General features: G+C 44.8%; 2 long non-coding RNA genes across 7 annotated transcripts in view; both read left to right on the top strand.

The window, feature by feature from the left end:
- The first annotated feature begins 14,334 nt into the window (after positions 1-14,334).
- LOC309609054 lies at positions 14,335-51,348 on the top strand. Of its 6 annotated transcripts, XR_014233228.1 has the most exons (6): positions 14,335-15,136; positions 36,364-36,434; positions 38,378-38,496; positions 38,587-38,668; positions 40,419-40,562; positions 40,839-51,348. It is a non-coding gene; the product is annotated as an uncharacterized lncRNA (long non-coding RNA). The 6 variants fall into 6 exon arrangements; XR_014233227.1 differs by lacking the exon at positions 36,364-36,434; XR_014233229.1 differs by having other exon boundaries at positions 36,364-38,496.
- Positions 51,349-67,203: 15,855 nt separating this feature from the next.
- Positions 67,204-72,089, top strand: part of LOC309609056 — a 13,268-nt gene continuing 8,382 nt past the window's right edge. The window contains exons 1-2 of the long non-coding RNA XR_014233234.1: positions 67,204-67,314; positions 69,333-72,089. The exon at positions 69,333-72,089 is cut by the window's right edge and continues 8,382 nt beyond it. This is a non-coding gene — a long non-coding RNA (uncharacterized lncRNA). The remainder of the gene's footprint in view (positions 67,315-69,332) is intronic.

The following is a 72,089-nucleotide window of genomic DNA, read 5'->3' as shown; positions in this document are numbered from 1 at the left end:
GACACTAATTCCATCATGGGGGCTGTACCCTCATTATCTCACCTAAAACTACTTACTCCCCAAAGGCCCCAGCTCCAAATACCATCACACTGATGATTAGGGCTTCAACATATGAATTTGGGTGGGTCGGGGGTGGGGGAGACACAAACATTCAGTCCATAGCACAAGTGTAAGAATTAAACTTCCGTTGGGTTTTGTCACTGAGGTGCTTGATACAGCTGCTAGAGCTGCCTTAACATCTGGATAAGTAGCATGAATTTTTTTTCTTAAGTGCATGGGAGACCATTAGAAGATTTTTAGCAGAAGCATAAGACCATACAACTTAAGTTGTGGCTGATTTAAGATTTTGGATGTAGTTAGCTGACTGAGTGAGGGGCTAGTGCTAATGAAGTGAGTGAATCTTTCACTTACCCATGCATCTGTGAGTTTCATTCTATTTTTGCAGCCAGAATGCTATCTGACCACTTCTAGAGGGACATCACGGCAGAGAGTGGCGACCTTGCTCAAACCATCTTTCTTACTGGGCAAATGATCCCAAGTGTCCAGTGTCCTGACAGTCAGTCCCTGCTGTCTCCATTGGACAGAACTTTTGACTCCATCTCACAATCCTTCCAAGCCTACTCCTTTCCCCTCCACTTCTCCACCTCAGTAAATGGCACCCCATCTCCCCAGTTTCTAAGGTCCCCAAACCTAGGAATCATTCGAATGTCTTGCCATGGTCGACAAAGCCCTACATGGTCTGACCACTTTCTACTCTTCTGTTTTCCAACCTTGTCTCTGGCTGTCTTGTTCTCGCTCACTCAGCTCCAGACACACTGGTCTTCTTTCTGCTTCTCAGACAAAAGTCAGTCTGTCCTGGCCTCAGGGTCTTTGCACAACCTTTTCCTTCTGCCTGGAACACTCTTTCTCCAAGTCCTTTGCATGGCTGTTCTTCTCATCCTCAGGTCTTAGCTCAAATCTTGTTCCTCAGAGAAGACATCATGCCCATGCCCCTCAACCTGCCCTCCCCTTGCCCTCAAGTCACAGGTATATCATCTCCCTGTTTCATCATCTTCCTAACACTCATCACTGTCTAAGGCAGAGCCCCAGAAAGAGGCCATGGTAACAAAGCAGGGGGAGATGTTAAGAGGACCATGTCGGTAGCTCTTGTCAGACCCCAGTGACTCAAGGCAACTCAGCGCTGTAGCCTTTGAGAGAGGGGCTGGAACAAAGAGTGAGTTGAGCTGTGAGCTGCCCCAGCCTATAATGCAGTCAGAGAAGAGAGAGGATGTGATCCCCCAGACACCAGGAGGGCCAGGAGATGCCATCATGGGAGTAGGAGAAAGAGAGTGGCCGTTGCTACCTGGTGGCTGGGACGCGACATTGGTGAGCACATTTGAGCCCTGCCGAAGGCTCCCACAACTCATTGGGGGGAATCTGATGGTGGTTGGATCTCCCCTGACTGTGTGGGTCTGGAGCCAGAGAAATTCTGTTTGTTACTGGTACTGGGTAGAGGGGAAAACTGTGGCTAAAATGACAAATCCTCTTCTTTAAGGGAGGTGGGGTATGGTTAACTGGACTGAGGCCGAGAGAGTGGTAAGGAATGCTGATTTCACTCGGTCCTCCGCAGTGGGGAAAGGCCAACCCCACAGGACATTTTTGTGGGCCGGCTGTAAAGGATGATCTTGGTCGTGAGGGACTTTTGGGTTTATCGGTCTTCTGGCTGCCTCAGTCCGAGGAGCGTTTGGGGTGGGAAGGTGGCGGGTGTGTGTTGTGATGTGGAAAGGAATCTTTGGCCAAGTAGAGGCTGGACGCTTTGAGCCAGGAAGCCCTTTAGGAGAAACATTTTCCTCTGTTCTCACATTTCCATGAGGAACTTTTGCCCCACTTTCCAGGAGGTGAAAGTATTTGGAAGTAATGCATTTCCTACCTTTGCTCACTGAATCTTCCCCCAAGGGATGAAGAGGATCTAATCTGACTGGCCAAACCAGGAGAAGGAAATGAACATGCATACTCACCTCTTCCCCTCTTTCTTCCTTCATTATGGTCTGTCTATAGAACGAAAGTTTTCTCCCAGGGTTCCCACATGCAGCTGCTCATGTTGTGCACTGCAAAACTCCATGTGGTTCTTTGCATAAAGAGGGCAAATGGCACTCCCTAGAGTTGAGCAGGGTGCTAGCCCTGCATTCTCCTCCAACTCCAGCCCCCAGTGGAGTAGACACCTCTGGATCAGGGCTCAGAGACAGTTTTTAGAGGCAGGTCTGGAAGTGCATCTCTTGCTGTCCCAGTATAGGGCTCTGTTAGTGGCCAGAATAATGGCTTCCTACTCCCAAAGATGTCCACATTCTAATCCCCAGAACCTTTGAATATGTTACCTTACATGGCGAAAGGAACTTTGCAGATGTGATTAAGTTAGGGATCCTGAGATGAGAAGCTTATCCTGGATAACCTGGGTGGGTCCAATATAATCACAGGGTCCTTATAAGACAGAAGGTGATGTGATAAGGAAAGAGAGAGACTTGAAGATGCTATACTGGTGGCTTTGAAGATGGAAGAAGGGGCCGTGAGTCAAAGAATGCAGGAAAGATTCTCCCTTAGAGCCTCCAGAAAGGAGCACAGCCCTGTGACAACAGCGTTTTAACCCAGTGAAATTAATACATGTCGGGTTTCTGACATTCAGGACTATAAGATAATAAATTTGTGTTGCTTTAAGCCACTAAGTTTTGGTAATTTGTTACAGCTGCAGTAGATACTAATACAGACTCAACTGGTATTAAGCAGCAGCTCCCCTTCTTGCTGCCGTGGTGTCTGGCTCTTCTTCATGAGTTGTGCTCCAAGGTCTAGAGCTGTGTTGTTCACAGCAGTAGCCGCTAGCCATATGTAGCTACTAAAATGAAAATTAAACACAAATTTAAAATTCACTTGCTCCATCGTACTAGCCACATTTCAACTGCTCAAGAGCCACAGGTGGCTTGTGGCTACCTTTGGACAGTGCAGGTACAGGACATATTCATCATCATAGAAAGTTTGATTGGATGGCACTGGGCTGGACATCGGGGGAAGTCACAGGAACCCCATCAGCCAGGGGGTATCAGCCGTGTTCTCCAGCCAGACAATACCAAGTTGGCAGTTTATCCTCCATTTGACCTCTGTGTTTATAGTTCTTGAGGTATTTTGCCCTGGGGGCAATGGGGCAGAGGTGAGATGAATCCCTTCAAATCCCAACACAATCAAGCAAGGACAAGGGTGTAATAGAACTGGGGACCGAAAGGGGAACTAGAAGGGAGGGGCCCAGCTGCCAAGGACCCGAGGACGCCAGGCCCAGCACACAGTAGAAATCCTTGACCCCCAAAGAGATCTGGGGGAGAGAAAATGGTCAAGTTCTTCAGAAACATAACTCAGACAACAGCTGGGTTTCTGGAACCCTTGAGATCCAGATAAGATTGGCTTGAAAACTCGTTCCATTCCCCCGGGCAGTCCAACACTCTCCTCCAGACTTCTGGATATTCTTGACATCCTCCAAGCCATTTTTGTCTTGAGACTAACCTCTCTGAACTACATTAACCCAGACCTGACTTTCAGCTCCTACTTTGATTTCAATGCAAAGCAAAGCCCCCTACTCCACCCGACCCTGCCGCCCACCAAGTGTTTGAGAGACAGTGTGGCTTGGCAGTGAAAGGCATGGATCCTGAAGTCAGACTGCCCTGGCCTGTCACTTACAAGCTTTGGGACCTTGGACAACTTACCTAATTCCTCTGTGCCTCAGATTCCTCATCTGGAAATTTGAGATAATAATTAACTTGTTGTGGGGATTAAATGAGTTAATTTGTGAAAATTCCTAGGACAGTTCCTGGCATGTAATACGTCCTTAAAAGGGTAGGTTAATATTTGTAGGTATATTGAAAATTTTGGGTTCATAGAGGGAAATCTGTACCTTGCTGTAAACAATTCAAATAGCCAACTAGCCATTCCTGGCTAATTATATCTGTTCAGCTTCTGCCGCTAAAGATTCTAATTAGCCTGCCCCTGTTTGTGGTATCTGTCTCCTGGTCTTCTTTCTCTCCTTTCTTTGGCCGGCGGTCCCCAGAGTGGGTGTCCCAGCTGGCTGTAGCAGGGTAAGGGAGTTTAAAATGCAAGTCCCTGACTGCAATTTTACAAGGATTTTTTTTCAGTCCAGATTTATTACTCTTTGTGTGTCTATGCCAGGGGCATTTCAGACTAAAATAGCCATTGTTATCTATTTCAGAGGAAGTGAGAGATAGGCGCCTCCAGACACTGTCTGTGAGCAATCGGCTGCGGCTATGAGTCAGTAATTCCTGGTCCCCTTTCTGCAGGGTCTAGGCTGGGGGCTGTCCGGGAGCTAGTCTAAGATTTATTCTAGAGTGTTGCTTAAGCCCAGTGCAAGCACCACCCATCTGAGAGAGAAGACGAAAGGACCTCGAGTGGCAAATACGGGAGGAAATGGCATTGATCTTAGCGTCCAAAAGATCTAGGTTTTCCCCCAGCTCTGCTCCTTACCAGCTCTGTGACCTTGGGCAAATGACTTCACCTCTCTGGGCCTCAGTTTCCTTACATGCAAAACACAGTAGCTACGAGGCTGCCACTATAGTTCAGCATGATAATGTATTTAAAAGGCAATAGGGTATTTAATGAGCCTGGTATGCAGTAGGTGCTCAATACACAGTAGTTATAACTTATCTGGTGATCAGAACATTATTATGAGGAAGGTGTTATTGCCCCGTTTTGACTGAGCCAACTGCCAGAGCTCACAGAGCTGACAGACGGCGGAGCCAGGATGACAGCCCGACTGATTCCACATGTTATGATTTTCTTTGTCTCTTACATATTACATGAAATTCACGAATGCATTCTTTTTGTAAAAACTCAATAATCAGAAGCTGAAGGGTGAAAAGTAAAATTTGTCCCTTATCTGTTGACCCTACTCTCCTCCTCAGAGATCACAACCGCTCATAGTTCATTACGGATGAGTGTTGTCCATTTTCTATGAACTTCCCTAATAATTTTCACCACGCTCTTTTTTTTTTTTTTTTAAATTTATTTATTTATTTATTTACGGCTGTGTTGGGTCTTCGTTTCTGTGCGAGGGCTTTCTCTAGTTGCGGCAAGCGGGGGCCACTCTTCATCGCGGTGCGTGGGCCTCTCACTATCGCGGCCTCTCTTGTTGCGGAGCACAGGCTCCAGACGCGCAGGCTCAGTAATTGTGGCTCACGGGCCCAGTTGCCCTGCGGCATGTGGGATCTTCCCAGACCAGGGCTCGAACCCGTGTCCCCCGCATTGGCAGGCAGATTCTCAACCGCTGCGCCACCAGGGAAGCCCTCACCACGCTCTTTAAATGTGAGTGAGATCTATCATCTGTTATCTATCCCTCTATCCAGTTCTGTGGCTCATTTTTGACACTTAGCTCTATGTCTTGGAAAATTTTCTACACACACACACACACACACACACACACACACACACACACACACACACACATATATATAACTTTGCATTAGTTTTGGTAACCACTATTAAGATTCCATCAAATGGCTGTAGGGTAAATTATGTAATCAAGTTTACTAGTGATTACTCTATTGAAAACGTTTGGATTGTTTTTAGTGCTACACCTTTGAATTTCACTTGGTGTTAATGTAACAGGACTTTAAATTTTGATGTAGTTGTGTCTGTCAATCTTTCCTTTACAGCTTCTGAGTTTTGTGTCTTATTTTCAAAGGCCTTCTCACCATCTCAAGGTTGTAAAAGTATTCTTGCAAGTTCTCTTCTGGAATACTAAAACCCCATCATGTTCCTGGAAGCGGGGCCCAAAACGTTGTCACTTAGGTGGTGGGGTTGGTGCTCCAGCGCTGAAGATGAGAATTAATTGCCAATCACTGGTCGTGCTATATCTGAATTCATTTGTTACGGGGGATACTCTGTAGTTTTGGTTTTTATGTTGAAGTCTAAAGCATCTGGGATATATTATTTTGAATGGCATTGAGTGGGATCTAATTTTATTTTTTCCCTTGTAAATGAGAAATTGTGTCAATATCATGTATTGGATGGTCTTTTTCCTTCTTAAATTGTCACCTTTATCTAAAAAGTATGGTAAGTGTCTAGATATGGGTCTGTCTCTGGAATCTCCTGTTCCAGTAATATATTTGTGGGCTTAATCATATTCATCCATCTATTTTGTTCCATTGCTCTGTACTTGAACCAGTACTACATTGGCAAAGAGTTAAATGTCCAAACAATACAATAAGTATTTTTGAATGAGTTAATGTAATGAATTACAATGATACATGTCTCGCTTCATGATTCTTGTATTTCTTTTATTACAGTGCTAAATCTGATCTGTTAATATTTATTTGGAAGTTATCATCTGTTTTAGTGAATATGGACTATGGTTTTTTATTTGCATTCTCTCCTTGTTTAGTTTTGGCACAAGTCAACAGTCACTGGTTATGCCACTGGATCATACCTCCTCTCTGTTGCATTTCCACATATGTTAGTGACACATTTTGTTCCAGCTGTCATGACGGATCTATAGCCCTGGAGCATCAGTGAGAGGCTGTAAGTAAAGAAAACTCAGATCTTGGTCCTGGATGAAATCACTAGAATCAGGGGGTGTAGCAGAGGGGGTCGCAGGTTGGAAGACTCAGCTCAACAGAGGAAAGCAGGCATCAGTTCTAGGGGTCAGTGTTGTGAAGTTGCCTCAAGGGGTGCCAGGGTACATTCACACCATAGGTGAATGTGTGTGTCTTTTTGTTGTGTATCCTGCATTGGTATTTGTGTATGTGTTTGTGATAAGCCTGGGTGCATGAATGTATGTGTATATGTACATGCCTGTGAACACGTGAATGAGTGTAAGCCCATGTGTGTATGTAGATGTGTAAGAACGTGTGCATGTGTCAGGGTGCTTGTCTGTGTACTGAAGAAATTTCTGCTTCATTCCAAGCTGGTCAGGCAGGACAATGCAGGGATCGCTTAAGCCTTCATGGGTTTTGCGGGAGGATGGGTCAGTGGGCTTAGATAAGGCACAGTTGGAAAAGGCTGAGCAGGGAAACTAAAGCATGGGACTGGCAGTGTGGCTTTGAAAAAGCACCTTAATCTCTTTTAACCTCAGTGTTCCCAGGTAAAACATGGAAGAGGCTCACCCCTGCCCTGTCCCCTCCTCCTGTCCTTAAGCTCGAAGGGAGACTCAAATGAGCTGACATCTGTGAAAGCCCCTTACAGGTTGGAAGGGAAGGAAATGCTATTAAGCTCCGCTTTCTTGTTTCCCAGGTGGGCTGTCACCCACCAGGCTGGAGCAGTGATGCGGCGGCCCAGCAGTGGCTCTGTTCCGTTTGCGCTGGGCTGTCAAAAAACACGTGGGAATGTGCTTTCCCCAGGAGCCGGTGCCCTCTGGTCCCACGTCAGATGGTTTGGACACTCTTCAAATCAAGCTGGCTTCACTTCTCTGTATCCTGTGGATAGAGGTGCCAGCTCCTCCTACGCTGACCCCATCGGCACAGAGGAGCCAAGACAGACAAACTGCGTCTCTCTCCAGAGCAGATGCTGGACACGCGGTCCCAGCTTCGGAAGCCACCTGTTGGGGAGAGACAGGAAAGCTCTGACCACTCCCTCTGGCTGAACCTGTTCGGCTGGCAGACTCCTCTAACTTTCTCTCAGATAACTGCATTTGTAGGTTTAAAGCTTCCTGGAATAGACTTAAGCAGAGCAGCCTGACTTGGTTTTTCCTGCTTTAAATGCTCTGGTGTGGGCCAGCCCTGTGCTTCGCAGAGGTCTGTAGGCGTGATGCCACCCATGCCACTTGGTGGCTAAGGACTGGACAGGAAGGGAGAATGGCCACTTTTCAGTATGAAGTAATGTGGCAGAATGCTGCCCAGTGGTGACCCATCTGACCAAATGAGGCCAAAAACGTTCAGTCTTTTTGACAAAAGTGACAAAAAAAACCCCACAACCACCCAAGTCAAATTCGCTTCAGGAAAAAGTAAAAGTTGTTGGCTCACATAAGTGGGAAGTCCAATGTAGGTTTCAGGCGTAGTTGGATCCAGGCCTCCCTCAACTTCAGAGTGCCCTCTTTTTCTTCATCTCTTTGCTCTTTTTCCCTCTCTGTTTTGGCCTTATTTTCTCCTCCTATACATAGGTTAACTCCCTGTGATGGAGGAAGATGACCACTGGAAGCCATAACTACACATCCTCCCAAGAACCGCCATAAACAGGAAGTTATCTTCCCAGATTGCTTTAGCAGAAAAGTCTCAGTGAAGACTGATTGGCTTGGCTCAGGTCATGTGTCCACTTCTTGTCCAATCACTGTGACTGGAGAGATAAAGTGTTCTGATTGGCCATCCTGGATTCCTGGACCACCCCTCTAACTAGAAGAGGGGGTGGGGGGATTGGCAGTCCCCAGATAGTGCTTGGAGTGGCTTAAACAAAAGACATTTATTTCCTCATAGTTCTGGAGGCTGGAAGTCCCAGATCAAAGTCCAGTAGGATTGGTGTCTAGTGAGAGCACTCTTAATGGCTTAAACACAGCTGCCTTCTTGTGTCTTTACATGGTAGAGAGCTGTCTGGTGAATGTCTTTTCTTATAAGGACATAATCCCATTGGATCAGACACCCACATTATGACCTTATTTAACCTTAATTACTTCCATTAAAGCCCTATCTCCACTGGGGGCTGAGGCTTCCCGCCTTTGGGGGGAAACAAACTTTCAGCCTAGAGGAAGGGGCAGTAGATTTATTCTTAATCCCAGTGAATCTGTCTCCTATGATTATGTGTCAGAAACTGAGCTAAGTGCTTTATGTGAATTACCTTAATTAACCCTTCCACCTCTATGAAACAGATATTATCTTTACCTCAGTTTTACATAAGAGGCAATCGAGGTTGAAGGCAGTTAAGTAAGTTATCTCAGGTCACAGAACTAGTAAGCGGCAGAGCCAGAACTCGGGTCCAAATCTGCCTAGTTTAAAAACCCACACCTTTAACCATGATGCTCTCAGCCACTGAAAACCTACCCCGGGGAGGGTCTAAACCACAATTCTCTTTGAATGTCCAGGCTCCTTGGAAGAATTGGGCTTCGGTGTCTGCCTGTTTCCTGAAGCACCTAGTTTTGGAATAGTTTCTTATGGATAGAAGAGAGAACTACAGCCTGGGGAATCAAAAAGCCCTTGGTGGTTTGGTTTTGGAAACAATCTTAGGTGCCCTCATTCACACTTGGGTATCCTCTGCCCTGCCCACCATGACTAGTTAAGCCACGCCCTTATTGGCAGCCCAGCTCTGAAGTTAGGGAGAATCAGGTTCTTGGTTTGATGGAATGACATCAGGAAGCAAAATGTGGAAAACGCAGGAGTTCATGGTCTTAGCTCTCCATCTCCATCAATGAAGCTAATGAAGCTTTGGGGTCCGTCACTTGCCTAGGGGTGGCCCTGGCTTCGTGTTCACCTGGCCATGTGTTTCTGTAAGCTGTCTTAGCTGTAGTGGGCTCAGTCTGCTGTCTCTTTCCTCCTCACTCCCTCTCCCCTCACACTTCTTGGGTTAGGTCGTGTTGGGGTGACCACCCTTCCCTTCAAGGTGGTATTGGATGGCTGAGCATATTTTATATGCATAGTTTTGTCTGATTTTTCTCAAAAAGTTCCCCCCACCCCGAAGTACAAGCTTCAGGCGCCCCAAACTGATCTGCCTCTTCTTCCCTCTCCTGATTGTTTCTACGACTTGTGATCCTCTTTCCAACTAGCCGAGTACCTGTGAGCAGCCAGTAGGATGGAGATCACAATGCCTCTGCTTTCATGTCACCCTTGGGGTTCCTGTCAGCTCAAAGAGCAGAGTCAACAGCCAGCAGACCCCGAGTGACCGCCTGACCTAGGTGCCTCTCAGGAATGAGCCTATTATTCATTAACAAGCCTGGTTATTTTATGGGCCGATTGACTAGGGAGGACATGGAAGGGAAATTCCAACATTGTGCAAGGCTCCTCATCTCTTCTCCCCTCTGTAGTTTGAGTCTCTGCCACTGTTTAAATTTAAGCCGATTTGCTATCCCAGCATCTGCAGTTTGATTATTTGACTATGGCCTGGCTCTTGGTCAAACCACTGGGGAGGCCACTAGCCATGATTATAATGGTTTCTTTTTTAAGTTGGGCCTCTGTTTATGGGCCTACTGGTATTAGAGTGTAGAGTTATTGTAATGAGGTATTAGCCTCATAGAAACAATCATGCAAAGCAAGTGGGCTGAGAAATGCCAGACAAATGCAGTTGATTATTTGGTCAGTACATCTTTGCTTGATTTTTCATTCTGTTGTGAAAGAGAGTGTGTGGGGAGAAAGGAGACTGGCCATTACTGAGCACCTACTGTATGTCAGGCACGACTTAAGTCACTTTTCCATGTTATATGTTTTGTTTTGAAATGATTCAGCAAGGTAGCATTATGAGCTTATGTCTATTTACAGAGGAGGCACAGAGACGTTAAGAAAATTGCCCTTAGTCACACAGCAAGCAGATGAAGGAGGCATATGCACAGCAGAGTCTGTGACTTCAAGCGCTCCGTTTCTCCCACTTTCAGCTGACTGATGTGGATATACTTGCAGGGGCACTCCCAGTCCCTCCGAGCCTCTTTTGGTTTGTTTTTGGTCTCAGAGCCTCAGTATCAGACATGCTCTGAGGTGGGTGCTGCTTGGCTAGAGGAAACCATGAGGAGCCAGAATTCGGGTGAGGTCCTTTGTAGGAAGAATCACCGGGATCATTTTGGAGGCAACTTGAGGTTGGCGATTTTGCTCCTGACTTCTTAGCATAACGCAGCCTCATGAAATGGACAGACCCGTCATCCCGGGAACATCTTCTAATTCCATCTGTGTCACTACTTCTGTGTGTCTTTAGGCAAGTCCGCACCTTTCTACCTCTCTGGTCCCTGTCTACTTTCCAGCATTGCCACCTACCATTCTCCGTCTTGCTCAGGCTGCTTTAGCTTTGCAGAATGCAAGTAGTTTATTTAGTAAGTGATCCCAGGAAATGTGGACGAGGGAGATGGGGCAGGAGACAAGGAAGAGAAGAAAGGCAATAAAGAGTGAGTTATTAGGAATGACCCCTCTGGGCACCCAGAGCTTAATCCTGCTTGGGGTCGTGGGAGCCCGTATAGCACAGCACTTCTCAGCCCCCCGCAAGGGCAGAGTGAACTTCTGCGACTTTGGAGAAAGCCCTCGAAGAGTTGTACGTTCTGGCCTTTGGAAGACTGGCTAGTGTGCACAGAAGTGTCCACTGGCAAGAGGATATGGGGGTGTCTCCACAAGATTCTGATGCAATCAGAAAAAGAAACCACTATTTCTTGAAGCCACTGTAGTAGGGTTTTCTGTTATTTGCAGCAGAAGGGATTCGCAAGGTGAGCATTTGTCTAAAGACACGTCACTTTCTTTCAGTCCACCGAACATGTCACTCTTTTTCTTGCATTAGATGGGAGTCCCCTCATACTCGTGTCTCTGCCTGGTCCACTTTCCCCTCCCCCACCTCACCCAAGGCCTCACTCCGTCCTTTCAATGCCCTGCAGTTTCCAAAAGGGGCTGTGTCTGACCAACCAATCAAAAACCCTTCTGCTGTTTGAACCCAGGTCTGACCAAATCCAGACAAAACATAAGTCCAATTTTTTTCTTTTTATTAATAGATTCAACAAACATAAAATCACCCTGTGAGAGCTTCTAAACACTTACTCAATTTTTATACTAACTGGTAACATACAGTTCATTCTCCAGCCCTGGGCCAGGGACCACACTTTGAGTAGCTCTGTTTCATTCACTTCTGGCCACTGTGTGCCCATCGAATGGGGCTCTGGTTAGCTATTGCTGCATAAAAAAGTCATTCCCAAAACTTCCTGGCTTAAAACAATTATTTTATTATTATCTCTCATGATGTCTTTGGGTTAGGAATTTTGGGAGGGGCACAGCTGGTCAATTCTGGTCTGGGGGTCTCTCATGCAGTGGCAGTCAGAGGCGGCTGGAGTTGTAATGGTGTAGGGTTGGAGCAGCTGGGGGCTGGTCAGGCACCTCTCTTTCTCTGTGTAGTTTCAGGACCATTTCATGTGGCCTCTCTGCGTGGGCTAATTTGGACTTCCTCCCAGCATGGTGGTCTCAGGGCAGTTGACTGCTGGCGTGGAGGCATAAATGGAGACCAAGGGTATCAAGAGTGAGTGTCACAGTGAACAAAGTGTTATCTGAATCGCCTTTTAGGAATTAGCCAAAGTCGTGTAGCATCACTTCTGCATACTCTATTGATTGAATTAGTCACAAAACACACCCATATTCAAGAGAAGGGATATTAAACCCTACCTTTTGATGGAGTAGTGGCAAGATTCTAGAAAAACACATGAGATGGGAGATTCTGTAACCATCTTTGGACTATACAATCTGCCTCTTATGGGGTGGTGGCAAAGGATGAAGGCAGAAAGCCTTGTTAGCAAGCTGGTCTGGGTGAAAAGTGGAGTTGGATATCATATAGGCAGTAAGAAAGAAGAGAAGAAAAGGAGGGCCTGATTTGTATTACGTAGGAGGTAGAAATCGCTAGGAAGTGGTGATCAGGAAATGAGGCGTGAAGGAGAAAGTGGAACAAGGATGTGCCTAACATTCCTGGCTCTGCCGTTTGGGTGAATGGTGGGTCAGTTGCCGAGGTGGAGAATTCAGGAGGAAGAGCAGGAAGCAGGAGGGGGGCTGTCGATGGCTTTGGCTTTGGCCTTGCTGAGTGGGATTCACATTGCCTGATTCATTAAACTTCTTCCCAGTGGAAGACTGAGCAACAGTGTGGCGATTGGAAAAGACTATATCCTGCTCTTAGAAACTCTGCCCAGGAATGTATCAGGTCCTCGACCAAAACTAGGCAACAGAGGGGCCGGGCTCTCGGGCAGATGGACACACCCGAGTGAGGAGGCTGGTAAACACAGCACAGCACAGTGTTTGCCAAACTGCCTGATTGTCAGAATCACCGGGGGAGCCTGTTAAAAATAAAAATTCCCAAGCCCCACCCCAAACTTAATGAATCAGCATCTTCGGGGGGTGAGGCTGGGAACGCCTGTTGTGTAAATGCCCTGGGTGATGCTGGTGACCAGGGGAACCTGGCCGGCGCTGGGGAAGTGCTGTTGTTCATTGCACAACAATGCACAGCGGCAAGAGGGTCATCCACATGAACAAAATGTTAGCAGTACCCCAGCGTTGCGCAAATCGAAGTGTAAATTTGGGCTCTACAGCTTCCTCCTGTGTGATCGTGGGAATGTGAATCCACTCTGTCTCAGTTTCTCATCTCTAAAATGCGGAGGATTAAAAAAAATATATAAAATATCTGTGTAATGATTAACTGAGTGCATTCCAACACCAGTTCTCTGACAGGTGGGTGTCCTACACCTCAATTCTGACGCTACCTCCCTGGAATTAGCATCAGATCCCACAAGTGAAACGGTGAGGTCCCCAGCGAGACTGCTCTTACTTCAGATGTCAGAAGCAAGTAGGGGTCCCCAGGCTACCCACATCCTATCCGACTTGGCTACAGATTCAGGGGTTCCCACGATCCCTATGCCCCAGGTCTGATAATTTGCTAGAATGACCTTACGGAACTCAGGAAATTGCTATACTTAATGATTACCGTTTAAAGGATGAGGATACAAATGAGCAGCCAGATGAAGTGGTACATAAGGCAAAATCTGCAAGGGTCCCAAGTACAGAAGCTTCTGTCCCCAGGCCACAGTGATGTGTGTTGAAGTTGGAGAAGCACTGCCCTATAGCCGCTGTGTGAACAAGTTGTCTAAGCTGTGAGAGGGGAAGGCCAGGTACATTGGATCAGGACGTGGCAGGCACCGTTGGGTTCCTACCCAACAGCTATCCTTCTGCCTTTGTACTTGCTGGCAGGACAACAAGTTTTAGGTAATGGGTGTCTGTGCTGTTCTGGAGAGGCTGGCCCTTACCCATCCTCGAATCCTGATTGGTGAAAGCCAGTCAAGGAGCCCTACTTCGACTTGCCACTGCAGGTTTGGGTGTGGCTAGATGATGCAGTGCTGGCAGGGAGATAGGAGGGGATGTCGGCAGGGGCTTTGGGAATGGCTAGCCTTGTGGATTAAATAGGTAAGGAGGAATCACTCCCTTTTCTGCCCCTAGACCTTGGAGTCAGCAGACGATACCTGGAGGTGGAGAAGCCATCTTGGGAACATGAGGGGAGCCAGCCTAAGCAGATGGGCCAGCACAGTGAGGATGGCACTGTGAACCCCCCAGCCCACCTCCACCCCCCCCAAAGGCTCTTGAAGCACAGTTGAGGTGCTAGATTAATCCAGCCTAGAGCTACTCTCCATCAGGAGCTCTTAATACAAATAATAAGGGATAGATGTCTAATGGGGCTTTTTTCTACTCTTAACCAAGGTCCCAAACCTGAGAACTAGAGGCACCTCTCCACTGCCCCCCAACATTATAGAAAGGGAGGTGCTGGACCAGGCTTCTCCATCTTGGCACTACTGACGTCTTGGACCCAATAATTCTTTGCTGTGAAGGGCTGTCCCACTCATCACAGGATGTTTAGCAGCATCCTTGCCTCTCAACCCCCTAGAGGCCAGTAGCACCCCTCCAGGTGTGACAGCCTAAAGTGTCCCCAGACATCGTCAAATGTCCCTGAAGTGGAGGCGATGGGGCACCAAATCGCCCCTAGCTGAGATCCACTGTGCTAGACCGTCCACGTACAGGGTAGTCCCAAACGAGTTCTGTGATCTGTAGCCAGCACTTGCTTCAGCCAATGTTTACGAGAAGGTGAGACAGATCACGGAACGAAGGGGAGGGAGGATTTCTGTGCAGAAAGTTGTCAGAGACTGGGAGTTCCCCTTCACAGAGAGCAGAGAAGGCCACCAGGAAGGAAACAAATATGTCCCCATCGCCCCCCCACTGGCTGGGCTGTGCAAACTCATGGCCTCCAGGCTTCCACTGGGCTGGAGTTGAGTGTAGTCAGAGAATTCTTGGGAGAACTTTGGCATGCCTGGATGTTTGGGGAAATCCAGGGACTGTTGCCAGACCCTGGCCTGGAGAAGTGTATATGCGAGACACTGGCTTGAGTGACACTTGACGGGACAGCAAAGGGAGAGGGCTACAGTGGCAGGGAAGGGATGGGAAAACCATGGCAGATTCACCCTTCTGCATGGAACTTCGAGGTAAGGTGAGGGCTGTGTGGGGTGTATGGGAGAAGGTGGTGGTAATCAGCCGGGGTAGGTCACCTTTGCCAGAGATGGGGACAGCGGGAAGTACCAAGGGGAGAGTCTCCAGTAACCACCAAAGCATCCTCATCTGCTGCACAGATGGCCACCTTTCCAGCACCAACCAAATCGGGTTTTCCTTTCACACCTGCTCTCCCTCTGCCCTGGAGGGACCAGAAACAGCATTAGCCAGTAAGAGAGGAGCTGGAGCCGGGCTAGAAAAGACCCTTCTGTCCCCACCGCTCGCTGGGGGCTTCCTAGCTGGGATGTGGCTTGAACTGAGTGGTTGCGAAGGGCCAGGGTGTGGAGGGAGAAACTTCAGCTTGGGTTAGAACTTGAGGTTTTGATATTCGTTTCTAGGAATTTATCCCTTTCTTCTAGGTTGTCCATTTTATTGGCATATCATTGTTCCTAGTAATCTCTTATGATTCTTCGTATTTCTGTGGTGTCATTTTGTAACTTCCTTTTTATTTCTGATTTTATTTATTTGGACCCTCTCTCTTTCTTTCTTGGTGAGTCTGGCTGAAAGTTTATCAATCTTGTCTCTTTTCAAAGAACCATCTCTTACTTTCATTGATCTTTTCTGTTGTTTTTTTTTTCATTTCATTTATTTTTGCTCTGATCTGTATTATTTCCTTCCTTCTACTAACTGCGGGCTGTTTGGTTTTGCTTTAAGAAAGTATGGGTGTTTATTTTTATAAGTGAAAAACATTCTTTTTCCTTCCCACTCCCCACCCAACTCCCTCTGATCTAAGTGACATGTGCTCATCCCTCAGGCATAAGATTTCCCTGGACCTCAGCAGAGTAAGTTGGCTCCCTTCCTACATGCCCTGCCGGCACCCTGTACCTCCCTTTCTGGAACATTCTCCAAGCTTTGATTAGCCGCTCCCACTCCACTTTCTCAGTGCAAGCTCCATGAGGGCAGGTCAGGTTTGCCTCCTTCCCTGCTGGATCCCTGGCCTGGCTGGCAGCACACAGTAGGTGCTCACTAAACAAATGCTTGCTGACTGAATGAACTGCAGCCTCTCCCGTCGCCCTTGCCATTCCACCCTTCACTCTCTGGTTCTGTTTTTAAGTGACCTATTGGAGAAAAGGGCAAGGATGATGAAAGTGAGGATGGAAAAAAGGGGTTGAGGAATTTTGCACAAATGAACCACATTCAGCAACAGCAAATTCACCACATTCTTTAGAAGCCTGTGAAAATCTGGCAAACAAAAGAGGGTTTTGTGAGTGGGTGTCAGATGATGACTGTAGCCATGAACATTTTTTAGGCGTGGGGAAAGGGGTGAGGAATTGCTATATCCTCCTGGACGAGAGAGAACAATGCCTTCTAATTTTAAAAGTCTCTCTTTTAATGTAAAGGGTGCAGTGGATGGTTTAGGAGTATTTTCTCTCTTAGAAAGGCAAATCTATTGTCTTAACAGCAACAAGGAAGCCTTCTCTGGAGTGAAGCTGTGTCTGTAGGTGAGACCGTAAGAAAATATGCTCCACAGCTAGTATGCTCAGGGGCAGGCATGGACAGTGAAAAGATTGATTCTTTGTCTTTCTTTTACCGAAACATTTTATTTCAAAGTGATTCCAGATCTATAGAAAAGTTGCAAGTATAGTACAAGGATCTCCCAATATTCTTTACTTAGATTTCCCAAAAGTTTACATTTTACCACATTCATTTGATCATTCCCTCTCTCTATACATATTATCATTTCTTTTTCTGACCTTCTTGAGAGGAAGTTGCAGACACAATGTCCCTTTACCTCTAGATCCTTCAATGTGTATTTCCCCCCAAAACAAAGACAGTCTCTTAGTGTGATCAAAATCAGGCAATTTACATTGATATATGCTATTTGTAATCCACAGACCGTATTCAGTTTTGCCAATTGATGTAATAATATCCTTCATAGCAAAAGAAAAAAAAATTTTTCTGGCTCTGGATCCATTCCAGTCTCATGTGTTGAATGTAATTGTTAAGTCTCTTTAGTTTCCTGTAACATGGAATAGTCCTCAGGCTTTGTCTTTCATGACCTTGACATTTGTCAAGAGTATGAGCCAGTGATTTTTTAGAATGGTCCACAACTTGGATTTATCTGATGTTTCCTTATAGTTAGATGCAGGTTTGCATTTTGGACAGGAATATCACAGGAATGATGTGGTGTCATAAAGACTGACTTTGAAAAGGTGAGCATTTCAAAGGGTTTGGCATTCGAGAAAGATTGGAAGCATCACAGAGTGGTTATGACTCCAGGCCTTAGACTCACTTGCTAGAGATGCAGTTTAGAAACGCGACCTTGAGAGAGTCACTTCACCTCTCTCAGGCTTTGTGTTCTAATCTGCAAAATGGGTAGACTGGTACTGGCTTACATTTATTGGGTGCTTACCTATTGCCAGAGGTTGTTCCAAATGTCTTATATGCAATGGCTCACTTAATCCTCATGACAACCCTCTAACAGAGATATTTTAAAACATTATTAGAATAATAATGTAAATAATGTAAAAGGAGAGTCCTTTTACAGATGAAGAAACTGAGGCACAGAGAGGTTAAACAACTTGGCCGAAGTCACAGCTGGTATGTAGCAGAGATGGGCTTCCAACCAGGTTACTTTGTCTCTAGAGGCTGCCTGTTTAATTCCCACACCATATTGACTCCTGGAAGTGATATCTTAGAAGGTTTTTATGAGGACTAAAGAAGGGTATGTAGGGCAGGCATCTAACCCAGTGCCTGGCACATAATCATAGCAAATACTAAGAGATAATTGTTAATATCTTCCTTTACTCCATTTTTTTCTCATTTTATAATGGACTGGATGAAGGACATGTTCCAACTTGATGATATTGAAGCCTGATGGGGAACCACAGGCTATCCCCAGACCAGCTGACATTTATGAGGCTCCTGGGTCTCATGAAGCAGTGAAGTCGACCTTGGGCTGTGTTTGGAGGTGAGGGAGAGGAGAGCATCCCAGCATCTGCACTTGGCTATGGCTCTCGCCAATGCCCAATGGTGGCTGGTGCAGAATGAAGCCCAGAGAGGAGACTGATGCCATGCGTATTGGGCTTTGGAAAGCTTTGCAGGTGCTTTGTGTTAATGGCATTTCCTCAGGCGGACATAAAGTGTGTTCACATTTCCTAGCTGCTGGCTAGCTAGCTGTGGGGAGGCAGGGAGAAGCAGGCAGATGAGATACTGCTGGGCAGGAGAACTGATGCTTTGGGATTAGAATGTGTAATGCTGGGGATGGGTGGAGGAGATAGTTTGAAGTAAGCTGAGTTCATCATATTTTTGCAGGGATAACCACCCCATGGTCATTTTTTTTCTTGCCTGGATGACACAGGGATCAAACTTATGGGATGTTACCTGTGTAGGAAAGGGTTATTAAGCGAGTTCCATGGGTAGTTTCAAGGGTGCTATGAACTCCTCGAACTGTATGTACAGAAGTGTGAGTGAACATGTATCTATTTACATGTGTTTTCCTAGGGAGAGATTTGCAGTTTTTTACAAAACTCTCAATGTGTTCTGTTATTTAATGCAGAAAAAGAATCCTTGGTGGTCAGGGAGAGGATATGAGAGAGAAAGGGAGGGAAGGAAGGAGGGAGAGAGAGAGAGAGAGAGACAGAGACAGAGAAAGCGAAAGAATATTATCTCATAATAGTTACACAAAAAGTTGCTAGGAAACCATTCATTGACTTTGTGAATTATAAACATTTTCTTCTTAACCCCAAATAAATAAACCTCATATCATTCCAATCATGAGAACACAGCTGTTTGTGTGTAGGGAAGGAGTGGTGCTGGGTGTTGGGCGTGCGTGTGTGTGTGTGTGTGTGTGTGTGTGTGTGTGTGTGTGTAGGGAGGGGTAGGGATGGGGGAGAAGGGGATGAAGGGAGGGTGAGTGGAGCAGAGAAGAGGAATGTGAGCTTCTTCCTGTCCTTAAGAAGGAGCACAAATGTCCCTGCAGCCGGCCCTCCGTGGATGCCCCAAGATGACGATCCTGGCCTGCAATGATGGTGGCCACCAGCTGACGGGACCTGTCCTTATTTACCCAGTGGATGCCTCTCTTCAAATTTGCAAATCTCACAAATGATTCATGTCCCCTGAAAGGAGAAATGAAAGTAAAATAGGCTGTTTAGCTAGTTTGCTTCTCTAGTGGAGCCCTTTGAATTTCTGGGACCTCATTCTAGGTACGGTTTCAGTCTGTCCCATGTGGGTTACCTGGTTAGTGACCAGAATTCCTGGATTTTTAGGGTGTCCTGGTTTCAAATACTTGGTTCATTTGACAGAACTTCCTGGCTTTGCTCCATCCCTTTGAGGGTCTGTCCTGTTCCTCTTGGAAGATTTCTGGGAGCAGACTCCCTGCTCCCCCAACAGAAGACTCAGAAAACACTCAGCTACTGACTCTCGCCTTCTCTCCAGTGGGGTCTTATTCCATTTCTTTCCTCCTGTTGAAGACATTTACTAGTTCTCTGTCCTTGGCTCTTCCAAGTGGTCCTTCCCTCCCTCCCTCCCTCCCTCTTTCTCCCTCCCTCCCTCCCTCTTTCTCCCTCCCTCCTTCTCCTCCCTCCCTCCCTCCCTTCCTTCCTCCCTCCCTCCCTCCCTCCCTTCCTTCCTTCCTTCCTTCCCTCCTCTTCCTCCCCCTCATCCCGCATCACTCTCTATCTCTCTCATTTACTGTAAAACATTTATGAAGGCCTAGCAGGTGCCAGGCGCGGGGTGCTGAGTGTTCAGAAGGGAACAGCATAAGGTGTAATCCCTGCTATCACAGCCCTGACACTCACAGACCGCATACAATAATCTCGTTCTGTCTTCAGTAGGGAGAGAGATTAGAGGGTTGCAGGAGAGAAGGTAGGGAGACCAGCTGGGAGGCTGGCAGAATACAAATAGAAATGAGAGGGTTTGAGATAATGCAATGGCAGTTTTCACTTTATGAATACTGATGCTCTGTCACCGGGTCCATAAAAATTAGTGATTTCATTGTAGTGGCGTTTACCTTGTATCAGTTAAAAATGACCCTCTTTGTCCCATATACAGTGCACTTTTGCTTTGCTTTCTGTATCCTCTGGTGTGGTTATTGGCACCCCTGCTTTCTCTTTGTTCATGTCTGCCGTTATATCTGAGGACACAGGGGTTCTGCACTGGACCATGTATTTAAAAGTTTGATCTGTAGAAAAAAAGCGAGGTTGGACAACTTCCACACATTTCATTGATCTTTTGTGGCCAAAAGAGAACACTGGAAGAACAGGAGGATGGCCTTGTTCAAGGAAGATCTTGTGCCCAGTTCTAAGTCAATGAGCATCGATGGTAACCTTAAACGTAGGACAGCATGCCCAGGTAGGTCTGGATCCTGGGGGCAAGTAAGAGGCACACAGGCAGTAGGAATCAAAGAAAGGAGCCAGGAGGGAGATGAAAAGATTAGTAATGACTGTGGTAGTTTGATTTTACTGGCTCTGGTTATGATTTTCTCTGGAGTTAGTTGCCGTGGTGTCAAACTGAGAATTCATGAATGGATTCTCCCACCAGCACTAGCCCAGACATGGCATGTCAGTTGGTCAACAATATATTCATCCATTTTTTTGTTTTTAACCATTTTAGGCCATTTTCTTCTAGGTGAAACTCTTATAAGCAGCACATAATTCAATATTTTTCTTTTTTCTCTTTTATGCCCCTTAAAAGTCTTTGCCATTTAATAGGGTTAATTAACACATTTAGTTTATCGATGTCACTGATGTTATTGGTGCTACGTGTGTAATTTTATTTATGCTTTCTGATTTTTACATACTCCTATTTCCTCTCATCTCATCTTTTCCAGGTGATATAGTTGGTTTTGTCTGCAACTTATCTTCGGTAGTGATTTGGAAGCTAAGAATTCTGTTTTTATATTCTATTACTGATTTTGTGGTCTTTGAGATTATTTGTGGTCTTTGAAATCTATATTTCCCTAATTATCAGATTTGAGGGTCAAACAATGACTTAATCCCTGAATACCTGAGGGATTTACTTTTTCATTTTCTTCCTCCCCCACCACTCATTTCCTAGTCTTTTATTTATTTTTTAATTTTTTAAAAATTTATTTATTTATTTTTGGCTGCACTGGGTCTTCGTTGCTGTGCGTGGGCTTTCTCTAGTTACGGCGAGCGGCGGCTACTCTTCATTGCGGTGCGCGGGCTTCTCATTGCGGTGACTTCTCTTGTTGCCGAGCACAGGCTCTAGGCGCGCGAGCTTCAGTAGTTGTGGCATGTGGGCTCAGTAGTTGTGGCTCACGGGCTCTAGAGCACAGGCTCAGTAGTTGTGGTGCGTGGGCTTAGTTGCTCCACAGCATGTGGGATCTTCCTGGACCAGGGCTCGAACCTGTGTCCCCTTCATTGGCAGGCGGATTCTTAACCACTGTGCCACCAGGGAAGCCCTTCCTAGTCTTTTATTTATTTATTTATTTATTTAATTTTATTGTTTTCTTCCTAGTCTTTTAAATCTTTAAACTGGAGTTATAGGTCCAGCTGCTGCTGCTTCTTCTTCTTATTTTACTATAAGAAGTTTATTAGTATTTTACTTTTCTTCTTATTTTATTATATTTATTTTATTATATATTTTAAACCATGTACATCTTATTTTTCATTATAGTTTTGGGCTTTGAGTTAAAATATGTGCAATGGTTATTCCTATGTACCTTAATCTATTTAGCTAGTGTCCATGTTCACAATCTTTTATTTTGTGACAATTCTATCTCCCATCCATGCTGTACCAGTATCCATTCCCACCCTCTTTGCCTACCCTCTTCTTACTGTAAATGTGGTTTCAATCTAAAGCCAAACACTCAAGGATATCTCCAACAATTCTCCCCTCTCTCCCCTACATGATCAATCTTTACCTTTTCTTGTGCAAAAGCCACAAACATACACACGTGCTGTTATCCCTTCCATCTTAAAAACAAATGAACTTTCTGTGACCGTACTTTCCCAAAGCCTTTCTATTCTTTGCTTCCCTCTGTAGCCAAGTTCCTTCAAAGAGTTGTCTATACTCTGTCTGCACGTCCCCTCCTCCCATTCTCTCTTAAGTCCACTCCAATCTGCCCCATCGTTCCACTGATACAACTGTGGTTAGGATTCCTAATGCCTAACTGAGACCATATCCAATGGTCACTTAGTTCTTATCTTATTTGGCCTATTAACTGCATGTTATACAGGTTTGCCCTTCTTTAAATGTGGATAGGCCTGAGGGAGACCGGTCGTCTCCTGTTCCCACCAATGGGTTTTCTGAGTTATAGGTACTTTGTAGCTACTTTTAAGGACTGAAGGCCATGAGAAGTCCCTCCACCACCTTGCCCTTGCCTCTTGCCTCAGTTCTGTTTCTTTTCATTTGCAATGCGCCCAAGTATCCCGAGATGGTAGCATGTTCTATGCTGGGAGTAGTGCTTTCTAGAAGGATCTATAAATGAAGGAGCTGATGTAGGCAAGAAGAGGATCAGGGATCTGGCTGGCTCAGAAGACAGTTTCTGGGTACCTGGGGCAGGGGCACCTCTATCTTTGGATTCTGAGCCCATAGGGAGAGGCAGTGTGAGTGGGTTAGAGTGTTGGTTTCTGCCTTTTGGGGGGTTCTGCTATTCTGATTCAAGGTAGAGCACACGAGACAAAGCTCTAGAATGTACTTTGTAGCAGCATCTCCTCCCATAAAGTGGATGGTGGAACTTGTCCCAGAAATTATGTAATTTACAATCTTTGTTTATCTTCTGTTCACTCCCTTGAGGATGATTTTGTCTTTTGGTGCATCTCTATGGGCATTTAAATCGGAGGTTTGGAGGAGGCATATCTATAAGGTCTCAGCTTCTGTCATGTCAACCCAGACATTACTTCGTTAATCCACGGCTCATCCTTGTTTACTTTTCTTTGTATTCCAGTACTGCTTTGATTGGCACACGAGACATTTTACCATCTGGCTTCTCCTGTGTCACCTCCCATCTTTCCCTTTTCACAGATCCTGCTGCCCCTATTGAACTCCCTGCAATTCTCTTCCAATATTGCTTTGTCTTGGCTACTGATTCTTTTTTATTTATTTTAACGTTTTTATTGGAGTATAATTGCTTTACAATTGTGTGTTAGTTTCTGCTTTATAACAAAGTGAATCAGTTATACATATACATATATCCCCATATCTGTTCCCTCTTGTGTGTCTCTCTCTCCCACCCTCCCTATCCCACCTTTCTAGCTCGTCACAAAGCACCGAGCTGATCTCCCTGTGCTATGTGACTGCTTCCCACTAGCTATCTATTTTACATTTGGTAGTGTATATATGTCCATGCCACTCTCTCACTTTGCCCCAGCTTACCCTTCCCCCTCCCCATGTCCTCAAGTCCATTCTCTAGTAGGTCTGTGTCTTTATTCCTGTCTTGCCCCTAGGTTCTTCATGACCATTTTTTTTTTTATTTTATTTTTTTTTAGATTCCATATATATGTGTTAGCATATGGTATTTGTTTTTCCCTTTCTGACTTACTTCACTCTGCATGACAGACTCTAGGTCCATCCACCTCACTACAAATAACTCAATTTCATTTCTTTTTATGGCTGAGTAATATTCCATTGTATATATGTGCCACATCTTCTTTACCCATTCATCTGTCAGTGGACACTTAGGTTGCTTCCATGTCCTGGCTATTGTAAATAGAGCTGCAATGAACATTGTGGTACATGACGCTTTTTGAATTATGGTTTTCTCAGGGTATATGCCCAGTAGTGGGATTGCTGGGTTGTATGGTAGTCCTATTTTTAGTTTTTTAAGGAACCTCCATACTGTTCTCCATAGTGGCTGTATCAATTTACCTTCCCACCAACAGTGTATGAGGGTTCCCTTTTCTCCACACCCTCTCCAGCATTTATTGTTTGTAAATTTTTTGATGATGCCCATTCTGACCAGTGTGAGATGATATCTCATTGTAGTTTTGATTTGCATTTCTCTAACGATTAGTGATGTTGAGCATCCTTTCATGTGTTTGTTGGCAATCTGTATATCTTCTTTGGAGAAATGTCTATTTAGGTCTTCTGCCCATTTTTGGATTGGGTTGTTTTTTTTTTGATATTGAGCTGCATGAGCTGCTTGTAAATTTTGGAGATTAATCCTTTGTCTGTTGCTTCATTTGCAAATATTTTCTCCCATTCTGAGGGTTGTCTTTTTGTCTTGTTTATGGTTTCCTTTGCTGTGCAAAAGCTTTTAAGTTTCATTCGGTCCCATTTGTTTATTTTTGTTTTTATTTCCATTTCTCTAGGAAGTGGGTCAAAAAGGATCTTGCTGTGATTTATGTCATAGAGTATTCTGCCTATGTTTTCCTCTAAGAGTTTGATAGTGTCTGGCCTTACATTTAGGTCTTTAATCCATTTTGAGTTTATTTTTGTGTATGGTGTTAGGGAGTGTTCTAATTTCATTCTTTTACATGTAGCTGTCCAGTTTTCCCAGCACCACTTATTGAAGAGGCTGTCTTTTCTCCATTGTATATTCTTGCCTCCTTTATCAAAGATAAGGTGACCATATGTGCATGGATTTATCTCTGGGTTTTCTATCCTGTTCCATTGATCTATATTTCTGTTTTTGTGCCAGTACCATACTGTCTTGATTACTGTAGCTTTGTAGTATAGTCTGAAGTCTGGGAGCCTGATTCCTCCAGCTCCGTTTTTCTTTCTCAAGATTGCTTTGGCTATTGGGGGTCTTTTGCGTTTCCATGCAAGTTGTGAAATTTTTGTTCTAGTTCTGTGAAAAATGCCCTTGGTAGTTTGATAGGGATTGCATTGAATCTGTAGATTGCTTTGGGTAGTAGAGTCATTTTCACAATGTTGATTCTTCCAATCCAAGAACATGGTATAGCTCTCCATCTATTTGTATCATCTTTAATTTCTTTCATCAGTGTCTTATAATTTTCTGCATATAGGTCTTTTGTCTCCTTAGGTAGGTTTATTCCTAGGTATTTTATTCTTTTTGTTGCAATGGTAAATGGGAGTGTTTTCTTAATTTCACTTTCAGATATTTCATCATTAGTGTATAGGAATGCAAGAGGTTTCTGTGCATTAATTTTGTATCCTGCTACTGTATCAGATTCATTGATTAACTCTAGTAGTTTTCGGGTAGCATCTTTAGGATTCTCTATGTATAGTATCATGTCATCTGCAAACAGTGATAGATTTACTTCTTCTTTTCCAATTTGGATTCCTTTTATTTCTTTTTCTTCTCTGATTGCTGTGGCTAAAACTTCCAAAACTATGTTGAATAATAGTGGTGAGAGTGGGCAACCTTGTCTTGTTCCTGATCTTTGTGGAAATGGTTCCAGTTTTTCACCATTGAGGACGATGTTGGCTGTGGGTTTGTCATATATGGCCTTTATTATGTTGAGGTAAGTTCCCTCTATGCCTACTTTCTGGAGGGCTTTTATCATAAATGGGTGTTGAATTTTGTCGAAAGCTTTCTCTACATCTCTTGAGATGATCATATGGTTTTTCTCCTTCAATTTGTTAATATGGTGTATCACATTGATTGATTTGCGTATATTGAAGAATCCTTGAATTCCTGGGATAAACCCCACTTGATCATGGTGTATGATCCTTTTAATGTGCTGTTGGATTCTGTTTGCTAGTATTTTGTTGAGGATTTTTGCATCTGTGTTCATCAGTGATATTGGTCTGTAGTTTTCTTTTTTTGTGACATCTTTGTCTGGTTTTGGTATCAGGGTGATTGTGGCCTCATAGAATGAGTTTGGGAATGTTCCTCCCTCTGCTATATTTTGGAAGAGTTTGAGAAAGATAGGTGTTAGCTCTTCTCTAAATGTTTGGTAGACTATGCCTGTGAATTGGCTACTGATTCTTTAAGGCTTAACTCAAATGTCATTTCCTTTCTGGAGGCCTTTTCTGAGCTTTTCAGTCAACATTTAATCATTATTTTTTGAAATATGTTTATTGAGTACCTACTACATGCCAAGTATTGTGATGGGTACTGGAGAAAAAAAGGAGAGTAGAACAGATATGGTCTCTGCACATGGTCTATTGCTGGGAATAGAAAGGGATAACATCTTCATATTTGTTAAATGGAGAGCAGGGTAGAGTGGGAATCCTTCCCCATTTCTGATGTTTCTCTCCATGTGGGAGAAGCTCTGCTATAATTCCTGGCCTTTTGCATTTTTGAATTGGGGTTAAGGAACTGGGAATGGGTATCTCAATCTTTTCTTCCTTCTTTCTCGTATGTAATCCACTTTGTAGGAAGCACACATTCTGCTTGGCTTCTCCGAAAACTGAGTTTGACATGGCCAGGCCCCAGGGTGGGTCCAGGTGGGCTGTAGGTAGTGAAAACCCAAAGTGGCCTATAACTGACCAGATGGGTGAATTCATCTGATTCTGAGGTTTAGTATGAAAAAGTCTACTTGCCCATAGTCTTAAAGTCACATTCTCTAATATCAGCTTATTTTTAAATTTTATCTCTTAATTGATTCAGGATCAGGGAAAAAGAATAGTTGGGCTCTCTCAAATGTCAGCTATAGTATTAAAAATAAAAGTTTCAGCAGAACTCCTAGTTAATCATCTTGAAGTACCTTTCTTAAATCTTTTATGATATTAATTACATCGCTGCAATGGTCCATTTATGTACATCTTCACCTCCTCTGGAGTGTGAGTCTTTGCCTTTGGTTGTGCAATCTGTGTACTGGACAAAGGTGTCTGGCCTGGACGACAAATGGGTGCTAAATTCAGCCAGTACTGTGCTGGTCAGTAGCTGTGTCTTCGCCTGGGGTCATGTCAGTTCAGAGGATGAGGCACCTTTCTGGAATTTGCACAAAACCTCGTCGTGTGCCAGCAAAGCCCTGTGTCCTTGCATTTGATGAATGCACAAGTGCTTACTCTTTATATGGGCAACACCGTTACCTTACCTGAATGTAATCATCCAGAAGGGAGGAATCGCATCCATTTTTAACTCATTGTTCATCAGCTCTTATAAAATAGAAGAAGCCAACATGTCACGCAAGGCCCAGGCAGAATTGTGAAAGGGGAATATATCTGCTTTGCCAGGATATTCCCTTAATTTCCATTATTACTCATTATTATTATTATTATATTTAAGAGTAATGGAAAAAACAATGGATTTGAATTCAGGAAACCTAAAATCTGAACCTTAGTCTCCTTAATTCTAAGTGGAAATCCTGTAGATCTCAGTGGTTTGTGGTAAGGACAAAGCAATACAATATATGTGAAAAAGCTTTGAACACCATGAATTCATACGGATGTTAGGAGTTATGGTGATCATTCCCTGATTGCCTAAATTATACTCAGAAGCATTTGCCAGCTTAATTAATGTGGAAGACTTGCTCTGACAATGTTGATTCTAATGATAACAATGTAACAGGCTTATTTCTGGAAAACACCTAGAGCCATCTCTTTGAATTATTCATTTTCCAACAGGTTTTTATAGGTTTTGCAATGTAATTTGAAGGGGTCTAAACCTACCTGCTAATGGCATTCCATTAAGCATCTACATTTTTTCCTCTGCACATAGGTTTACTTCTCTTTCTGTTGCTTAGCAGTTGGTGAAAGGGACGATTTCAAACAGATTCTCCTGGAGGAGGCCCTTCTGCTCATGAATGAGATTATGTCCCATCACACATTTTTTCTAACCAAATGTATTCTAGCAGAGCAGGAGCATCTTTCCAATGACCATCTATTTTAAAGTCCTATGAGAGTGTTACCCTGATGATTTTGTAGAAAAGGGCAGAAAACCAGGGCTACCCTGACTGGTACAGTAGAAGGTAGAGTCATCAACAAGTCTTTGTACTTCCTGTAATCTCCCTGACTGCTCCCAAGCAATATACAGCACAAGACATAGAGTTGATGACGTATGTAGTACAACCTCAAAGGCAAAAGCGAAGTCAAAATAGGAAGACCAGAAAGCTTAATGGTTAAGGACATGGATACCAGGAGGGGTTGGAGGTATCCAACTGTTGGAATTAGCTAGACCTCATTCAAATTCCAGCTCTATCACTTACTTATTTGCATTAGCTTCAGTTTTCTTGTTAGTAAATGTGGCTAATAGTCCTCATTCTGTAGCATTGGCAGAAGGAGCAAATAAGGAATACACTCTTAGAACAATGCTTGGCCAACAGTAAGCACTCACTGTCTGATTATAATTATGCCGTGATTATAATTATTATATCAATAGTAATGTCTTGACATAGAGAATAGATTTGTGGTTGCCAAGGAGGAGGGGGTGTGGGAGAGGGCAGGGTTGGGAGTTTGGGGTTAACAGATGCAAACTATTATATATAGGATGGGTAAACAACAAGGTCCTACTGTATATATAGCACAGGGAAATATATTCAATATCCTGTGATAAACCATCATGGAAAAGAATATGAAAAAGAATATATATATGTATAACTGAGTCACTTTGCTGTACAGCAGAAATTAACACAATATTGTAAATCAACTATATGTCAATAAAATTTTAAAAAATAGTAATGTCTTGACTGGTAGTTTCTAGACACTGTAAAATGTAAATAAAGCGGGCTTGGTGGTTAAGACCTTGGGAAGCCAGATGACCTGAGCTCAAAACCCAGCTCTGCCACTTCCCAGCAGCGTGAACTTGGATAAGTAAACTCAACCTCCTTAAGCGTCAGTTTCTTCCTCCATAAAATGGGAATAAAATCAGTATCTACGTCACATGGTTTTGAGACACCTAAATCACAAAATGAAAGCAAAGAACTTGGATACTGGACACCCTGTGTGGACCAAGAGCCCTCAACCCTTTTATGTTCCTACCCAAGCCTTGAAGGGAGAACATAGGTGATTCTGGCTGTGGGCTACTGGGGAAGTCAGAAGATGGCGCCCCCTTAAGGTTGTGCCATGTACCTGAAGTTCTTTCCAGGAAGCGGGCTCATGGACTTAGGGTCTTTCCAGGACCATCATGTTGTCAGGTCACAGTGCCTCTGCCAGAAGGAGCTGACAGGGCAGGACCAAGCATCATGGCTAAACCTTTGGAATCAAACAATTCAATTCCTATTTCCACCCCTTATACCTATGGGACCTTAGACAAATTACTTAACCTTTTTGAGCCTCAGTTTCTTTATCTGTAAAATACAAGTTATAATAATACCTACTCCATAGAGTAATGTGAGGGTTAGATGAGATGATTAATGCAAAATAGTTAGTGCCTGGCTCAATAAATGGAAACTATTTTTTATTCAATCAGCAAAAATCACTTGATCATATAATTTAGTAACCAGTTATTGAATATTTACTCTATATCAGATACTGTGCCAGTTACTATGAGGCCACTACTGATTTATTCAATGAATTTTTTGAGTATTTCCTGTATGCTAGACATCATATGAGGTGCTTAACCATCAAAACCTTCGGAAGTCTAGATAAAATATCCCCAAGACTCTTCAATTCTAGCACTCTGTGAGACCCCAGGTTATGAACCAGTTTTTCTTAATTCATGCAATAAGCATGATGCCAAGAACTTTGTGAACCATTGCAAATATAAACAGAAATAAAACTTGGCCCTAACCAGGGGAGGTTTCCAGCCAGGAAGGGCCATTTTGACACCTCTGTCTTATCATTTCTTTCTTTCTTTGAAAGTAATCTATAGTTGAGTTCTCTTTTGTGATGTCCTCTATGGTTATCTTAATGAATTAATTGGATAGATCTGTGTTGTGTATCTGCTCTGTGCAGCTCATAGTACTGGGCTCTGCTTGGAAGGTAATAAGGAAATAAGATATAGTCCCTAACTCTAGGAAGTTCTAATTTAGTGATGGAGCTTAGGCATCCATGAGAAATCAAACAATAATATAATAATATTTCACTGGACACAATGAATGCATGAATGAAATGATGACTTTGAGGAAGCATCATGGTTAAAATGCATGGACTTTATAGGCAAATGGATCTGCCTTCAGTCTTGGCTCTGCTCTTAACTAAGTCTTGATTTTGCCAAGTCACTTAATCTCTTTGAAAGATCTGTCATCTTTAAAGTAGGACGAAACATTGTGAATATTCACTGAGACAGTGCTTGTACATGCTTAGCAGTCCCTGGCATAGAAAGGCATGACTTTTAGCCATTATTATCAGCATTAATATTATTATCATTATCATATTCATGCACAAACCCTCCCAGTCCTGTGTGTGGTTGTACATGCATGTCTGTGCCCACTGTGTTTGTGTGGTTAGACATTTCACTTCTCATTCATAATCTAATCTGATCAGAGAGATTCACTCAACCATCTGTTCGTTGAATAAATATTCATGGAATGCCTACTATGTTCCAGGCACTGTCCCAGGCACTAGGGATACAGTAGCGAGCAGTTGACCCTAAAAGTCAAGGTCTCTGTCCTTATGGAGCTTATCTTGTAGTGGAGGACCCAGAAGATACATATAGCACATACACTATCATGTCAGGCAGTGATAAAATGAAGTGTTATGGAGAAAGGGGGTTGAGCATCTTCTCTCTTTCTATGACACAAGGACTATTGTATTCCTGAACTTGTTTCCCCATATCCAGAGCAATTCATCAGCATGAGTATCTCTGGTCTCCTATGAAGCACATGGGCTGATGAGTCTAGGAAAAGAGAGGCTGGGAGATAAAAGGGAAAACCCAAGAGGGGGGACTTTGCAATAATGCTGGAAAAAAATAATTACGGGTGCTCACATTTGATCTGAATATTGGTCAAAACGCATGGCTTGAGTGGCTGGTAGCCAGCAGGGAACAGCTGCTTTTGCTGTCACTGTTCCCTTCAGTTAGAGCGGGAGGTGTCCAGTCAGCCTGATGTATTGAACAATTTAACATCCACTAGATATTCTTCATTTTACCATTATTTATGACTTGCTGAGTCCTGGCATTAAGCTTTGGACAAAATAAGGTGCAGGTGGAAGGCATGGCCTGGGGCTAAGGAGGTTTCAACATCAGGAAGGGACAAATCAAAGTGTCCCCAGCTGTCACTAAGTGCATGGGCTGAGAAGGTGGTGACACCTGCAGGGTGTGAGTCTAGCTTGTCCTTCGTTCCCTGGATTCCTCACACCTCCAACTCATCCCTGCTTCCTGTTCCTTCCCTGCCTCTCTTCAGGGATGTGTCTTGACCTGGCAGCCAGGACTTCATGGGAGAAAACGAACCACACGTGTCAGAACCACCCAGATATCTCAGGGATTTGGCTTGTGGGCCCAGGCATCGCATATTATGTTTATAAAAGTCGGGAAGAAAGAGAGATGGGAGAGGGGAGGCCTGAGGAGGAAGCAGAGACGCACACACAGAGACCATTTTACTCCCATGAAGGGGAGCAGATGTTTCTCCTGTTATACTTTCCACCTCTGGAGGGGCTGAGATGTGGGGGCACCACTGCTGGCTTCTCCCAGGGTTCAAGGTGGGGAGTCTGACGGAAGTGGGAGGTGGGTCAGGGCTCTTCCCTTCCCAGCTTTAGTCACGCACGGGGCCCCGAGGAGACCACGTGCTGTTTACATTCCCTTTCAGGGACCTACTGCGGAAGAAGCTCTCAGATTGCCAAACCGCCTCACATTACTCCAGAAGCCTCCACCTGGAAGCCCATCCGGTTGACCCCAGCCCATCCCATGCCTGACCCCAGCTTGCACACTGAGGGCAGCCTGTTAAACCTTTCCATCCTCACTCACTCTGGACCAGCATCTCACCTCAGCCTCAGTTGTCCTGGGCTCAGCTGCCCTTTGAATGAGCCTCCATCCCAGCCAGACTCCTCCGAGTGGCCTTGGTAGCTTAGCTAGACCCTCCTGAGTCGTCCTATGCACATGAGCTGCCACAGACTAAACACTGGGTCTCCACTCACTCGCGGCTCTCCCCGAAGCTCCGGTTTCAGAAGGAGGACCCGAGGGCTTTACTGAGGGAAATAGTTTCCCCCTTTTCTTGCTGGGTGGTTTTAAGGTGAGGCAAGACTGCTGGGAAAGTTGTGGGTGGTCCGAGGGCCAAGTACAATGAAGGTGCCCCTGGGTCAGCATTTCGTCTGAGCATCAACCCCGGCCTCTCCCTCCTCCCTACCCCTCCGACTCCCACCAGACTGCAGTCAGGGACAGTGGCTTACTGTATGCCCACTACCTTCGGCTTCCAGAAGGGGAAGTGGCAATCGTGCCACCTGATCCCATCCACAGCCCCGCAGGGCAGCTCAGGAAGGGTTCTCCCATTTTGCAGATGAAGAAACAGAGCTCCAGGAGGACAGAGGATTTGTAGCCGAGCTACGGCTAGAGACTGCTGGAGGCTGGTCTCGGAGCCAGGTCTCCCAGCGCAGTGCTCTCACCCAGCAGGCGGCTGCAGGAAACAGCTGGAATGTATAATGAGAAGAGAGACTGGGAAACTCAATGTTGGATTCTTAGGGAAAAAGGAAACTGACCTCCCACAGTGCAATGAGCAAGCCTTGGCTCACGGGCCAAATGGGCATTTGTTCAGTGGCCTATGCAGTGACCCAAAGGCTGCACTTTTCCGTGGGTGGGGAAGAGTGGGGCAGAATCTGTCGGCTCTTAACATCTTGACCTCGTAGCTGGACCCCTGGGAATTTGCTTAGCATGCCCTTCAGGGGCGGGTCCACTCTGAGCAACCTGGTGAACCTGAACGCTTGGCATGGCCGTCTGAAGATTTGGGTTGATCTGTTCGTGGATGGGAGGGAAGTCTGGTCGTTTTGTATCTTAGCGAGACAGTTCCAGGGTCATGACCAGTCACTATTAAGGCATTTCCATGAGCTGCCCATCAGAGGGATCCACACTGAGGCTGAGAAGCAGCAAATTCTTGTCCACGCCGTGCGTCGCTGTTACGTATCAGCCTGTGCTCGTTCTCTTTTGTCTGCTCCATGTCGATGGACCTATTCATGGACAGAAGGAGGACAGGAGTGGAGAAGGAGAGGAAGGGAAGAGAAGCGCTTTATAATTGAGCATGACATACATTTCTGCACCTCTTTAAAGCACAAAACCCCAAAGCCGGAGGATTCCCTTCCATGGCATTTCAAATCTTAGGAAAGCATCCAGTAAACATCACTGACCTCCATACTCTCTCCCATAAAGCCATTCCTCAGGAGTAGAAGTTAATAAAAGGAGAGTCTGACTCAGGCAGTGTTCTGAAATATTTTTGACCATGACCCACGCATCCATGTAAATGTGACTGAAACAGTTTCATGAAGCGATATTTACCCTTCCTTCCTGCAATAAATTCTAATATGTACTATTCTGCTGTATTAAATCACTAAAAAAAAAAAAAAAAAAAAAAATCACTGGTTGACCCACTAATGCATGATTAGGAAAGCTCTGTTACAGAAATTTTTGTAAAAAATGGCTTCTCATAAAGTGGCTTCACTTAGTCAATCCTACAGCCTGGACCCTGTAGATGATGCCAGTTATGGCCAGCTGCTCACAGCTGCCCACCTACGAGGAGCTGGAGGATGACAGGGAGCAAGGTTTCAAATCCTCAAACAGATTATTACCAAACAAAAAAAATGACTTCATGAGGCTAAATAGGGGAAGAGCAAAAGACAAATGAGACAAATGAGAATGACCAATTTACGAATGATCATTTATCCTGCTTCCTGGTCTTTGTGCACGCCGTTCCCGTCTTCTGAAATTTCTCTGGTTCCTCCGCCTCCATCCAAAGTCTCCCACTCTCTCAAGGATCACCTCTTCCAGGAAGTCTTCCCTGACTATGTTTCCCTGCTAGGAGCTTTTGGACAATATCTGACTCTACCACTTATTTGATGTGACATCACACCTTGCCAGCTGAGCTGGAATACCATAACGTTATTTATATTTTGTAGTTAATCACTTTTGAGAGTCTGCCCAGCTTCATGTACTACCTGGAAGCCACGTCTGTGAAGCAGTCTCCTGTTTCCTGGTCCCAGTAGAGTGAACTGGAGGGCATTGGCACCACCCAAGCTGGGCCAGTTAGAGCTTTTCCCTGGGAAGTTGGATCTGGAAATGATGGGGAGAGAGAGAGAATGAGAGAGAGAGAGAGAGAGGAAACTGCCTTTTTCCTAAGTGCTTTCTTATTGTCAGTTCTAGAATGATCTGAGGTGCCCCTGCACTCTTGCTCTTGGGCCCTGTGACACAGCCTATATGTGTCTATATTTGTCTTTATGTCTATATAATCTATTCCTAGGGTGACCAAATGTCCTGTTGGCTGACCAGTCCTGGTTTATGCCTATGATCCAAGCATAATTATTTCATTCACTCTTCAAGTGTGCTGGTCTTGAGGATTTGTGACCTCAGCTCACACTAGCTCGACTTGGCTTCTGTTACTATTGCACGTTTATAAGGTCTGTAGCTCACAAAGCAAGCTCACGTGCATCACCTCATTCTCTTTCCAAATTCATTATTTTCCCCTCAGAACTGCCCCTCCCTCTGTGTGCCACCACTAGCCCCCTGTCATGTCAGCCAGAGACCCTGGTGTTAGCCTAGACCCTTCCTTCTTCTTCACCTCATAAATCCCTTTATTCATTTCTAAAAAAAATTGAGTGCCCACCAAGGACCAAGCACTGTGCTAGTTGCTGGGTAAATAGTGTGGTGAATGAAACAGACTCTTTGTCTTTGAATTTATACTCTAGCTCAAGAAACACCTCCAAATGTATAGTTTCAAGTTGTGATACGTGTGGCAAAGGAAAAGAACTGGCTCTCGGAGAGAGAAGAATGGGCTGGGTATGGGGCGGGCCCACTTTGTACTGGGGGCCCCAGGAAGGCCTCCGTGAGGAAGTAACATTCGAGCTCAGATCTGAAGGGTCAGAAGGAGCCTGTTAATGAAAGGATTTCAGTGGCAGGGGTTGAACGGAGTCTTTACATTTTAGGTTGATCCAAAAACTCTGTGGAGAATGGAGCATAAGGGGTGAAACTGGAGGCCAGAAGACCAAGTAAGAGGCTATTACAGTTGTTCAGACAAGAGGTGATGGTGGCTTACACACCAAGTAGTGGAGATAAGTAAAAGTGGACAGATTGGGGAGATATTTTGGAGCTGAAAGTCCTCAGGATTTGGCAGTGGCTTGGAGGTGGTGGAGGCGAGGGGCTGGTGGTGAGGAAGAGAGGTGTCCACAGGTGTGTGATGTCAGCAAGAACAATTTACCGAGATGGGGAGGAGGTGATGCGGAGAATATTTGATGATGGTGATGGGTAGTTGAAGACATCAGTTTGGGATGTGTTTATTTGGAGATGACTGTGAAAATTCCAAATGGCTATCTCAGCTGCATGGGCATGTGAGGGGCCCTGCACTCAGAGGAAGGGCCCTGCGCTTGATTTAATTGCCATCTTGAAATGTTTAATCATTTGAACTTGAGTTTTGTGTGTGACATTTGATTGGACAATGGAGCGTGTGTGTGAGCAGAAGAAATGTGCCTAATATGCATGTCTGCAGCCCTCGCTGCCCCATTCACATGTAGTATTTGTGATGTCCTGAGCACAAATTTCAGGGGACTTATGATGTGGAGGGGTTCAGTGAGACTCCAGATAAGTAGAGTAGTACCCCTTATCTGTGGGGGACATGTTCCAAGACCCCCAAAGGATGCCGGAAACCGCAGATAGTACCAAACCCCATAAATACTGCTTTTCCTTATACATACCTACCTATGATAAAGTTCAATTTATAAGTAGGCACAGTAAGAGATTAACAACAATAACTACTAATAACTTAGAACAATTATAACAATACACCATAATAAAAGGTATGTGAATGTGGTCTCTCAAAATATCTTGTACAAAGTTAATGCCTTTTCCATCTTAACTAAGCACTTATCATGCACTGTGGTCGTAACTTTGGCAGTTTGAGGTGCAACAGCAAAACTAGCATAAATGTCTTTTTCCTTCTTCACAATTTCACAGATAGAAGATTCGTTCTTACAATAGATCTTAGCAACCTAGGCTTATGATTTTCTCTTTCCTTATTAAGTCGAGAACTTTAAGGAAGCACTTTTATGGCTTCTCTTTGGCAGATCTGAACTGCCAGCCTCACAACTCTTGTCCTTTGGGGACCATTATTAAGCAAAATAAGGGCACTGCGTTTACCTTGACAGTTGATCTGATAATCTAGAGGGTTACCGAGTGACTAACCAACTAACGGGCAGGATACGCTGGACAAAGGGATGATTCACATCCCAGATGGGATGGAGCAGGATAGCGTGAGATTTCATCACACAGCTTAGAATGGCATGCAATTTAAAACTTATGAGTTATATATTTCTGGAATTTTCCATATAATACTTTCAGACCTTGGTTGACCACAGGTCACTGAAACTGTGGAAAGAGAAACCACGGATAAGGGGGAACCAGTGTACAAGGTAAGTGTGTTATGTCTATGGACGGCTAAGTAGGGGCACTGACCACCCCGAGAGGCCATGCTTTCCATTTTAGACAGAACGTTCTTAGAACACAGAAAGAAGACAGTGGTGTTCTAAGAAACAAACAACCAAGGAACCCTATCATACCCTTGCTTAGGCTGAAAATGCAGATAGGGAAGGAAAGGGAAACATAGGGCAACCTGTAATTCCTTTTCCTTTCCTTTCTTCCTTCCTTCCTCATCATTCTTGCTGAATGTGCATGTATTATTAAGAAATGAAAACAATTGGGTTAGCTTTGCGCAGATTTTCTACTCTTCTGGCAAAAACAAAATACATAGGCATGCAAGAGCTCTGAAACAAGAATTGTTCACTTTTGATGATTCTGCATATGAGTTAAATGCTCTTACATTTGCATTTAAAACAGACATTGCACAAGATAAGGATGAATGGTAAAAAATTTGTGCTAATAATTTAAAAATTTTAATTTTTCTTTACTTAGAATGACATTAAATAACAAAGAAAAAGGACCATGAAAAGTTGCAAGAGAGACTGTGGAAGAAAGAAAAAATTTAATATTTTAATACCTTTAATGGCACTTCTGCACTTTGAACAGGAGGCCCACATTTTAATTTCATGCAGGGTCCTGCAAATTATGGAGCTGGCTTTGGGTAGTCCATGAAGGAAAGGGGTCAGGAGCCTCACATCATCAAGTTCTACTGGTTCTACCATTTAAGTATCTTTTCTGTCTGTCCCCTGAGTCTTATTAGCCTGGTGGTCTCCTCATGGTCCTGCCTTCCTTCATCTCCTTCAATTCAACCTTCTTTCTGAGATGTCCCCACCCCCCAAGCTTTAAGGAGGGTTGGCGTGTCTAGAAAAAAATCAGAGCGGAGATACCATATAGGGAAGGGCTTAAAGAGAGAGGATTGAAGGATCAAGGAGAGACAAGAGAAGTAGGGGACAGGGGGAGAAAAGCCCCATGTGGGACACTTCCTGGAGACCTAGGGCTCACCCTAAGGCCTGAGAGGGAGGGGTGAGGCTTTGTCCTTCGTGTGGTGAGAGGAGTTCTAGTTGACTCCTGGTGTTGATGAGGAACAACTCACCAAATGCTGCCTTGCTAGAAAAGCAGACCATTGCCCTCCCTACATTGTCTTCCTGGAAGGTAAGTAGAGACACACTCTACAGGGCTGCACGGACCACCCAGTGTCCATTTAAGGGGTTTATGCCCAGGACTTTGAGACCATGGTCTAATGTCTGGATGTTCCTGAGCCATCCTACCCTACTTCCGGCCAGCAGTCCAAGCCCCACAGATTATACCATCTCCCCTCCATTGCTTCACTGTCAGCCAAGTCATGCCAAAGGGCAAAGGAGGATCTCATTGTGAGCTTCCCAGATTGTGAGGGGCCCTGTGGAGGCAGAAGTAACATCAGTGTAAGAGTCTCTGTGAGGGTTGAGCCATTTCTCAGTTTTAGAACTTGTTGGAAGACTACATTTCCCAGCCTCCTTTGCAGGTATATTGGGGTCATGCGACTGGGTTCTGACCAGCGGGATCTGAATAGGAGTGATCTAACGATGTGAGATGGATATAATAATGCCTAATGGTCTGGCTGGAAAGTCAGACTTATGCAATTTTATGCAAGCCTACTGGGTGATTCTCTTATCAATGTTTCCTTGGGAGATACCAGGGAAGGTGGGCTGTGGAGAGTGATACATCTGGTGGGGGCAAGATGACAGCTTTCTTAAGGGCATAAAAGATATTTGTGGTAAGTTGTTATAATAATGGCCCTGAAGGAATTTCTCCTTCTGGTATCCATGCCATGCCCTTGTGTGGTCCCCTTCCACACTGATGCTGGACTTCGCCATGTGACTTGCTATGGACAATGGGATGTTGGTAATCATGATGCAGACATAGGATTGATACATTCTTGTGCTTGTTCTCATGGAAGACAGCCTTCCCAGCTGTCCCAGCTGAGCACAATCCACAGCCAAGCCACCAGGTGACTGCAGCTGCGTGAGGGAGCCCAACTGAAACTGCAGAAGAACCACCTGGCCAACCCACAGAACCGTGAGCAATAAAATTATTGTTGTTTTAAATCATTAAGCTCTGGGGCAGTAGATAACCAATACAATATCTTATTCATGTTTGTTTCCCTAGAATCTACCGTATTGCCTGGCATATTTCTGCTCTCAACACATTTTTATTGACATAAACTTTATCTTCCCAACAACCCTGTCAGGTAAGTATTACTATCATTTTCTTTTTATTTATTTATTTATTTATTTATTTATTTATTTATTTATTTATTTATTTTTTATTATTTTTTAAATCAGTCATCAATTTTATACACATCACTGTATACGTGTCAATCCCAATTGCCCAATTCAACACACCACCATCCCCACCCCACTGCGGTTCTATTTATTTTTAATTACAAGTGTCACAGAAACCCTTACTCATCCCGACCCCACATGCTGAGGGGAACTCTCTGATCACCTTGTAGAAGATGTAGTCAAGGTCCAGGGGATGGAGGAATGCATTGGGCCACCCCAGCAGGCTTTGATCACCTCTCTTATAGGCTCCTTCTCTTAATAAAGAATTGATAATCTTTGGCATTTATTGAGTGCTTTCTATGTGCCAACTGCTAAGTGCTTTAGGTATATAGCAGCACTTTCATCCTTGCAAAACCCACATGAAGTAGGCACTATTAGCATCTCATTTTAGAAAAGAAGAAACTGAGGATCAAGAAGGAAATGGGACCAATTACTAGAGCTGGTAAATGGCAGAACTGAGCTCTAGACCCAGGTCTGTCTGACTCCTCACTCTTTTGTTTTTTTTTTTTTAAATTGAAGTCTTGTTGATTTACAGTGTTGTGTTAGTTTCAGGTGTACAGCAAAGTGACTCAGTCATGCATATATCTTTTTTTTTTCAGATTCTTTTCCCTTATAGGTTATTATAAAATATTGAGTATAGTTCTCTGTGCTATACAGTAGGTCCTTGTTATTTATCTATTTTATATATAGTAATGTGTATCTGTTAATCCCAAACTCTTAATTTATCACTCTTGTTCTTCACCCTTTCACATGATGTGGAGTCAGAGTTCACACGGGGATTAGGTTCCAAAGTCAGTGCAAGGAGCGACATTCACACACAGTGAGAAGTACTCTTGAAAATCTCCCAAGTCTCCTTTGAGTTTAAAGTGTAAAATACTTTATTTAGCAATAGAGATGAGGAAATGTATGCTATATTTCAGGGTTGTTTCATGTTTAAGAAATGATTTTCAAGAGTCACACTGTGGCAGAGTCTGGCTAGATGCTCACAAATTCCATTTATTTTCTTTTGGGACTCATAGAAAGACTCCATTTCCTAACTTTATGCAGTTACATTGGGGCCATGTACTAAGCTCTGGCCAATGAAATTGGACAGGAGTGATCTAAGTCCTTGATAGAGCTGGCTCTTAATTACTTCCATCATCTATGGCCCGTGAGCCTGTTTTTATAAATAAAATTTTATTGGAACATAGTTGCCCTCATTTGTTTATCTGTTGCTTCTGGCTGCTTTCATGTAACAACAGCAGAGAAGAGTAGTTGTGACAGAGACTATGTGGCCTTCTACCAAAGGTTTGCTGACCCCTGCTCTAGTCCCCTTGTGGATGCTGTGATGAGCCATCCAGGTCTCCCTTTAGCAATGAATAACATAATTCCTCAGCGGCTGGGGGTGCTTCTGGAAGATGGTCCACCTCTACATCCAGTGACTGATAAGCACAGAGGTTGAACAGCACAGCCACCCTGCCCCAACCCAAGACAGTTCTGAAAGGCCACCCAGGCCCAGAGTTTTCCATTGGGTTGGAAGAGACATTTTGGGGGCTGCATTGCATCTCAGCTTCCCTCTCGGCCCAAGCTTACATCCTTCTCTCCCTTCCTCATGTATTAATATTAATCCCAAGAGCACTTCGTAGTAAATGTCCTGCACTCTCCTCTCCATCTCAGAGTCCAACCTGCAGCAGCTTCCAGCCCCTTCCACAGTGTTTCACATGGCAGTGTCACAGATGGAAGGTGCTGGATCCTTGAATCGCTGCTAAGAGGATAGTCACCGAGGAGCACCTCCAGACCCACCTCACACTGTGACTGTGGGTAAGCAGTTAGCCTCTATTGTGTGATGCTTCTGAGATTTGTTGTTGTTTGTTAGAGCAGCTCGCTCTACTTATTTTGACAAGTATACTCAGCAAGGCAAGACGTTCATGAAATGAGAAGCCCACAGGAGCTGGGACACACTGTGGGAACCACAGATGACGTACACCTTCTCACACTCACTAAAGGGCATCTGCCCTAGGAGTGGGATGGAAGGTCAAGTCACTCATACCCATTATCCTGTTCACTTTCAGTCTCTTTTTTCTCTTTCTCACCCAGCACATAGAGCAGAATTCTTGGCAGTTAAATGTGGGCGTGGTTTGACGGCACCTCCATCCCCGTTTGGGGCTCCACCGTCAAAGCATCTTTGAGCAGCTTGCATTCTGCTGTGGTTGAAAAATGTAGCATGTGGATGACTGAGAGGTGGGTAAGTAGGGGATCAAATCAAGCCCAGATGTCAGCCAGTCTCCCCCGACCGAAGCCGCCAGTTGGGACAGAATTCAGAGGAAGAGCCCCCAGTGGGGGGGGGGCCCAGGAGCTGAACATAAACAACCCCATTGTTGACTGCCCACCAGGCATGGCTGCACTTGTGTCTGCTCCACGGTAAGAGTGGCTGCAGAGGCAGCTGGAGCCCAACGTGGTCTTTTGTCTCCCTTCTCTCTGAAGTCATCCTGGGACACAGGTGTGCATCCCTCACAGGCAGCCGACAGAGAAGATGAATCAGCTTCCCTGAAAGACGTGCCCCAGAGCAGTCTGTCAGCTGAAACTCGTCTGAAGGAGCACAGTTTCCCTCCTGACCACAGCTAATGAAAATGTGTGGCTTGCCCGGAGAAGAATCTGTGTTATTCTTTAAAGGAACAATGCTAACCACAGATGTGCAACATCTGGCATGCGGTAGGGATTTCCCTGAATGAGGAGAATGTAACTGGACCAGCCAGCACATGAGCTGCCTTTGGGTCCAGGCAGGTATTTGCCTACTTTCAGCTGTGGATTTTGATTCTCAGAAGTCCAAAGGCCTCTTTATGCCACATGGCATTTTTATAATATGCCTCCTCCCCCTATTTATCTTCTATGGCTCTTGACGAATACGTTGAGACACCCGAAGGCCTATATCCCTGCCTTTAGGTCTTTGCTCACGCCATTCTCTGTGGCTCTTCTGTCATCCCTTTTTTTTTTTTTTTTTTTAATGAATATCTAATTTGTTAGGACTCGTTCCATTGCAATTAAGAGAAGCCCAATCCAACTTGCCTTGCACTAAAAGCTAAAGTTATTGAGGAATGTAACTTAAAATCCAGGACCATTTAACTTCAAAATCAGGCATAGTGGGATCCAGAAGTTCAGATGATTTTTCCAGGACCCAGTCTTAGTCTATTTCTCCATGTCTAAACTATGTTTCCTTCTACATTGGCTGTAGGTCCAGGTAGGCACTAGATGGGCTGACTTGGCAGCTCCAGGCTTATGTCCTATAGGTTAGTTATTCTACAGAAAGAGATTATCTCTTTTCCAATAATCCTGGGGATGGGGCTGATTAGACCAACTTGAGACATACACAGGTTCACTTATGAATGAATCCCTGTAATCAAGGGGCTGGGATTCCCATTATTTCTCAGGCCTGGGTCCCTTGCTCATCCCTGAGGCCAGGGAGAAGGGTCTTTCCCCAAAAGAAATCAGGATCCTATTATGAAAAGAAGGTTGAAAGGATACAGGACAGGGAAAATCAACAGACATACAATCCACAGCCTGCTTCTCAACCTCAAGTTCATTCTCAGGCCCTTCTATAGCTCTGATCTTCCCATGGAGGCTTTCCTGGTGACCCCAGTCCATAGTCTCCTTTCTTGTCATTGTTACACTTTACAGTTGACTATGGGTTTGTATATACCTCCTATGTGTCTTCCATGGGATTGTAGGGTCTTCTTAGGTGATACAGGACATGTGGTGGGATGTGGGTAAGATATGGGGGCTAGAAATCATACCGTATTTCCTTATTTGAAACTCAGTGAAATAAGATGGAAACAAGGCAGCTTTGAGTTGAGGAAAACATTTACAACAGTTAACAAGCAGTTTGGAACAGGGAAGAAATGGGCCTTAGTGCCAAGGACCGGGGGCTAACTCTGCTTGTGTGTATGAGTGCCCCCCATCCCATGCTCCCCAGTATCTGCCTCCACGTTCAGGTAGGATGCCCAGATTTGCCGTACTTTGGGGCTGGCTGAGCACTTGTGAGGTCTTGGTGGCCAGTGCTCTGTGCCTTATATTTCTCCTGTACCACCATGTCTGGTGAGCACTTTGTTGAGGCCCTAATAATTACTCAACAGGTTTTTGTTGGGTCAAATTGTGATTTGGATGCCAGCAGTCCAGTCTGGGAGCCAAGAGGACTGGGTTGTAATCAAGGCTCTTGACCTTGTCCAAGCTAAGTAGCCGTACCGAGAGAGCAGTGAACAGGATAACAGATATTTTTGTCTAGTGCTTCTCATTTGCAATGTTTCATTCTTGGCTCACTCACAGTGACCCTGTGAGATAACCCAAATGCTACGAGGTAAGCTTCTCAAGGTTAGGTCTAAGACAAAAACAAGCAAACAAAAAAACAAAAAAAAACCCAAAACAAAACTGGTTATAATCAAAATCTCCCTGGAAACTCCTATAAATCATCCATAAAGTAGAGTTTAAATGGCTTTGTGATTACAACCAAATGCAGTCATCCTTGTGAATTGTGTGGGATGGATATAATAACATATTGCATATTACTTAGTGCTTGTACATATTCCAAAGTGCAATATTAAATTATTAACAATGATTTATGCATTCAGTACAGCAAGGTTTCAAAACCAGGAAGGGGAAGAAGAGCAGTTCCACATCTTCGGTTTTAGCATCAGTCTGGGGCACACGTGCACGGAGTGGATTTATCAAGCAGAATCTTCAGGCCTCTTTAAGTTGTTGTTTTTATTTCTCTCTGTTTTTTACTTAGTGCAAATGGGTGGATTTTTGTAAATTAAGTGTGTGATGCCCTTCCCCAGTCTTATTCAATTAAAAATGTTGACCATAGATTTAGAAAGTGTTGGGCATTGGGTTGGGTGCAGGAATTTAGTAGTTAATGAAATAGGTATGATTTCTAGCCTAATGGAATTTACAGTCTTTTGCAGATTGTTTTATAGATAAAGAAACTGAAGCTTAGAGAGGTGACTGCCAAAGATTGCCCAGCTAGTAAAGAGAGGGCCTGGGATTTGAATGCACGTCTTTTGACTTTAACCCTGAGCTTTTCCCAGCTACTCCCCATTGGTTTCCGTGGCAACCAAAGTCACTTCTAAAGCCAAAGTCAGAATCCTGGAGTCCATTATAGAAGAAACAGGCCACTGGAACTGGCCACTTGGTTTGGCAGTTCGGATCTGGAACTGAGTTCATATTTGGTGTTGAATTGTTCCCTCCAGAAATGGGGTGGGTTGGAATGGAATGGTAATGAGGGCTCTGTGTGCTCCAGAAGGCCTATTCCCTATCCTGCCCACCAGCCATAATGGTTGACCACCCTCTTTAAGCCCCCTATTGATTACAAAGAGTTGATTTCTCTTGATGCCAGTGGCTGAGCCAAGAGCATGCAGAGCTGAGCCATGGCCCCCCAAATTACTGCCTTCCGGATGAAATATGTCAGGCAGCTTTCCCAAGAGCCCTTTTTAAGGACAAAGAGGCTGGTTCCGGGCTTGCATCTCCTTTGTTTGGTATCCAGTGTGTGTAGGTTCCTCTCCCATGGGTACCCCGAGTGGCCTGAACACCAGGGTGCCCCCTCTCCCAGAGTCACAGGCCTTCCAAGAGCCTCTCAGTGTCCATCCTAGGAGGAGCCTTGAGGACGCTGCCCACGAGACCCATTAAAAGGCTGTGGTTTGCCCTGGCACTCAGTGTGCTGACCCCGCCCACCCCAGGGGTGGTGGCACCAGACCTGGGGCTCCTCCTAAACTGGGTACTGCCATTTGGGTGAGTTAAATAGCAATCTTCATATTGAAAATAGCGGTGACTCCCCTCCCATTCCCTAAACCAGGGTAAATCTTGCTTCATCTGTTCGGTTTCACTCAGGAGACATCTTCAGTGAGTGGACATTCAAGTCAGAGGTGATTCCTTTCTATCGCTCCTGTCAGAAGGATAAAAACAAGGCATTTAGCCTGAGGAAAGTTGGCTTCTCGAGTAGACTTGTGTATATTCACCCTTTGGAGAAATGTCACTAATGGTATTTTAATAATGCTTTATGTGCCTAGGCAACAGTAATAAGAAGAACTTATTATTTACCAAAGCAACTGCTAGCCCCTTAATGATGGACTAAGTATCGGCTACTGGCAGGATATGTAGTGGGTAAGTGCTGTGTAATTACCAAGCAAATTCATCATTATTTCAGTCTTATAAACCAGAATATGTGTTAAATAATACTTTGGGGCCACTGAAAGTAATTACTGAGCACCATCTCTGTAAGAACATGTAATTATCCTACAGTTGCCCTGTGTTTACTAAGCAAATCTAGGCAATTATTATCTAAAGCCCAAACCCTGCCCTCGGAGCCACAAAAGTGCACCCGAGGGCAGGTCCGTGTTCAGAGTAGAAGCAGCATGTGCACGGGGTCCTGAAGGATCAGGGCCTCCTTTTCCCAATTCCAGCTCTGCCCTCCTTCCTGGACTCCGAAAAGCCACCAGCAAGGCTTTTTGAAAAAAGTCGATGATGGTGTCTTCACCTCTCCCCAGCCCAGCCCAGCCCAGCCCTTCCCAGCCCCTGCACTGGCCTCCCTGCTTTTCAGACCTGCCAGGCCCTTCCACTAGACCTGCTGGGACCTCAGCATCTGGCTGCGAAGGGCTCAGTTCAGCAGTTCCAGGACAGTCTTTGAGAGGCTCACCTCATGTCAGGAATCATGCTGGGCTCTGAAGACACGGAGATCAGTGAGACACTGCTTTTGAGGGCCCAGCGGGGAGAGGCAGACAGGTGTCAGGGAGACTGCATAGCCAGCACCAAGGTCAAGAGCATGGGCTCTGGAGCCAGCTGCCTGGCTTCAGATTTGGTTTTTTTGGTTTTTTGCTTTGTTTGTTTAAACTAATTTTTATTGGCGTACAGTTGATTTACAGCGTTGTGTTAGTTTCTGCTGTGCAGCAAAGTGAATCAGTTATACATATACATATATCCACTCTTTTTTAGATTCTTTTCCCATATAGGTCCTTCCAGAGTATTGAGTAGAGTTCCCTGTGCTACACAGTAGGTTCTTATTAGTTACCTATTTTCTACCGGGTTCAGATTTGCATTTGCGAAGTGGAGCTCATCAGAGGCCCTCCACTGAAAAAGCACCGTGGCAGCTACAGGGGGAACGTGCTGAGAGCACTGCTGGGTACATCCAGCGGGGGTTCTTTCTGCGCCGGCTGGCTATTATTTCAACGTGAGAAACATGTGCGGAAATGCACCTACGGATGGCTCAGCACTCAAACGCCGCCCGCCGTGAAGTAGAGCGTTCCCTGATCCCGCCCAAGAGAAGCGTTCTTTCCTCCCTGGAGCCCCTGGAGCATACCATCCGGATGTCTCTTCCGGCAGCTAGCACTTTCTACCAGGCACTGTGTTATCTGGCGCTGATCTCCGACCTCCCTCACTGCGTTTATTGAGTCCCCAGTTTGTGTTGTATTATTCATCTTTGTGTCTCTAACACCAAGCACAGGACCAGGAGTGCAGTAGGCGCTCTTTACATGTTTGTTGAATGAATAGCAGTTACTCAATAAACACTTGTAAAAAAAAAAAAAAGAAAGAGCCCTTCAAAGTCCTATTTGACCACGTGGCCAAGGCAATGAGCCCAAACCACAGATTTTATTCTGTTTTCACTAATGTGGGTACGTGTGTGGGAATTGGATTTTGAAAGGATTGCAGAAGAGATTTCTTTCCAGCTCAGATGGGTGAACAAAGACTAATTAATGAAAAACAAAGAAACCAAGGCCCTAAGTATTAGACTCCTTTCTGCTCACTTTGGTACTGATGGGCTGGCATTTGACTGTGAGGCTGTGTCTCCAAGCAGGACCCCAGCTCCTTTTCAGCAGCCCCAGCCCTGAGCTGGCCCTGGTTTGCTGCAGAGCCGAAAGCAGCATTGTTAACTGCTTTTGTTTGAGAGGTCCCCCAGCTGGTCCTGGGTCACCACGCTTCACTGTTTACTTGTATGTTCTTAAGCTGGGGCCCTTGGTATTAGCAAAAGATTAGATTTTTCTTTCTTCATCACCAACTGTTCCTTTCCCACCCCATCCCCCCATCCTCTGTCCGTTTCATTTCTTCGGTCTCAGAAACTCTCTGGTTGAATGTTAATTAGGTTGAACTCAGGCTGGAAGGTCAATGGCCTGGGCCTCTTCTGTAAGGCACCCTCTCTCTGGTGGATTCTTAAATTTGAGACTAGGAACAATACCTAAACTGGTATAGTTAGCATTTCAAAGAACTTTCCCAAACGTTCTATCTTTTAATCCGACCAAAAAGACTAGGTGGCAGCTATTTCATTCTTCCCATTTTATGGTTGAGAAAAGTAAGGCTCAGAGATGGTACCTGGCTGACCCACGATCACAACCAGGAGATTGTAGAAGGGAACTCAATGACACGTTTTCTACTTCCTAACTCTAAGACATCACACTATCTGTGATGCTCTGGAAGACACAGAAAAGGCTACCTAATGTTTATTAAGCTCAGGACGTTTATGATGAACCAGTTACAATGGTGAGGACATAACACTCATTGCCATTGCCTTTTAGAACTTTCTGGATGACAGAGTCTTGTCGGTTCTTGAGTTTGACAATAGGATAGATGAGGGTGAGCTGGAGGTCAGCAGGAAGTATATTAACATGAAAGCTAAATATCTCAAAAATGATTCACCTAACTCCTGTCTGGTCCACTCAACCGAAGAACATTCCAAGCCTAGTGTGTGCTCATCTGGGCGGTTTGGGGCTACAGAGAGGAACCCCCAAAATGTATGATTCTTGTGTTCTTAATCGTTGGAGAAGCAAGATGAATAATATCTGACAGAGAAGGTCATATCCCAGTAAATAGTTTAGAAAATACTGCTAAGGGACTTAGAACGAAATGAGGTTTGAACTAGGCCTAGAAGGATGGTCAGTATTGGCATAGGGGTCAAAGTTCTGGCTTGGCCAGTAAGCAAGAAACTCAAGCTTATAGAGCCCTGTGTGCGTGTAGACTGTGGTAGAATAATGATGACAACCCTACATCATTTTGTCATACAACCAAATGATAAAAATGAGCATTTATTTAGTGCTTACTATGTACCAGGGCCTGTCCTCAGAGCTTTGCATGGATTAACTCATATAATCAGCACGCTAGCCCTATCTAGTAGATACTGTTATTCTCCCCTTAAAAATGATGACATAGAGGCTCAGAAAAGTTAAGTAACTTGCCTGAGTTACCCAGCTAGTAAGCGCTGGAACACAGGAAATTGGACTCCAGAGACTGAGTTCTTAAATATTGCCTGACAGTTTGGAAAAAACATCAGTGGTTCACATAAACTAAAAGTCTTACTCTGTGCTAGACAGACTGAGCATTGCTCATTCAGGTACTAATTCTCTAAACATATGTTACCCAGAGATAACCGGGGGCCCCATGGCCTGGTTTCTGCATGGTAGGTATCACAATCAACGAAACACAGTTTAGCAGCCAATATTTCTTAAAAGTTGCAATCTCTACTGGCATCTCTTGAAGAATATTAGAGGACATCCAATTCATAAACCTCAGCAATATTTCTTAAAATCCATTTTTAACATTTCCATCACTTTCACTATCTCCCAAACTTCACAGCTGTCCCCAACCCCTATTTTTTCCTTCAATACTTGCTCTCGCCTCTCTGCCCAAACCTCTGCTAAAACCCATGTGACTCCTGACTCTTTCCTCCTTCTTCCCATCTTTTGGGGCCTATGCTTTCTTTGTCTTCCTAATAGCCCTTTCTCCAGTGTAAATTTGCTCTTGTTTCTTATATTCTTTACCCCACTGATGATCCTGACCTGTGCAATCATTTCTAGGAACTCAACTGAAGGACTTAAAATATCTCTCAGAAAAGATGAGGAAACTGAGACTAAGAGAGAAAAACAATCTGCACAAGTTTGCACAGCTAGAGGGTGGTAGAGCTGGGACTCATCATCAGATGAATCTCTTTCCTCTGTCTCCCGGCCACGTGCATCCATGAGAGTCATTTGCTCTTGTGGGTGGTGCTTTATCTGCTCATGCTCTGCGGGCTGCCCTTGCACTACGTTTATGAGCTGGGTCAGTGGGGTGTGATGTGGTCTATGACATTATTATGAGGAAGTGTGAGCTAATGAATGGGGTTCTGGGTAGAGGTGGGGGAAGGGAAGGGGACTGGTCCCTAGTTCTAATCACATGCTCCTTTCCTTGTGGTCTGGCTGACTATTGGTTATCCAAAAACTCTCGTCCTTCAAGGGCAGGCCAAGCTCAACATCATGGGGAACTTTTCTGGCCCCTTCATATTGTTTTGCATTTTCATCCTGAGCTCTTGTGGTATTGTACCCGTGACCCGTGCATTTTTGCCTCGGACTCTTGGTGTTGTGATCACCAACTTTCTTGTTTGCCCCTCCTGCTACATGGAGGTAGGCACTGTGTCTTGTTTGTCTGTCTGTCTCTAGCACCTAAGCAGTACCTGACATGCCAGGTGGGTGCTTAATGAGTGTTGGTTGAATGAATGAATGAACACTAATTGCTGTAAGGCATTCTTCACTCTTGGCTTGCTTTTTCTTCCCCCCAAGGCTGTAAACATCAGAGATGTAGGAGGGGACCAAGGGTCACAGCGTGTATGTGTGTGTATGTGAGGGATGTGTGTATGGGTATATAACCATGTGTGCACTTAGACAAGCTGGCTCAAGACACCATGAAGTCTCTCCCAGTCCCACCTGATCTACTTTCCTTCTGAACATTTTCTGCCCACACCATTGTGAGCACACAACCTGCACTAGGTTCTATTTTTACTTATTTATTATACCTCCTTTGGGGGAGGAAATGGTGCAACAGTGCTTAAAAATAAATAATTGAAACAAAGTGTCCCATGCAGGTCTTCTGGCTCCTGACCCATTTTGTTCATTCTTAATCTTTCCTGACCTTCCTAAATGTACTTGTTGGAAAAAGTTTAAAGTATTCCTTGAAGGTAATGTCAATGAAAATCATCAGTAAACAATCTATAATAGGAATAGAAGAGAGTTTTATTTGAGCCAAACTGAGGACTGTAGCCCGGGAGACAGGCTCTCAGATAACTCTGAGGAACTGCTCCAGAGAAGCATGGTTTTCAGCACAGTTTTATGTCTTGTCAGAACAAAGAACATCAGACAATTCAGGGATACATTCCTTTGTGTACACAGCGAGTCAGTATGGCCATGGCACCTGGGAAGGGAGTCTTAGCATTGAAGGAGTACCAGCCTTGGTGTCCCAGGAAGGGAGGCATTTAATCTTTATTTTTAACATGCACATTCTTTACTTCTGGTCAATGTGCCCTTTTCTTTAATAATTAAAGCAGATGTACAATGCATGTTTGATAAGCCACAAACAGGCTGTTCTAGTTACCATCAAATTCAAGTTAGCTCACATATAAGCCAGAACGACTTCCCCATACCGCAATATGTGGAAATTTCTTTTATCACTTCCATTTCAGCTCTGAGTTCTGGTTGTGGGAGAGCTCCAGCTCTCCTACACAGCACCGAATCCCCATGAAACACAAACATTCATCACATCAGAAAACCACAGATATTTTCTTTTGCTTCACATTTTGAGAAAGCCAGGTAGGATTTATCTTCACTTAGCCAACACATCTTCCTTAACAGCAATTCTGGGGAAAGACGAAGCAGGAGCACAAGAAAGCAAAGCTCTTAGATTTTTCTTCTGTTAGAACTTGTCAACCTTGTATAAAAATGACTTGTATGCAAGGGCGGCTCTCCCTGTAGACTGTGAACTCCTTGGGGCCAGCCAGAGAGTTGAGGCCAGAGAGTATTCTTTTTCATTTTGAATCTCTAAAGTTCAGCATGGTGTCAGTGGAAGAGATGTAGCTTTGAGTGATGTGACTTGATGCAAAAATGAACAGAAGTGGTGGAACTGATAATAGAAGAAGTGATACTCACCAAATTCATCACCACCATAAAACAAGGAGAGATTACTGAACTCTTATCTAATGCCCAGCACTATTTTAAGCACTTTATATTTAAACCCTTGTGTATTCACTTTCTTTGGCTGCTGTAACAAATCACAACTTAGTAGTGTAAAACAACACATGTATTCTCTTACAGCTCTGTAGGTCAGAAGTCCAGCAAGGATCTCATTAAAATCAAGGAGCATATTGAGCACGTATTGATTAAATAATCAGAAATGAATGATTTTAAAGAATTAAGTCACTCATGAAACAAATACACAGTAGCTTCTTTATAATCTAAAATTTGTCTTTCTTGAATTAGAGAAATTCCATGTACGTTGGATTAAAAACAGATCAGGGCTTCCCTGGTGGCGCAGTGGTTGAGAATCTGCCTGCCAATGCAGGGGACACGGGTTCGAGCCCTGGTCTGGGAAGATCCCACGTGCTGCGGGGCAGCTGGGCCCGTGAGCCACAATTGCTGAGCCTGCGCGTCTGGAGCCTGTGCTCCGCAACGAGAGAGGCCGCGATAGTGAGAGGCCCGCGCACCGTGATGAAGAGTGGTCCCCACTTGCTGCAACTAGAGAAAGCCCTCGCACAGAAATGAAGACCCAACACAGCTATAAATAAATAAATAAATAAAATTTAAAAAAATAATAAAGCAAATAATTAAAAAAAAAAACAGATCAAAAGTTAGATATTTTATGTAATTTCAGAAGACCAATGAAAAAGAGAAGATCCTGAAAACTTGCTAGTATGGTCTGAATGTTCATGACTCTCCAAAATTTATATGTTGAAAACCTAATGTCCAAAGCAATGGTATTAAGAGGTGGGGCCTTTGAGAGGTGATTAGGTCATGAGGGTGGAACACTCATAATTGGAATTTGTGCCCTTTTGACAAAAGGCCCCGCAGTGCTCCCTCACACCTTCCACCATGTGAAGATACCACAGAGAAGTCTGCAACTCAGAAGAAGGCAATCACCTGACCGTGCTGGCACCCTGATCTCAGACTTTCAGCCTCCAGAATTGTGAGAAATAAATTTCTATTGTTTATAAGTTAAAAAAAATAAAGGTGCAGGCAGGGCTGCATTGCTTTCTAGAGGCTCTAGAGGAGAGTCCATTCCCTTGCCTGTCCAGCTTCTAGAGGGCACCCTTGGCTCATGGCCCCTTCTTCTCTCTTCAAAGCCAGCAGTGTTGCATCTCTCTGACCATTCTTCTGTAGTCATCTCTGTTTCTGACTCTACTTTTCTGTCTCCCTCTTCCACTTTTCAGGACCCTTGTGATGACATTGGGCCCACTGGATAGTCCAGCATCATTTCCCTATCTTAAGGTCAACTGATTAGCAAATTTAATTCCACCTGAAAAGTTAATTCTCTTTTGCCATGTAACGTAATATACTCACAGTTCTGGGGATTAGCATGTGGTCATCCGTGGGGGCCATTATTCTGCCTACCATGTCTTGAAAGTGGATACTGTTTTTATCCCCATTTTACCAGTGAGAAGACCGAGTCACCGAGAGACAAAGTAACTTGCCAAGGTCAAATAGCTAATTGGTGGTGAAATGGAATTGGATTCATTTGAGAGGCCAAGGTGGACCACACATGTTCCCGAGCTGCTGCTTTGACCCGCCTGACTTCTCAAGAATGAGGAAGTTGAAGACAAAACAATCCACTTGCTGGGATATGTTTCTCCTTTAAGAACAAACAACAATAATAAACCCTCCCATTCCTCAGACTCACATGTCAAGAATAGCTTTCAAAGGCAGTAACAGTATTGTTTTCTCAGACACTTCTTCGGGAAGAAAACTCTAACACAAAGTCTTAACCGTGGGGGTCTGGTGCAGGGTTGTTGCAGATGGTAATGTTTCCTCTCCTGGCTTGAAACGTGTGTAGCTTCCTATAGTCCTTGGGCTGAAACCTAAACTTCCTCCACATTCCAGAAGACCCTTTGTGACATGACTCTTGCCTCACCTCCTTGGGCCTCAGCTTCCTCCTTCTCAGCAATGGAGAGCAGTGGTTAAAAGCTCAGACTTTGGATTCAGATCTCATGTCTACATGCTTCCTAGCTGTTTGACTTTGGGCAAGTTATTGTCGGGGGGAAACTCTTGGGGTTTCTGAATTGCAACTCCCGCCCACCATAGACTTGGAAGCAGCTGAACGGTAGGCATCCATTCATCAGCTTCATTACTAATAAGGCTGGATGGGACCTGTAGGCGAAATCAGTTTTCTGAAGTCTAGACGTCTGGATTCATCTATGGGTGAATCTTACCCAGGTGTTCAAAGCAGGCAGAGAACTGCAGGTTTTCTCCTGTGGTTGTACTCGGCTCACCAGACGGAGAGGCGGAGGATATGTGTGTTGGGGGTGGGTGCTGGGTGGGGACAGCTGCTCTGAAAACGTCGAGAATTGGAAGGGAATGAAGGACACGTGCTCCGAGCTTTTCTCAGTCTCCCTAATTCGACGCATCACGTTGGGAGGCGGAAATGAAAGGTGGAAGGACAAGTAGAAGCTCCTTCCCAATCCTCCTGAGAGGCCTGAAGTGTCCGCTGGGTGCACAGGCAGAAAGCCGAGGAGAGAAGAGGCTGTGCTCCACTTGATCGCATGTGAATCAGATCCTGTGCTTCGTGTTCAGGTAGACCAAACGGCCGAGCCCAGAGTAGAGGCAGAGTAGAAACGGTCCACGCCAAGTGGCCCTCAGCCACATCTGCATGCACACTTTCAACAAACGGTTTATTGAGTTCCAACTCTTTAATAGACACCCAGGGGATATAAGAATGAATACGACAGGAGCCCTTCTCTCAGGCTACTGGAGGACAAAAATTGCAAACGAGTGGGTGCATCAGGGTATTACAGGTGCTATGAGAGGGGTAGGTTCCAGGTATTGGCACAAACGAGGGCTTGGCTGGTGCAGTGGGGAGGGGAGTGCTGGAGCTCTAGAGTTAGCCTGCCTTCTTTTGAATCCCAACTTGGTTACTTAGTTGCTCTGGAACTTTGGGCAGGTAACTTAAGCTTTCAAAGCCTCAGTTTTGTCATTTATAAAATGCAGATGATAATGGTAACTATGTCAAGTGACGATGCATGTAAAGTGCTTAGTGCAATGCTTGGCAGGTACCTAGAGTACCGTAAATGCTACTTATCATTACTGTTACTATTACTATTATTATTATTGCTTAGTGGGAGTTCAGAGAGGGAACACTTGAGCTGAGTCACGAAGGATGAATGGGAGTTGGCTTTGCGGAAGTTAGCAAGAAGTCAGGGCCAGCGCACGGCACAGCTGCAAGGGGCATCATTCCCATTGTAGTCTGTGTGAATGGCTCCCCCTGGAGTTGTGCAGTGCACAGTTTCCATGGCAATATAATACGCAGTGGCCTGGAAGTAAGGATGTTCCACCAGCAGGAGGAAGGAGCTAGGTCCCAGCAGGACTTCTCTTCTCCAGGCTGAGTGCCGATATCCTCCACACCAGCTGGTGTCATGGGGACAAAGATGCTTAAGGAATCACAGCAGCTACTGCAAACAGACAGAGAACATCTTTGGATAATGTGACTTTGAGAGCTGCAATTCCCTGTGGAGACCGGGCACACCAGTCTGGACTTCATGACCCAGCCTTGTTCCAATGCAAACATCCAGCCACCTGAATCTTATGCTATTGGTATGAAGCCTAATTTAAGACAGGTATGTGTTAAGACAGGTTGGACCTCCAGAAGGTCCAAGAGGCCTCTCAGCATCTTGGTCTCTGCCTCTTCAGGGCTGGGCCCAGGTGTAGATCGCCGATGTTGCTCTGGTTACGGTGCCTTGGTGAAGAACGGGGCATCTCTCCCTGACCCATTAGGCTGTATAAATGGAGATTTGGCCGAGGATTAGGGCCCACACCCTGCCTGCTGCGGCTGTCTCTGCTGCCTTTCAGAACTCCAGATTCTGGGCCTCAGTTGCCCGATTCAACTCTTGTCTCATTGGACCTAAGATACCATTCTGCTTCTCTCTGACTCAGCTGATTTTGCTGGACTCAAGCTCCTGTCTCCTTTAGGAAAGCTGTCAGGTTTGAGCAGCTCACCATTAACCTATTTTTAAATCCTGGGGCAACCAGTATTAGTGTGTGACCTTGAGCTATTTACTTAAATTGTCAAAGCAATCAGTTTCTTTGTGTATAAAGTGGAGATAGTAGCGCTGACCTCATAAGAATGTTGTGAAGATACATGGGATTTAATAATCCAAAGTGCTTAGTGAATGCATACAAAAATAGTTGTTTTCCTCATGTTGGGGGCACTCATAAATTCTTCTTGGATGGCCGCTCTGATTGCCCTTCCTGAATGTCTGCCTTGCCCATTGCCCAGAACATCTGGGTACCTGTGACACATAGGTGGTCACCCTAGCAGCAGGGGCAAAGCCTCTTCCACTTGCCCCATTCTACTGAGCCCCAAATACAGTGAGGCCCCAAAACCTCTAGTATCATTGAATTTTGATTGGAACAAGTTTTTTCCCACTTTTGTTGATTTCCTCTAGAAACTTTCTTTTTCTTAAAGTTCTCGAGTATGTCAGGAATAAAGAATTTGATCCAGTGGGTTGAAAAGTATTTGCCACTATTTTTGCCTTATTCCCTAGATGGCTGACTCAGAAGGCGGGGGTCCCAGCATCAGCCATTCCACTTCCCCCATCTTTGAAGGGATGTTTACCTTCACGCCAGTTTCCTGCAATTTACAACACTAGACATTAATTTTCCCAGATCCTATTGGTGCTTCCAAGAGGGAAGTTGAGTTGACTTGCTAGGAAATCCACCTCTGGTGCAGATAGAAAATAGTTCCAGAGACAATGCACAGAGAGAACATCCCTCATCTTGACAGTCATGGTCATTCCCTAGAGCCCACTCCACCCTGTCAGAGAGGGGTCTGAGAAGCCACCAACCTTTTTTTTTTTGGTCTAAATCCAGCACTTTAGTTTTCTTCAGTAATATTTGTTTTGTAAAATGATACATGATAATGATTAAAGCAAGTCACACAACATAGAAAAATGCAAAGAAGCAAACTAAAGATGATGTCCAATCTCACTACTCAGAAATGACCACCTTCAATATCTGTGATCATAATTCCATCCTTTCTCACTCTTTCTTCTATACGGATAAAGAATAAATAGAAACCAATAGGAGTATTCTATGTGTGTCTTCAAAAACAAAAATGTATTAAGTTAAATAATCTGCTATTTCGTAGAAGTAAGGAAACTGAGAGAATTAACAAAACCTCATATAAACATTTATTTACAACTAGTAATACGTTTCTGAAAGAGCCTACCAAAGGCAAAAACATAAAGATGATGAAAAACTAACAGCTTGGGGTTACTATATTTTATGAACATGTGCTTTAAATGTAGATAAATCTGTAAGTCCCTATTATGGCAACCTCAGAAATTAGAATTCTTACACTTCACTTATCCTCTGTCTCCTCTTTGTTATATGGTAATTTTTATATTTTATTTTTAAAATGCAATTATTGTGCCTTGATAGCTATAGCTTTATATTTTGATATACTCATTTTCACCACTGACGTTTTTAAAAACATTTTAAAATCTGATTTTTCTTTTTCAGAGTTCTTTATTTTGATTCATCTTTTGGTTCGCTGGATTTGATAAACAATTCTTTTTTTATTATTTTCAAAGGGCACATTAAGCTATGTTCTCTATTTTTTCCCCCTTTTTTGGTATGTTCCATTTGGCTGTTGCTTTTGAATTTGAAGGACAACATCCTTGTATGTAAAATTCTTAGGTCACCCTTTAGTTCCTTGGAATTTATGATCTCTGTCTTACGCTGTTGAGATGTTTGACGCCAGCCTGAATTTTACCCTTGTAGGTAACTTGGTTTCTCTGTTTATGTGTCCATGGTATTTTATGACAGTGAAGCTAGGGGTGGGGGGATATGTAGGTAGGGGTGAGGTGGTGATGGGAAGATGGGTGAGTATTACATAAGTAAAGGTAGTGTGGTAGGATGAGGAAAAAGAGCAGCCCTAAGGGAGAAGACATTGAACTGCCTTCTTCATAACTTTGCAACTCATTAAGAAGAAATAGAGCCAGTTACCAAAGAAGTTGCTCTCTAGGGGACAAGAGTTTTAATGCAAACTGAGAATATGATTGCTTTACCTTGCACAGAAAATGGTCTTCCTTTCTACAGCATCTTTGAGGGAAGACCAGAGGAGAAACAGTACATTTCTATAAGCAATTGCAATGGCAAATCTACCATTTTTCCTGTTTAAAGAGTCAAGTTTCACTTTCCTCGCTAGCAGGAAGGCCTTCAGCTCAGATACCTCCAATTATTTTCTGTTTGGCTTTGCAGACCATTAAGCAATGGATTTGGCCACAGGCTCACCCTTCCTAATGATGTTTTTCTTGGGCTAATATGAAAACCTAGTTGGCAATTGCCGAGTAACCACACGATGACAGCTTGGCGGGGGGGACACAAAGGGTCCAGGTGTATGACAAATGGCAGAAAGAAACCAGAATGTGATTTGGACAATACTGAATCTGCAAAGCATTCAAGGTACCATTAAAGAGATGCCTGTAAATCATTCTGTTGGAGGGTCTGACACAGATGGAGTCTCTGTGGCTCCGGAAATCAACCATCGCTGCTCTTGAAAGACAAGTGGAAAAAATGACCCTCTGAGTTATAGGCTCCTCCATCCATTGAGGCCTAATTGGTTGTCCTGGCTTTCACGTTGTCAGAAAGCCAAGTTCTATGATGATGGGCCAGCAGAAAAGAAAACACTATCAGCCTCAGCGCCCAAAAAGCCACCACGCAAAAGAAAGGAGGGAAACATTTGAAATCTGACGTGCATTCTGATTTTTCCATCTTGAAAAGAAGAAGTTGTGATGGAACTTACAATCTGAATGATGCAAACAGAATGCTTTTGAAACGCTAATGAGAGCTACCATTTCTTGCATACGTACTCCCTGTCTTTCACTAAGTGCCCTACACGTACATTATCTTATTGGATCCTAACAGCTCTAAGAGGGAAGGATGATTATGATCTCTGATCCTGGTAACTGGTAACCTTCTCTCTGACCATAGAACTATCTCTAACTCTAGGGGGCAGGGTGGGATGATGACCAGGGAAATAGACCTTGGCCTGTGTTCTCTATAAAGGGGTCTCCTCCCTCCACTGACGTTGTCTCAGGTCCCCGCTGGTAACTGGGGAGCCGATGGTCTACTCCTCTGCTGTTGCTGAGTGAGCACGCTCGGGACCCTAACTCTAGGCCGGCTCCTTCTTTTCATCTGGCTCATAGTGATGGAGAAGGGTTAGTGAAAGTTCAAGTATAGCACCGGAAAGCCACTGCTCTGATCTTCGGGCTCTCTCTTTCCTCATCCATGTGAGAGTGTATCTTACAATACTTCTTGCCCTTGGCAAATTGCCCCCTCTAATTCCTGCATCCCCAACCCCTCAGCAACTTGGGACTTGGAAAACTCCAGGCCTTGTAGCGAGGCACAGTGCTTTCCCTACTTGTACAGAGGAGGATGAAATGCTCAGTCCCGGTGGTGACCCCTTCCTGGCCTCGGGCAGAACCATGCTCAGGTGGCTCTTTCCAATACTGTTGGTTGGCGTTGACTGCAGTGGAAGGGGAAGGGCAGTCCTCTTCTCTAAGGGATGAGTTGAGAAGGTGGAGGCTTGTAGAGGTGAAAAGACTTGCCTGACTGAACAGACTTAGAATGTGGCACAGCTGAAATCTGAACCCAGACTCCAAATCCCAAGCTCTCAACCATCATGGCAGAAATGGGGGAAAATTGAAAACGCTATTCCAGAAATGACCAGTAGTCATTTCCTTCTGATCTGTCCAAACCTGACTTCTCTGCCAGCAAAGACAAGCTCGGACCTCTGACTTCTTACTGTCGTTCCTCCTGCCGCCCCCTGCCCCCCACCCCACCTGTGAGTGTCTGCCTCACATTAAGTTCACTCAGACAGCAGCCCATCTTCCGTCTGTCCCCCAACCCTCTCTGTCCAGAGATCCCACTTCTTCTTCTCAACTCTCCTCCTTCCTCCCCCACTCCCCACCAGTGTTATCTCTTCTGGATGCAGAGCTGCCTTTGAAGTCAACCAGGAGATTTCATTTGGGGAAAAAAAAATATGTCTGGGGAGGGTGGCAGAGGGAGAAAGATGGGCAAAGGGCCTGGCGTCCTTCACCCTTTTCTCTCATCTCTGACCGTTCATCTGGTGGAACCACAGTATTGAACAGATCTGAGGCCAAGGACGGGGAGAGTGTCAGTTCCTGGGATGGTATTAAGCACTTGGAAAGGGACAAGAAATCAATTCATCCAGCAGCTTAAAAAAAAAAAAACAAAAACAAACCAGCAGAAGTAGGAAAAAAGCCCTGCCTTTCCCCCAGTTTCCAAGGAGCCCTTTGATAATGCAATGACTCTAGGCCATACACATTGGTCACATTATTTATCACTGGAGCATGAATGTCCTAACCACATCCAAGGGCTTTCACTGGGCTCCTTAAATCATCCAGGACCACAATGAAATGCAAATAGCCTAGTGGAGTACTGGGAGCAGAGGAAAGGCGGTCCTGGCCCCCAGCCTTCTCCCTCAAATCTGGGGGCAGCCCCAGGGCCCGGGAGGGACTTTCTCCTTTGTTCCCCTGCCCGGCATCCTGTGTTGCTCTGTCTGGCTGGGATGATGGAGTTGGTTTCTGCACTGGGTTCTTGGAACTTTTCTTTTTTTGTTGCTTGTTCTCGAAAATTGTTGAGACCTGCTCCAGGAATGGAGTACCCCGGCAGGTAATTCACTTTCCCCTACATGCCTGGAGAGGGTTTCCATCTTTTCTCCCAGAGACTTTGTAAGTATGAAAAGGCACAATGACAGTTGTAAGGTTTTGGCTGGAAGTGAGTTTAACAGAGAGGAAGGAACAAGGCTCTTTAGGGCAGTGGGGTTAGGGTCTAGCTGCTCCTTCCCCCACTCAGCTCACTGTGTGATTCTGAGTGAGTCATGTAACCTCTCTGGTTTCTGTTGCTTCATGTGTAAAGTGAGGGCTGTAATGGATGTTTAAGGACTGCCCCCCCACCATCCCTCATTGCCCTTACCTACTGTACCCCAAATTCTCCAGCCATGTGGTCTGGGTGAGGCTGACATTCCCCCTAGCTCCAAGGATGGACTCTGGCTTGGGCCAAACAGCAGGTGGCATTCTTTCTTCCCAACATGATTGCTTCAGAAATGGACATATGATCTAAGCCAGTCGAATCAGAGGGAACCTTAGGACTTTTGCTAGAAATGCTGAGACACAGACTCTATTTCTGCTGGATGTGAATATAGAATCGGGTAGCTCTGCGAGCTGTTGCCAGTCATCTTTTACGCGATGAGGGGACAGACTACTCAAGAATGCAACAGACATCAAAGAAAATGGACCAGTATTATTAAAAAAAAAAAAAAAAGGAAGAAAGAAATCAAGTCCTCATCTCAAAATATGAATGCTGGATCAAGCTTTGCCTGAAGCTTCACTCATCCCTGCACCATTCAGTTATGTGAACTAATGAATTCCTTTTATTGTTTGAGTTTGGTCTTCTAAAGGCCGATGATTTAGGATTGGTCTTAGTGCCAGGGAATAGACATTTTTAGCTTTAGAGTTTCTTCTAGAGGGAAAGGAAAAAAACAACTAAAAAACATTTTTTGTCCTCCTAGTTTGTTCTATGAACTATATTAGGCAGGAGAGAGCACTGGTGAAGAGGCTTTGGTTCTGTAGTTGTACAAATTTGGTTCAGATCCTTCAAACCCCAAAGGTGAGTCAAACTCCAAACCCAAAGGCGAATAGGTCCAAGGCCCTTGAAGTACTTTATCTTCTAAGCTGCATATAAGACCTCAATTGTTCACTTGAGGGATTTGGGTTTCACAATGTCATGAAAGCTTTAGGTATTTAGCTTAATACAAAGCTCCTTATAGGGTAAGTAAATTTATATGCATTACCCTTGTACTGGGATAATTAATCCTTAAAGTGAAACTAAATACTAATCAGAAAGCTGGCTGATTCATAGAAGCCCACGTAAGTCTCCTTATTTTGGCTCGGTGCTTGGTTGGTTCTCTGAAAGCTGATCAGTACATTAATGTTCACAGGACCCGCTACTTTGCAAATCAGATGAAATCTCACTGTACCAGCTTCCCTGACATCCTGGGGAAAAAATTGTCCAACTACATCTTACTGGGCAGTGGGAGTTAGATGTGTTTCTAAATCCATTTTCTCTTTGGGGAATGGAGATTGGGGTTTGATCAATTGTCAATAACTTGTGGCACTACAGACAGGGTATTTACCAGTACCCAGATTTGGACTTGTTTATTTCCTCAAGTATGTAGCATAAGCGCCAAGAGTCCCTGTCCCAGCTCGGGGTTTACACCAAGGACAGACATTTCTAGGCAGCGTGTACTCTCACTAAACATCAAATGTACCATCACATTTCTCAAGAAAGTGAAAGATACTGCCTGTTTCTTTCACTTGGGATTCTTTTGGCTGTAAGTGATAGAAAACCCAACCCGTTGTGGTGTATGCAGAAAGGGGAATTTGGTAACTTCTATAATGGAATAGTGCAGAGGCAGATGCTGGATGCAGCCAAGGCAGGAGTCGGGGCCCGAATGATATGATAGCCGGACTCTGCTTTATCCCTCAGTTCTGTGTTGCCTTCGTTCCCAGACAGCCCCTACCTTCATAGTTGCAAGGAGCTGCCTTTTCACTGCTAAACTGTTCCTATCGGGGCATATTTGAAAGGAGCAGCGTGGAAATGGGGTTCTAACAGTTTATGCTGAAGTTAGATCATGCGGCACTAATGAAGCTTCAGCAGGCTCAGGGGCCTTGACTTAAGGGCAGTGATTTAGGCCAATCCGCTCACGAACGAGGATCAGAGGCTCACGTAGAGAAAGGGACTGACTGGTCCACGATCAATAGCTGTCCCTACTTTGTTTCTCTGGACCCCAGAGCCCAGATCTTCACACCAGGATCCATTGATGTCCTGATGCCCATGCTGGCAGATCTGGTTTTATCCCAGTTCCCGAGTAATCCTGAAAGAGCTAAGAGAGTTGTGAGATCTGGAATAAAGTCTATTTGGGTTTCTGTTGCTTCAGCTTTCCTGGAATTCTTCTCTTCCTTATTTTGGTGACAGTAAATTTCTATCCTATGGGGACATTATTCCATTTAGATCAGTTGAAGCCAATATTCTTTCACATGAGGTGGGCCTATGACCTTGGTCAACTAAAGTTTATATTCCTCTGGTCACGGTGATTGATTCAGGGAAAGGATGTTACACAAGCTGGGGCAATCAGAGATCTTGCCAGAACTTTTACTCCGGAGCTACTGAGTGAAAAATCTTGCATTCGCCTTCTTGCTCTGCATAAATAGCTACAAGTTTGGAGCTGACAGTCACAGTGACCAATTTTGCCACTACAAGGAGGAAGCCTGTTTGGGAACGAAGCCAGCACAAAGGCGAGCAGAGGGGAGAGATGCGGGGAGAGAGAGAGAGAGACAGGGATTCCTGAATACTTCACTGCCTTGACTTTTTAAAATTATGTGACTTAATAAATTCCCTCTTGTGCTAATTCACATTGACTTGGGTGTCTGTCACTGGCAACACTAAGAATCCTGGCTAATTTGGTTAGGATTTCTTGATGGCCCACACTGTGGCTCGTTGACAGTGTTGATGGCCACCACGGGCATTCATAGGTTGGGCGGATGCAGGAAGCAGGAGGGAAAGATGTTATTGGAGGTGGGAGTGATAAGCCAACATCCTCCCTGAGGTGGTTCTATTCAATAAAGCCAGTCCTCTAAGTTGGGTTTAAGGGCAGTAGAAGTCTGATACCTGGAAAAGGAGGAGGCTTGTTTGTGAGCACAGGAGAGGTGGCCCCTTTGGGAGAGGAAATTCTCAGGAATACCTGAGATCTTGCTACAGGGGCAGGACTAGAATCAGAGAGATACAGTTTATTCCTCTTAACTCAGCCCCATTTTGCCCCAAGGCTGGTGTGTCTTGGAGAAACACCAGGGGTGGAAATGATGGCTTAACCTAGGGATAATCTACAAAGTGTGGTTGCTATGGTGATTATGTTAGATAATGAAAACATTAATCAGATGAAGGACAGTGGGGTGGGTTTCGTGGGGAACTAAGAAACCCTCCGGGTTAGAATTCACCTCAGGTAAAGAGCAGAGGCATAGAGGTTTGTTTCAGGGGATGCAGAAGCATCATAAGACAGTGGGAGCTGTTTACACACCATAAATACATCACTGGTTGTCTCCCCCAGCACTGAAATGCTCTTGAGTGTGTCCTCAGGAAATGAGTGCTGAGAATAAAGCAGAAGGAGTTATTTCAAGAGACTCTAGCAATGCTAGGACATCAAGGCAGGCTGTGACAATGCCAAGGTGTCTAGGGGTGGCTTTGTGAGTTGCAGAGTTTGGGGCAGCAGCAGGAGGGTAATGGAACACTTGTTCATGATCACATCTGAGATCCTCTAGTGACTCCAGAAATGGTGGAGGGACTGTGTAGGGGAACAGGGTTCTACCAATTTCCCTCGCAGGATTAAAGCTAGAGAAACACTTGGTTCTCCTCTTCGGATCCCTAAGATTAACTCTTGTGCTTTCAGTGAGCTAGGCTTCAGCCTCCCTGTCAACCCCTTGGCCCTCCAGCTGGCTCCCCTGGGTCCTGAAGCCCGAGGAATCCTCATCACTGGTGGACACTCTGGGGTTATTCAAATCCTGGGGGAAAAGCCTGGTGGGCAGTGTCTTTGGTGATTAAGGTAGTGAAATGAGAGCAGTGGTGGAGGAATATTTTTAGATGTGACAACATTGGGTGTCCTCAGCCTTCCCACCATTCTGCTCTGGCATAGAACCACTCTTTGTCTTGTTCTTAGATCTGCAGAGCGATACATCAAATGCCTAAACATGCCCAGCTTGGAAACATGTGATATTTATTGCCAACTGGGAAATCAAATTCCTTTAGAACGCTTGCATAGGTTATGATTCTCTCCTCAGGCAACGGAGTAGTGATTAAGTAGATATTTGCCTACAAAACACAGATGACACTTCAATCTTTGGGATCTTGGATTCCTGAAACCAACCCGTTAAACTGAGACAGAGCTCACGCCTGTCTCTGAGATCGTAGACTGCAACTTGCAAACCGGCCCCTCTGAAAAGGTTGTAAATTAAAGCCATTCCAGGGACAAGCCATTCCAGCTGAAGCTCATACTGAAACTCCGGGCTTCGGTGACACGAGGTTCATGGTAACTATTTGGGCAGGTCTGTGGGCTTTATATATGGTAACCACACGGCTTGACAAGCCACTTAGGGGGAAGACAGGACAGATACCAAGTCTGGAAACTTCCTAAAGCATCTGGTGTGTCTGATTGCCACAGGTATTATCTAGGATGCCGTCCACATCTGATATTCAGGTGGGCAATATCAACGTGACATTGTTATTTATTTCTGTGACCTGGCAAGAGCATAGGAGGTGACAATGCAGAGAGACATCTGAAAAGTGAAGAGGATCATGTCTCTCTCCATCAGATGCAAGGGGTTGGATTGCAAAGATGATCAGTCAGTTAGTTATCTGGGTCTTATCCCATTCAGTTATAAGTTCTGGAGATGGATAATTTTTTTCCTGTCTCAACTAGAGGACAGAGGTAGGTTAAAAATCTAAAAGCCACTCTTGTTCCTCAGGGCAGAGGGTTTATTTCAGTACTTCAAGGGCAGCAGGTTTGCACAGTGCCCAGCACATAGCAAGACTTCAATAAATGTCAGCTTGTGTTGTTAATATGACATGTCACAGAGGTGAAGGCCCTAGTAGAGAATACACGAGCACTGGAATCTGAAACCTGGGTCTGAAATCAGGCTCCACCACTTCCTCACTGTGTGACCTAGGGCAAGTTACTTAACCATTCTGAGCTTCAGCTCTTCATTTTGTGTTATGGTCATAATTCCAGGCTCCCAGAGAGCATAATTCCCTGAAAGTAAGTGGTTAATTGTACCCTATATAAGAGAGTCATCAAGAGGAGAAGGGGGAAGTGAAGAAACAGGAAGAACTTATGTTCCATTAAACTTGATGGGTGGGTCCTGTTATCTATTTAAATTTCATACAATCTTTTCTGACACAAATCCTCAAACTGGCAAATTTAGCATTGCTGTGCTTTAAACTTCCTATAGGTGCTTATTCTCTTTAACATGTTTTCTGCAAAGCAGAGTCCTTTGTGTTGTTTGGTCCTGGGCTGAGTAGTGGGTGGGGGAGAGGGGCTGGGTCAGGAAGTAGACTGGGCTGGGACCTACTCTTTGTGGGGTGGGTAGCACTTCATTATTTTGGATGGTTCAAGTACATGGCTATTCTAAGCCTCTGCAGCATTAAGAATACTTTCCTCACCTTAGCAAGAGTGGTGTCACTAAAAATAACCAGGAAGTTGATGAGAAGAGAGTGGATAGGGTTTGGGAGGGTTGGGGGAGGTGAGGAGACCACTCCATGCAAATCCACTTTATAGCCTGTGGAACCTTCAAAAGAGATGCAATGGCAGTGTAGTTAACTACCAAATGCAGTCCCTGGGCGTGCCCTTTAAGAATCATGCTTCTTATTATACTAGCCCAAATTTATTTTTAAGAGTCTGTTTTCTACCACAGTTTCTAGTAACTGTTGGGAATTTGGAGAAAAAAAATCTCATAAAGGTTTTGCCTCAAATGCTCTATTCTGGTCCGGTGCCACCCACAATAGGAACTGCACGATGTGATGGAAACAATGCTTAATTAGGAGTCAAGGGACCCGCATTCTCCTTCCAACTGTGCTTTTAATTTGCTTTGCAATCTTGGGCACTTACTTTCCTTCTCTGGTCCTCAGTTTTCCCATGTGTAATAGGAAGATCTTCACCTAGATCATGTGGTTTAAAACGTTAAAAAAATGTATCTGTAAGGAATATAAATGAATTCCTTGAAATGAGTCCTTTATGAAAAAAGTTAAAGCTGCCCTGTGTCCCTAAGACTGGGTCCCTGTTCAACCCTGATGAATTCCCAGATTTCAAATTGAAATCGTGCAAATTGAACGGCAGATTTCAATTTGAAAAACCACACAGCAGAGGATCTTCAACATCATGTTCAGGTCCATCATTCCTTAGAATGTCCCATAATGAATACAGGAGACCAGAAGGTTTGGGACTCGGGTGGGAGGGGTGAGGAACGTCTCTGAGCCTTGAGGTCAATGCTAAGTGGGCACAGTGAGCAGTACCTCTCAATGCAGTAAGATCACAATGCAGAGGGGCTGGAGGGTCACGTGGGTTCCTGGGACAGCACAGAAAGCCCCCGCCCAGGCTGGCTGCTGTGGAGGAAGAAATCAGGTCCTAAAACTCTGGCTGCCATTTGGCTGGAGGTGGCTGGGAAATGGTCGGCTGGCTTGGGATCAGGGCACAACTGGGTCTGGCCCTACCAGGGCAAGAACGATGCCTTTGGGTGGTCCTGAAGGCACTGTTCCTCTCTGCTCATTGACTCTCAATCTGGGCCATTTGAAACCAGCCAGGCAGCTTTTGGAGGTAAGCAGAAAATGCTTCACCTTCCCCTCTGCCAGGACAAATGTCACCGCTCTTTGAGGTCCAGCTGTACCCCAAAGCCCTTCCCGATGGTGGCAGCACCTCCGTTTAGCAACCTCGGTGCACTTTTGGTCTGATCCACTGCTGAGTCCACCTGTGGGCCCTGGACCGCCCTAGTTCCCAAAGCAGTCCTGGGAAGGGTTGAGAAGTGTTTCTCAAAAGATGTTCCACAGAACTCTGCTTCTATAGGAGATGAACGCACACTCCATGAAAAATGAAAATCATGGTCAAATACATTTGGGAAACGCTGAGCTAAAGTTAAACAGGTTTCTTCATTATGAAGCATCTCAGAGTTTTGAAACTTTAAGAGGCAGGCAGGCGCGGGCTTTCTAAACTAATTTATTTTAGCCCCTCTCCCTGACCCTCTCGGCACCTTTTGTTTTCATCCAGCATTTGTTCAGTGATCTAGAATTAACTCTGGCGAAGGAAATGGCAGCCGAATCATGATCGCCCAGTTGCTGAGTTCAACCAACAACTTTTGAGCACCACGATGTGTCAGGCACTTGACTGGTGCTGGGAAGACAAAAAAGCGTGAGTTGCACACTTCCTGCCTTCCAGAGTCCATGACCTCCCAAGGCCGTCAAATAAGCAAATAATAGTTGCAAACACAGCATGACAGACTCTCCAGCTGGAGGATCTCCAGCACCGAGCACAGTGCCTGGGACCCAGGAGATGCACCTATCGGCTTGGACTGCCTTCAGCTGTGAGTAACAAACAGTCGTCACATAGCATCAGTAGTTTACACAAGTGAGGAGTTTATTTCTCCTACTGTGGTAGACTGAATGATGACCCTCAAAGATGTCTTCATCCTAATCCCTGCAACCTGTCAATACGTTCCCTTAAATGGCAAAAGGGACTTTGCAGATGTGATCAAGGATCTTGAGATGGGAGGTTATTCTGGATTACCCTGAGGTCCCCAGTGTATCCTGACGTGGCCTCATACTCACAAGGATCCTTAAAGAGAGAGGCAGAAGAGTCCGAGGGAAGAAGATGGCGTGATGACAGAGGCAGAGATTGGAGTGAAGCATGTTGCAGACGGAGGAAGGGCCTTGAGCCGAGGAACACAGGTGGCCATTAGAAGCTGAAAAAGGCAAGGAAATGGACTCTTCCTTTGGTGCTAACAGAAGGAATCAGCTCTGCCAACACCTTGACTTTTACCCCTTGAGATTAATTTTGAACTTCTGGCCTTCAGAACTATAAGAGAGTAAATTTGTGTTAAGTCACTAAGCATATGGTCATTTGTTACAGCAGCAATAGGAAACTAATACACCCACCTAGCAAATATCTGGAAGTAGGCAGCCCAAGACGTGTGCAGCTGCTTGAGAAAGTCATCAAGGGTCTGGTCCCTCTAGCTCCTGGCTGCACCATCCTTAGCGTCTGGCATTCTTCTTCGCGGTTGGAAGAAAGTGCTACATCTCTAGGTATCCTATCCACATTGGAGGCAGGAAGGAGAGGAAAAGGCCAGGGGAAATGGAACAAGGTATTTCCTTGGAAGCCTTTTATTCCCATTCAAGGAAAGAAACCCTCCCTAGAGCTATCTGCCTACTTCTCATTGGCCAGAACTCTGTCACCCAGTTACCTTTAGTTGCAAAGAAGGCTGGGAAGGTGAGATTTTTTTTTTTTAAACTGTGCCTATTACTTTCCTGAATGAACTGGGATTCAGGTGGTAAGGAAGAAGGTGAGGAAAGATATTGGAGGGCAAATCTAGTATCTGCTACAAAGCTCAATAAACATCTGTTGGACTAAAAGAACATTGGAAGAAGGGAAAACTGGAGTCAAGTTGTAGCTCTATTAGCCCAGATGAGAAAGGGTGGGGGGGGGGGGTGTATGAACTACAGCAAGGATGTGGGGATGGGCAGAATGGAGAGATTTCAGAGGTAGTTTGGATCCACTGGGCTTGGTGATTGAGTGGAGGGTTAGTGATGATATTGATACATTTCTGACTCAAGTAGCTTGGACGTGAGGCAACTTACCAGGACGTGGAATACAAGACGGGGAGAAGTTCTGGATGGTCTGCGTCCAAGGTGTGTGTGTCTGGTCCTTCTTCTCAAGGCTCTTTTGCTCAGAACCTGCGACGTGCCCGAGGTGATCTCTCAGCGAGCGTGTACCTCTACTGGGTGATAGCTCGTGTACCTCTACTGGGTGATAGCTCTCTTTGCTTTTCCTCGTCATCCCTTCCCTGTCTCTCTACCTCTTACAATGACTCAGTCACAGGACCGTATCTTATTCCCCCTGCCTGGCATTCTTGTCACTCCTTCCAGACCTGAGCCCCATCATGAAACCAGCCATGTTCTAGCCTATTCTATAGTTAAAGCATCTTGACGAGATCCTGGTGTCCTGCCAGGCTCCAGATGTGGGGGACTCTGACTCACTGATTCCCTGGCAGAGGTCGTGCTGCATCTGGTCGGTTTTGGGTTTTGTTTTTGCAGGGGAGCAAGGGGAAGGAAGGGCCTCTGTTTATGCTGCTTCTGAGCACTTAGTCATGCTTGGAGTTTTCTGCTTCCGCTGCGGGCTGCTAGCTATGAAACTGGCCCTTCAGGTACGCTTAGCCCTCTTCTAGAATTAGGACCAAGGATGTTGCTGCTCTTTGGATACCGGATTCTACAGCTGTGCATTTGGTGTTGGCCTTTGGAGCTAAGTCTCTTTTTTTTGCACTTGGATGAATGATTTGGGTTTTGTCTTGTGTGGCAGAGGTTGTGAGTGTTCATCAATATCCATGTTCGCCCCGGATGTCTGGCTAAATGACATTTCCCGGCCTTCCTTGCAGTTAGGAATGGCTGTGTGCCTGAATACCAGATGGTAGTAGAAATGAGGGGTGCCACTTCCAGGCCTGGCCGTAAAATCCTTTGTGTGGAGAGACCCCCCCTCCAGGAGATCTCCATAAGAGGACTTCATGGCCCTAGGGGATCATGGAGGCACAGATGGGAAGAGTCTGGGTCCCTGAGTCACTGTGTGGAAGGATGCTAGCTGAACACCTGCGTTGAACTGTTACCTGACAGGTGATAAACATCTGTTGTGTTAAGCTGCTGAGGACTTGGGGTTGTTCATTATAGCATCTGCTGTTACTTATACATAACTAACACAGTCTGGTTTCCTTTCTTCTGAAAGGAAGTATACGAGAATGGTTAAGAGCAGTTATGGGAAGGAGACTGTCTGAGCTCAAAATCCAGCTCTGCCACTTACCAGCTGTGTGACTTGTGGTAAGTTACTTTACTTCTCTGTACCCAACTCGTTCATCCTTAAAATGGGGATAATAACATGACCAACCGCGTAGGGTTGCTGTGTGGATGAAAGTGAAAACATACGTACAGTGCCTGATGAGTATCTGGCACATAGTAAATGCAATGTAAGGTTTACCTCTCACCTTTTCCTGTCAACCTCAAATTTTAATCATCTCAGGCCCCTTGGGAGGGGGCCAGCTAGACCGTAGGTATCCATTCCATTCCTCCTGGATACCTCTCTCTTCTCAATAATCCCAGGGATTATGGTCCCATCCACACACATTAGCACTGAGCTACGTGCATTATCATCGGCTCTTAACATTTTTATATGACTTTTATCTCTGTTTATCCTGTCTCCTCAGTTAGACTGAAAGCTCTTTGAAAGCAGGAACCATGTTGGATAATTTTATTTATTCAGAACAATAAACAGCACTGAGGAGATAGTAAGCACTGACTAAACTTGTACTTTAAGAACTGGATATGTTCTTATCACAATATAGTACTATGCGCATTCATCCTAACACTTTTACAGGACACAGATAAGCAACAACAAAAAAATATAAAGTGCAGCCACAATCCAGCATCACTCTCAGAGCACACAGCAGTTTGTAACTGATTGTTCAGAAGTGTTTGGTGCTTTCATATTATGTATACTTGATGCTATGTGATTATCAGAGCTAATATTTATCGACCATTAACAATTTTCCAAAGACTGTGCTGAGAGCTTTACTGAATCATCTCCTCTAATACTCATAACAACAGTGGGCACTATTATTTTTCCCACTTTGAAGATGAAAAAACGGCATCTAAAAGAGGTTCAGTAATGTAGTAAAAGTCACACAGTGAATAAGCCTAAGATCTGGCACTCAAACAGAGATCTGATCGCAAAGACCCTACTTTATCCAGCAATTTCCTGCCCTATTCCTTCCCACACTGACTCTCCTGAGTGGCCCCAGGCATCAGTGGGATTTGCCATGCCAGCTTTGTTAAGGTAGGCATCTGGCCCTACCTGTATTCAGTGCCCCAGGACTCCGCCCCACCTGCTGGGAGCTGTAACTGACTCTTCAGATCCCCTGTGCCTGTGTGTGCCAAGGCAGATGTGAAACCTTCAGCTGGACAGATTAGCATCTCAGACTCAAATCCTCCCTCGCATCTCATCTCAGACGCATCCAACACCCAGCGGCTCCGGGTGCTGAGGCGGGGCCGGCCGGGAGCCAGACGGTAGCTGGTGTCCGCCCATCGGGGCATTGTCTGAAACCTGCATGGGATTAAGCGGAGAGCCTCCAGGCTCCAAGGGACGCTCCCTCAGCTGGGAATGACAGTGAAGTCAGCAAGTTATCAGAACTTCAAGGGAGGGAGAGAAATCTCACGGGCATCCGTGCTCAAAAGGGGATGCTGTCTGTAAATGACAAAAGACTTAAAAATGACCACGGCTAAAGATTTGATGAGAGTTCATAATAATGCAGCTGACAAGGAAATTTAGTTATTTCTGAGATATACATTTTAAAGTAATAACTAGAATTATGACTTATAACATTATACCAGAACATGTAAGAATTTTAGAAATTTCATGTAATGTCTGAAACATTTATATTCTGGGTGTACTCTGATGCTTTTGCAAAAATGTTCCTATAAAAGGGTTTCATCTTCAAGGAATTCATGGAAAAGACTCTGACAAGTACAGGTTTCTGGTAACTGACTGTACTGCTGAACTGAATGAATAAGCATTTTCAGAACTCTAATGGAAAACTGATGAATTCATAAAAGTGCTAACAAAAGATCAAGATGAAAAAAAAATTAATTACATGGGACTGAGTGAACTGATGAGGATGATTATAATTTTTGTGACTTTCTGTTTGAATAAAAAAAAAAAAAAGGGATGCTGGTGAAGGCAGTGAGAAGTTCGGACCGGGTCTCCAAAGTTAAAGAACGCACAGGCTCTGACAGCTGCGAGGCCCAGCTCGCCTGGACACCTCCTCTGGAGCCTTTTATTCAGGGCTGGCCCACATTCGTGTCACAGATTCTTCTAGGGCTTTTGTGGGGGGATGACAATAATGCTGCTGGGCAATATTTTTTGAGCCTCTACAAGCACTCTGCCAAACACCTTACGTACGCACGTCACATTTAACATAACGCGCCAGTGAGGAAGGGACTGTTGTCACCTTGTTTACATAAGAGGAAACTGAGGCACAGAGGAAAGAATTGTCCGTGCTTGTAGAGCTTGGTGGTGTAGGGCCTGGGTTCTCCCCCAGATTTCTCTCATCTTCCACTAGCCTTGGCCCAGCTGCCCCATGGGCAGATAATCATGACAGCAGCCTGGCCTGAGAGAAGGAACACAAGTTTCAGCCTCACCCAGATCTGGATTCAAATCCTATTCCCACCATACCCTGGTCAGCCTAGTATCCTCCAGCTTTGGCTCCTGATCTGTGAAATGGGAACAGCAGTACCAGCCTTCGAGAGCTGTGAAGATTAATGAAAGAATGCAGGAGACGTAGTATGTGCTTAGCAATGAGTGGTAGCTATAAATATTATTTTTACCTAGGGCACTGACCTCTGTAGTCTAGTGCTTCTGTCTTCTATTAATACAGTCATGTATTCATTGATTCATTCATCAAACACTAAGTGAGAGCTTACTTACTACATC

This window comes from Balaenoptera borealis (assembly GCF_965194805.1).
Source record: "Balaenoptera borealis genome assembly, chromosome: 13".
Lineage (NCBI taxonomy): Eukaryota > Metazoa > Chordata > Mammalia > Artiodactyla > Balaenopteridae > Balaenoptera > Balaenoptera borealis.
This window is presented reverse-complemented; position numbering and strand designations above follow the sequence as displayed.